We start from the raw sequence: 72,089 nt of genomic DNA on the forward strand, positions 1-72,089 counted from the left end.
TTTTTACTTAAAATATGCGCATACTAACATTTGTAAGTTAGTTATTTCATTGTGATTTTTATTGTGAGAAGTTGTTGTGAAGTGATTCTCCAAGTATTTTTTTTAGCCCCTGCTTTTTTTGGGGGGGGGCCTGTCCTGGGGCTTGGACTCAGGGCCTGAGCACTGTCCCTGGCTTCTTTTTGCTCAAGGCTAGCACTCTGCCACTTGAGCCACAGCACCACTTCTGGCCGTTTTCTGTATATGTGGTGCTGGGGAATTGAACCCAGGGCCTCATGTATACGAGGCAAGCATTCTTGCCACTAGGCCATATCCCCAGCCCTAGCCCCTGCTTTTACCGTTGTTGGGTACTAATCTTTTCTTTTTTTCATTTTTCTGACTTCCTTTTTGGCAGATTTGGGGCTTGACCTCAGGGTCTGGCACTGTACTGGAGCTGCTTTTGCTCGAGACTAGCACTCTACCATTTGAACCATAGTGCCACTCCAAGCCATAGACCTAGCCATGCAAAGTGTTTTACTTTATTATTCATAGAAAAATGATAGTTTGTTTAACTCCTGCAAGAATCTTGATTCTATGTTTGGCACAATCTGTGGCATTTACATATATGCAAAGGCAGCATATTCTTTTCAAGCACCTATTATGTATTAGCTCTTAACTACACAGGTAGTTTGGCTGTTACTTTAATAAGGAAGTACCTGGATATTTTATGTTTAGACAAAGACCATCATTAGGCTGAAGCATGACACTTCAGAAGAAGTGAAACCTGGCGAAAAATTGTTTCACTGATATGTAGTATACTTTATCAAAATAACCTTCACATAATATTCCAGGCATCTACTTATAATTAATGTTGTCGTGGCAAATTAGTAGTACCTGAGAATTTTCATCTTGTCTCTGTTGCTAGCAAAGAGAAATATTCGAATAACATAGGGGCATTTTGTATTAGTTATTGTATTCAGTGTTATCTTGTTAATATAGAGCCAAGTATTTCTACTATGATTTTTCTTTTTTCTACTTTATAGATAACACAGCAAGCTCCAAACATTTTATGTAAGATGAAAGCACACATGTAGAAGAATAAAATGCCAGACTTGATTGTTTCATGACTCAGGGATAATTACTTGATGGAAATGTACCATTACAGAACCCAGTTGGAGATGTGGCTATGGACTTCAGCTGGGAGGAGGGGCAGGACCTGGACATTGCTCAGAGGACCCTGTAAAGGGATGTAATGCTGGAGACCTACAGCAACTTGGTGTCCTTGGGTGAGCAAAAGTCACATTAACTTACAGGGTCAATTGCTTTGTTTTAGTAGATCTATGAGCATTTATCAAAGGCCCAATGCTATTTAGGTATAAGATTACAGAACATGAGAAGTAGAGCTTCTTTCCAAGAAAATCCTCCCCTTGATTATATTACTCTACAGGGAATTTATTCTCATTCTTCAAGAAGTCAAGGTAGCACCCATTTGGCTTAAGTTCTAACACTTTTTCTTTTACCAGGGGAGTATCTTCTGAAACTTGAGGCCATTGTGATAGATGGATGTATAATCTAGAGTAGAATGTATGTTACTAGTGAATTAAGATGTGCAAATCACCAATTTAAAGTGGGTATTTAAAATACAGAATTATAACTGGGCACTCTAGTTCACATGTATAATCCTAGCTATTGACATCTAAGCCAGCCCATGCAGAAGACTCCTTTTCTTCAATTAAACATTAAAAAAAAACAGTAGGCAAAGTGATATTGAAAGGGTATAATTTAGCCTTGAGCAAAATAGCTCAGGGCACTTGGCCATTCCTTGAGTTCAAGGGAAAACACTGAAAAAAAAATCTAAACCTTGTATTTCTATGCAAAGTCAACCATGGAGCTATTGCAAAATGAGAAACTAGAGTTTTGAGTAACCTTTATACCATAATGTCTGGGATAATTGCAGCACCAATGTCCCAGCATGAACAATAGTTCTCCACTATTTTTTCTTAACAGAGCACTGTGTTTCTAAACCCAAGTTGATTATCAAGCTGGAGGAAGGTGCAGAACCATGGATCGGAGAAGCCTCAGCCAAGAATTTCCAAGGTGACTGAATGCATCTTACATAGTGCTGTTGGAGAGAGCCCAGGTGGTAAGTTCTTGTTGAGCTGTACTGAGCAGTAATGTTCTTTGTTACCCTGAGCGCTGTACTTCGCAGAAAGCTAGGTGATTGTGTCATTTCTGGGATGTCAGGTTATGCAGGTGTGAGGAAATAAGGAGGACACCAGGACTACTGTCCTCTAAAGAGGAAAATGGTTTATCAGTGGTTGTGGGATTTAGTGCCAAAGCTTACAGTGTAGCAGGTATGATTACCTGGGTTGTGATTAGGAATATTCTTTATCATAAATGGTTCTGAAGGTCAGGAGTGTCAGAAAAGGAATTTTGATGAGACTTTCTGTAAGAGGTAGAGAAAGGGATTTAAAAATTCCCACATATGGCTATAGTAATTCATAGAGAGAAGCTAGACCTGAAGAAATCTATGCATATATCTTTACTCCTGGGAACTATTCCTGCTTAGGTGAAAGGCGTTGGTTATATAAAACACTTTGTGATCTAAGAGTCTAGAAAATATTGTTGTTCCTAACCTAACAGATGAGAAGCCAGGCAGCCAAAATAGAAATTGTTTCGAAAAAGTAAGTGCAAACAATGCACCTCTGCTCCTGTAACAACACAAACATTTGTAAAAGTAACACAAGTAATGCTAAGTTCAGGTTGTATGTAATCACTTTAAATCTATTGCTGTGAAACAATAATTGTGGAAATTGAGTATTTCCTCTAATGTAAAAGAAAAAAATGACACAAGAAATATATCACTCTGAATTGTAGTATATAAGTATGAGGTCCTAAATAAACCTTTGAGGAGAAGTGCCTATACTTATCATGCATCAGTTATACTATAGCTCTTTTGAAATCTGTAAAAACTAGAAAGTGAAGAAATGTCATTTTTTTATATTTAGAGATGTTTGGATCCCATTCATGTTTCTTTCTTAATTGTTTTGATGAATCGTTTTAGATGTCCTAGAAATTGATGACACTTCATTAAAAATAGTTCCAAATTTTCTTTGGCACTTAAGAGCTGGGCCTGACAAACAGGAGCATGAGTTAAAGCCAGCCCAGTCAAGTCAGTCCATGGTACTTGTTAGGAGCTAGAAATGGTAAAGCAGCCCAGCATCTTGTGTACTTTCAGGAAGGAGCAGCCTTACCCCAGCCTGCATCGTGTGGGGACCTGCCAAATTCATACACCAATTCTAACTAAAATGATAGGTTGGTTCAAACAGTTACTATGAGGCAGACAGTAACTCCATTGGCCACCTGCCTGTGACCTGACATGACTATGAAATTTCTCTATAAGTGTTGTAACCTCCTTGGCCACCTGAGTGTGGCCTGGCTTGACCATGTGGTATTTGCCTTTATAACCCAATCCTGAGCCCAGTCCAGGGTGCTTCTCCTCAGCTCCCAAGTCTGTGCTGTGGCCCTGGATGGTATTCTGCTTTTTACTTCCCCAATAAACCCATCGTTGTACTTGAGACTGTCTCTCAGTGGTGGACTTTTGGAGGGGTGGAGGATTCTCCTTATTTGGACACCATTACAATACCAAACACAAATTTGTCAAGGCTTATCATAGGATGCTAGAGGATATGTATTTCTGTGTCATACACACTAATAAGATCACTGTTGGGGATGGGATTATGGCTTAGTTGCAGGGAACTTGCCTCATATACATTAAGCTTTGTTCTCAATTCCTCAGCCCCATATATATATACAAAAAGCCAGAAGTGGCTCTCTGGCTCAAGTGGTATAGTGCCAGCCTTGAGCAAAAAGAAGCCAGGGACACTGCTCAGGTCCTGAGTTCAAGCCCCAGGACTAGGAAAAAAAAATCATAGCTACACCTTTTGAAATTTAGAAATGGAACATAATGAAACCCTAGTACACACTGACTGTAATTACTTGAAAAAGCCTATGGAACAATATCTTTGTTTGTTTCCAACCAGAATCCATCATCTCTCTCTCTCCTCTCTCTCTTCGTGTGTGTGTGTGTGTGTGTGTGTGTGTGTGTGTGTGTACCATCTTTGGATGCCCATTGGGTCCTTTTTTTGTTACTATAAAGATTATATTCAGAAAATCTACATAGAGATACTTTGGCTCTATACAAGGAAATAATCACACTATGAATTATTAGGACAGGATGGAGAGAAGAGGAGCCATAAAGAAAGCTCAGTCAAAAGGCAAAGGACTGAATTATGATGGGACACTGGCACTGTTCAACTTAGGAACTTGTCACCAGCTTGCAAGCCACAGTCACCTACAAAAGGAATGGAGGAAGAGAAGTCCCCAGCCTCCATCAGTGTAAAGATGGACAAAAAGAAACCTGAAGACAGACAGCAGACTTCAAAAATCTGTGTTAGAAGTGGTATAAGAAAAGACAGCAAAAGCAAGTCAGTCAAGATCCTGAAATCACTCGTGGTCTAGAACACACAGTCCCAGAAGACATGTCAATGGGTAGTGTCGGTTGGGAATGTGCACCTCGAGGTCCTGAACCTATCCCCCAGGCACAGTGAGCACCTTCAAAGTCACCACAATCAAGCTTCCCCCAACATTAGGACAGGCATACCACAGATGCCTTGAAATACTCAAATAGACACAGCAATAAGGGAAAAATATGCCATTCTCCACCTCAGAGCACATTTGGTGATCATTCAGATGCTGCAAAGAAGCACAGAAAGGAAAAGGAGCATTACAGGGACAGGTGCCAGCGATCTTCTCCTTCCTCTGCTCCCATAAAGGCAAACATTATGGCAGCAGCAGCTCAGGACATGGCAGATAGGGGCACTGACTAGCCTGGTATATTTAATATCTACAGCCATGTGTGTGAACTCACTCAAAAGTAATTCTGATTTGATTTCTTCAAAGTGCGATGCCAGAAATTCTTGGGACATTTTCTTCTAAAAAGAACTATATGAAACTTTTGGACAAATTAAAATAATTGAAGTGTCTAACTGAAAACCATGCCAGCTTCCATTGTGCTTTATTACAGTTGTATGTTGTTTGTTGCAATAAGAACTGGAGAATGAACTCTATAAAATGTATCTTATGGGGCTGGAAATGTGGCTTAGTGGTAGAGTGCTTGCCTAGCATACACGAAGCCCTGGGTTTCCATTCCCCAGCACCACATAAAGAGAAAAGGCCAGGAGTGGCTCTGTGAGAGAACATGGCACCTTAATGCAGGTGGAGGAATTTCCTTACTGTGTTATTCAGAGTGCTCTGGTTTGAATACATCACATAAAACACATGCAATGGTAGTTTATTCTCCAAAGCATTAAACCTGAATATTGTCCCTTTTAAATATTTAATGATACTACAAAAGAGAGGTGTAGTAAAAGGCTCGTTTTGAGGAACAAGACATTTGCCCAGAGGTAGGTGGCTTGGGTAGCATGCTTGAAGCCCTTGTTCGATTCGTCGGTAGCACATTTGTAGAAAAAGCCAGAAGTGGTGTTGTAGCTCAAGTGGTAAAGTGTTAGGCATGAGCAAAATGAAGCCAGGCACAGTGCCTAAGACCAGAGTTGAAGCCCCAGGACTGCCAAAAACGAAAAAAAAAAGTCTCTCTCTGGATTCTGCTATGACAAATATTACCCTGCAAGTCATACCTAAGGCACCGTCTCAGAATCAGAGAGCATCCCTTGTAAAATGCCAGCTATTTGACCCCTAACTGCCCAAGTGGCAGTATCTATGTGCTCCAATGCCTAAATAAGGTCAATTTACCCTAGGGTGCAGACAGCATTGTGGGAACTGTAGTCCACTGAGCACAAACCCAGAGGAAGTGCCTAAGTGGTTCCTTGTGAGCATGGGCCTGCCTGCCTGCCTGCTGAGGTTGTTTGCAGTCTGTAAATTTCGGTTCCTCTGTCTCCCCCACCCCCCACCGTTTCTGGGAAGTGCTGTGCAGTATGCATTTGCATTCCCAAGTTTGGAGCCACCGAGTGAGTGCCCAGCCTGTGTTCAGTGGGCCGTGGGACTGTGACCTGAAGAGATCCCAGGGAGGCAAAGTGTCAGGAAAGAAGCACAGGCAGGGCTCGGGACCCGAGTCTGCCCTCCGAGAGCTCCTCCAGTTGGGCTTCCCAAGTGGGCGCCCTGGAGCTGGCAGAGGCAGAACCTGGCCAAAGGAGCTCTGCACGCAGGTTGGGTGTTGTCCTGAGCTGGAGAGCCAGAGAGGTGCACGCGCACACTCCCCCACTGAGGTTCTGCCCAACACCGGATGATGGCCTTCACTTTGGCCTACAGGATGGCGAGCTTGGCGACATTTGTAGTGAAACCGTGAAGTGTGTGCTGGCTCTGGGGCTTGTCATATTGCAGTTGTGTTTTCGGGTTCTAGGTGGTTGCTCCTGTGTTGTTTTTCTGGTCTGCTGGTGCCTTCTTAGCCTTAGTAGCAGAACAGCTTTGTGTTCACCCAGGTTTCTTTCTAGAGACTATTCCACACGGTGTATTGGAGTACTGTGTGATGGTTGTGTGTTTATAGAGTGAAGCCTATCGGTGTTGGAAGGAGGGCATCCTGTGATAGGAATGTCCCTGCTGAAGGAAGAGATCTTGTGATGTCTGGCAAGCCCAAAAAGTAGAGGGTGAAAAGGACGGGAAGGAAATGATCTATTTAGGTTTCCTTGCCTTAAGCAAGCGTCAGTTCTACTTTGCACAAGATTCATGAGGTTCTAGATCCTGTAACACTCTCAGTCACTTGGTGTTAGAAGGTTTAAACCAACTTTAAGGGGGAGAAATAAGGTGGACTAATAAACCAGAGCCTGGATATTAAATGGGACTTGAGGCTGTAGTTTGGGGTGGAAAGGTAAAATTCACAACTACAAATATGCATGTAATAATACCCTAATCTTCCTTTTAATTTAGTGAGCCTCCTGTTCCCACTATCATTTCTAGAATTGATCTTTTAAACTCATCGTAAATGTCCTATGAAGGGATGTACTGATGCTAGCTCTAACTTTCTTTTTTCTTCTTCTGTCAGTTCAGAAACTGTTTTTGTGTTTTGGCCTTAGAAGAAAAATAAGAAGAGTAAACTTAAGGCAATGCATCTTTCCCAAGGTTGTTTGATTTGAAGATACCACATTTCCTGAAGGTTTAGCTAAGGTTACTCATTTTGTCCCTGTTCTGTGGAGAGGGTCGGAGGGACTAACCCCCACCCAAGGATGTTACAGGGTTCCATCAAAAGTGAGTCCAGGACACGAACAAATTTGGGAGAATTCAAGCATTTTTACAAGCACAGAAGCTGACCAGCCAGGAACATGGTGCCGACTAGGGAGCTAACATTGTGTGTGAACCTGAACAGTTCACAAGATCTTTTCTTTTCTTTCTTTTTTCTTTTCCTTTTTTTTTTTTTTTTTGCCAATCCTGGGGCTTGGACTCCAAGACTGAGCACTGTTCCTGGCTTCGTTTTTGCTTCTGGCTAACACTCTACCACTTAAGCCAAGGCTCCATTTTCTGGCTGTTTTTGTTTATGTGGTGCCGAGGAAGGGAACCCAGGGCTTCATACATGCAAGGGGAGCAGTCAACCGCTAAGCCATAGTCCCAGCCCTGATCTGGGGTTTAGAAAGGCAAAAACCACACGCAGGTGGTTATAGATGGCTTGGCAAAGTAGGTTGCAGTTTCTAAGCAGCATAGAGCAGGAAAATGTGGGGCAAATTCCCAGTATTTCCTTTGCTTACTACCTCATTGCCTTTTTTCCCAGCTTTGCTTCCAGAATCTTCTGTTCATTGCCAATAGGAACAGAATGGATGGATGTCAGGTGAGTTGTTTTGGTTTTCACCCAGTTTTACATTCCATTTTATGAACTTAATGGAGGTCCCAGGTTTAAAATGGAAAAGTAGATTCAGCTTGAGTAAAATGTACCTAAATAAGACAAAGATGCATTGTACATTCTGCAGCTGATAAAAATCTTACATTCTGTCTACATCATGTGCAGATTTGCTTTGATTGGTCTCACACTTTTTAAAATTTTGTTTGATTTGCCAGTCCTGTAGTTTGAACTCAGTGCTTGGGCTCTGTCCCTGAGCATCTCTGTTCTCAAGGCTAGCACTTGAACCACTGCACCCTGTCAGCATTTTTCTGTTCATGTGGTGCTCAGAGGTGGAACCCAGGGATTCATGCATGCCAAGCAAGCACTGATCCCCATTTCCAACCCTCCAGGGTTGTTTTTTTTTTATGTGAGGAAAAAGTGGTGACACCTGTTATGGGATTCAATCACCCCCAGGAAGTCACTTCTCTGGGAAAGTGAGGTTTGCTGGCAACTAATGAGAAATCACATCCTCAATAATAATATTAACCGGTTTCAATGAAGCTTTACTGGAGTGACTGAAACAGTGTGGTCACAAACACCTGCAAATGTTCTGCTGGATTGAGTAAGCCATAGGTATTTAAAGTACTCTCAGAACATATTTCTTGGGGCTGGGAATGTGGCTTAGGGGTAGAGTACTTGCCTAGCATGCATGAAGGTCTGCGTTTGATTCCTCAGTACCACATACATAGACAAAGCCAGAAGTGGCACTGTGGCTCAAGTGCTAGAATGCGAACCTGGAGCAAAAGGTCACGGACAGAGCCCAGGCCCTGAGCTCAAGGCCCAAGACCAGCCAATAAAAAGGGGGGGGGGGGAATTCTGTGTGCAATTCAGTGGCAGATGATAAAACAAAACTTCACGAATGTAATGTATCCTATCAACATACTAATAAAAGATTATCATTCAAAAGAAAAGACTGTATTTCTTGTTGGTGCCCATTTTCAATAGGAAAAGCAGTAGACTTTACAGTTGTATTTCTTCAAAAGCTCATCAGTTAAATCCCATGACTGCTTTGTGGTTTCTTTTACTTGAAACTTTCACCTGAATCATGCCTGCAACCTGTTTATTAGCTAGTTAATTTGAGTTTTCTGCCGAGTCTGGCTTCCAGACCTCAGCCTCCTTTGTACCTGGAGTAGGATAACATTCTTGGGCCAGAGTTCTAGGTGTTGTTTTTGTTTCTTTTTAATTTTTTTTTCAATTAAACAATTAATTTATTGTCAAAGTGATGTACAGAGGGGATAGTTTTAGATGTAAGGTAGTGAGTACATCTCTTTTTTTTTCTTTGTTTTTGCCAGTCCTGGGGCTTGGACTCAGGGCCTGAGCACACTCCCAGGCTTCTTTTTGCTCAAGGCCAGCACTGTAGCACTTGAGCCCCAGTGTCACTTCTAGCTTTTTGTATATATGTGGTGCTGAGGAAAAGAACCTAGGGCTTCATGTATGCGAGTCAAGCACTCTACTACTAGGCCATATTCCTAGGCCCTCTCACTTTATTTTACATATCATTTTTTGAACTTAATGGGTGTCCAAGATTGAAAATGGAAAACGAGATTCAGCTTCAGCAAAACATTCCGAAGACAAAGATATATTGAAAATGTTGTGGCGTACAAAATGTTACATTCTAAGTTGAGTACAGATTTGCTTCAGTTTGTCTGTAGATTTGTTTATTTATTTATTTTACTGTGCCTAGATCAGTCCCTGAGCTCTGTACCTGAGCCCCTCTAGGCTCTAGGTTAGTAATCTACCACTTAAGCTACAGTTCCACTTCTGGCTTTTTCTGCTTATATGGTTCTGAGGAATCAAACCAAGGGCTTCGTGCATGCTAGGCAAGCAGTCCACCACTGAGCCACATCCCAGTCCTGTTTCTAGGTTTTTGGATGTGAGGAAGAATTTGTCACATTGTTGAGTGATTGAGCCGAAGGTACTTGAAGTACTGTCCATATAGTTCTTGTTAGTGTACATTTCCAATAGAAATGCGGTAAACTTTAGAGTTGTGTTTTCTTCAAAAGCACATTAGTTACATCCTATGACGGCTTCATTGTTTATATTACTTGAAATTTAGGTTATATTTCATTCTGTCATCTTTCTACACATCAATCCTGTTTGGCCGCATTAAACATTCATAAATATACCATTTACTGACAGTACATGTTGCTTTATTTTGGGCTCCCATGTCTGCCATCCTCTAGAGCATTTCTCATCTTGCATGTGAGAAGCAGTAGAGTCATTGAATATGCAGCTCCTGTTCTTCTCTATCCCAGTCTCCAGAACCATCATTCTTTTTTGCCTATGAGTTTGTTGATCCTGGAAAACTCAAGAAGAGACATCATGCCATGGCTGTTCCTTTCTAATTGGTATATTTTTTTTAGGTAATTGTATTCAAGACTCATTTCTGCTGTAATGTGTAGTAATATTTTCTTTTCAATGCATTTATCTAATGTTTTATGTGTTCCTATCTTTTGTTGGTGAGTAATTGTGAAGTGTTTCTCCAAATAGTTGTTGTAGTCCTTGCTTTACTTCTGTTGTAGAAAAAGAAGGGCTGGGTCTTATGCCAGTGTGTTTCTATGTTTAATTCACTTTATTGTTGTCTATACCATCTTTGATTGTTTTACATTCCTAGCAGATGGGCACCAAAGATCACACTATTTTCACATCGTTCCCAGAACTTACTAGATTTTAGGTTTTTGTTTTTTAAAGAAAAAAACTGTGAGCATATTGACATGTATAAAGTAGTTATTTCATTGTGATTTTGATTGTGAAAGTTGTTGTGAAGTCATTCTCGAAGTACTTGTTTTATCCCCTGCTTTCTCTGTTGTTGGGTACTAAACTTTTCTTTTTTCATTTTTCTGACTTCTTTGTTGGCAGTATTGGGGCTGGCACTTCACCAGAGCTGCTCTTGCTCAAGACGAGCACTATACCATTTGGACCACAGTGCCACACCAAGCCATTCTCCTAGCCACGAAAGGGTTTTACTTTAATATTCATAGAAAAATAACAGCTTGTTCAAGGTTGTCTATTAATACAGGTGTGGTATTTCTGCAAGTATCTTAATTCTATGTTTGGTACAATCTGTGACATTCACACATATGCAAGGGCTCATATATTCCTTTCAAACACTTACTATGTATTAGTTCTTAACTCCACTTTTAGTTTGACTGTTATGTTAGTAAAGAAGTAACCAGATATTTATGTATAGAAAAAAGTCCATCATTACTCTGATGCATGGTGCTTCAGAAGAACTGAAACCTGCAGAAAAATTGTTATGCTGACATGTAGTAAACTTTATCAAAATAACCTACACATACTATTCCAAGCATTTACTTATACTTAATATTGTCATGTCAGATTAGTAGCACCTGAGAATTTTTATCCTGTTTCTAGTGCTAGCAAAGAGAAATATCCTGATGTAATTGGGGCATTGTGTATTTGTTATTGTATTCCTAATTATCTAGTTAATATATTACTACTGTGATATTTCTTCTTTCTACTTTATAGATAACTGAGAAAGCTCCAAAATATTATGTAAGAAAAGCACATTTGTAGAAGAATAAAATTCCAGACTTGGTCTTCTCCTGACTCAGGGCTAATTTCTTGATGAAAATGTGCCATTACAGAAGCCCATGTCCTTTGAAGATGTGGCTATGGACTTCAGCTGGGAGGAGTGGCAGGACCTGGACATTGCTCAGAGGACCCTGTAAAGGGATGTAATGCTAGAGACCTACAGGAACTTGTTGTCCTTGGTGTGCAAAAGATACATTAATTTACAGGGTCAAGTGCTTTGTTTTTAGCAGATGTATGACTATTTTTCAAAAGTGCAATACTGTTTAGGTATAAGATTACAGAGTATGGAAAGTAGTGCATCTTTCCAAGAAAATCCTCCCCTTGATTATATTACTCCAGAGGAAATTTTATTCTCATTCTTCAAGAAGTCAAGGTAGCACTAGTTAGGCAACAGTTCTGAGACATGTTCTATTACCAGGGGAGTATCTTCTTAAGGTTGTGGCCATTGTGATTGATGGATATATAATCTAGAGTAGAATGCATAGTACTACTCAATGTAAGATCTAGAAATCAGTAATTGAAAGTGGGCATTTAAAATCTAAAGTTTTACTGTGCAGTCTACTGCACACATATAATCCTCAGTATGGAAATCCAAGGCAGCCAAATCAGAAGATTTTCCAGGAGACTCCTTTCTTCAATAAAATATAAAAATCCATTTTAAGGGGTAGAACTCTGGCCTTGAGCAAAAACGCTCGGGGGACTTGGCCATTCCTTGAGTTCAATGGAAAACACTGAGAAAAAAAAAAATCCAAACCTTGTATTTCTATGCAAAGTCAACCATGAAGCTATTGAGAAATGAGAACCTAGAGTTTGGAGTGACCAGTGTACCAGAATGTCTGAGATCATTACAGCACAGATGTCCAGAATCAGCATGAACAATAGTTCTCCACTGTTTCTTCATAACAGGGCACTGTGTTTCTAAACCCAAGTTGATTACCATACTGGAGGAAGGGGCAGAAATCTGGATGGAAGAAGCATCAGGCAAGAATTTCCCAGGTGAATGAATGCATCCTACACAGTGCTGTTGGAGACAGAGCCCAGGTGGTAAGTTCTTATTGGGGTGTACTGAGCAGTAATGTTCCTTGTTCCCCTACGCTGTGTACTTTGCAGAGAACTAGGTGATTGTGTCAGGTTTTGTAGGTGTCAGGAAATAAGGAGGATACCAGGACTACTGTCTTTTAAGGAGGAAAACAACTTATCAGTAGTTGTGTGATTTAGTGCCAATGCTTTTAGAGTGGCAATATTGATTATCTGGGTGGTGATTAGGAATATCCTTTATCATAAATGGTTCTGATGTTCAGGAGTGTTAGAAGAGGAATTTTGATGAGAATCTGTAAAAGGTCGAGAAAGGGATTTAAAAATTCCCACACATGGCTATAGTAATTTTTAGAGAGAAGCTAGACCTGAAGAAATCTATGCATAAATCCTTACTCCTAGGAACTATTTCTTCTTAGGTGAAAACATTGGTTATATAAAACATTTTTGTGATCTAAAAATCTAGAAAATATTGTTGTTCCTAACCTAATGGTTCAGGAGCCAGGCAGCCAAAATAGAAATTATTTCAAGAAACTAAGGGCAAACAATGCAACTCTGCTTCTGTAATAACACAAACATTTGTAAAAGTAACACAAGTAATGCTAAGGGCATTTTGTAAGTAATCACTTTAAATCTATTGCTGTGAAACAATAATCGTGAAAATTGAGTAAATATTTCCTCTAATATAAAAAGAAAAAAGTGAATCAAGAAATAGATTACTCTGAATTGTAATACATAAGTGTGCGGTCCTAAATAAACCTTTGAGAGAAGTGCCTATACTGTCATGCATCTGTTCCTAGTATAGCTAGAAAATGTCATTATTTTTATCTAGAAATGTCTGGATCCAATTCATATTTATTTCTTTGTTTTTTGTAGTTATTCCTTTATTTTTTTCATAATTATACACTGTCAAAGTTATGTACAGAAAGGTTACAGTTTCATACATTAGACCATGGGTACATTTCTTGTACTCTCAGTTACCCCATCCCTCATTCTTCCCCCTTTCCCTCTCCCCCCATGAGTTGTTCAGCTCATTTACCCCTATGGTTTTGCAAGTATTGGTCTTGGAGTCGTTTATCTTTTTATCCTTTGCCTCTTGACTTTGATATTCACTCAAAGAACCATTTACTATGGCTCCATCTATAAGCATTTGTATATTATTCCATTCACATTCAGGGGCATTATATTTGTAAGGTGTTACACAGACATGACTAGAATTCCAATCACAGGTAAAAAACAATCCTTGCTGCAAAGCCACATATTTCTGTCCAAGCCAGAACACTCCGACTTTGATGGCTTCTATCTCATTTTGAAGGTAGTGTTTTCTTCCAGCTGATGTTGTCATAAATTGTGAGAGTCCTTGTGCCAGTGCACCATAAAGTCCTGAGTTTGTACAGATTGTCGCAATGTGGCTCTGGATATCGCTGTGGTAGTAGTAGTGGCAATCATTTTTACGAGTCCTGCGATAATCAGTCCAATTGCATGATGACTCCTCTTCAAAAGCTGCTTGAAAAAGCACATTACTAGTACTTGTACTGGTCCTCCTTGTACAGGGACGATGCATGTGAACAGTCACCCAAAGTGAGTGGCGCTGGGTCAAAATCACTGTCCTATTTTGACACAGTAGTGGTGCACAGGGTGAAGATGTAGAATCTTCCAGATGACTGTCAGGCCATCCTCCATCTTAACCCAAGTAGGATGAGCAGGGGCCCTTGTGTGGGCAGGCAACAGTGTCTCCCAGTAGAGTGTCATATCTCCTGCTGGGCTGCCTGCAACTTTCTGCATAGACTGTCTAAAGAAGCTAGGTTATAAAGCCTGACTTGAGGAAAATCTATTATTTTCCTGGCTGCTTTTTATGTACACTGGCTTTTGCAAGCTGGCGCCCATCTGAATTTCAAAACAGCTTTAGGCAATCAATGGCCCTTGAGTAATTTTGCCAGGCAATAAGTTTTAGTAATCAGACCTTTTTAATAAGCCTAGGATTTCTAGGCCAACATAGAAGGTTTGGCCTATAGCCATCTCTCACAAGTGCAGTCTCTACCCTTGTACACTTGTTAGCACTGCTTTCTATACCTCTGGTTTATCCTGCCTCATCTTTTAATAATAACTATAATCCCTCAATCCTTAAGGGGAGCTGATGGGCAAAGATCATCCATCTTCTGTAACATTTTCAGGCTGACAAGAATGCCTACATTAACTCTTAATAATTATATACACTTTTTCTTGGGGCCACAGCACTGTAGCCTTTTAACATTGTACTTTGTAAAAGTATTTTCCTTATTGGCTGTGGGAACTGATAGTAAGACAAGTTAAAAGATCTTCCTCTTCCATAGGAAAGACTGGAATACCAGACTCATAAGTGGGAGAAATCAGGAATAGATGTAGAAACAGGGACAGTGGCTTCTGCCCATAAATATGGACTAATAAAGGAGGGTTAGAAATATAGGCCCAATACATTACCTCTGATGTAGCCCCTGCAGGTTATCATTGCAGACCATTAGAATGGCCTTAGATGGGAATGTCTCACCCCAGTATTGATGCACAGGAGGTGTTTATTGCCAGATCCACTGGAGCAGGTAAATGGTATAAAATTTCTCCAGGAAAGCCATTCAAGGCCAAAAGGAGGATATCAGAGGTTTGTAATGCAAATTGAAATTTTTGTTTAGGTATAGGGATGATAATGAAGTATGTGTTTTGCTCGCTGATTTGTAGGCACCTTTCATGACCTAGCATAATGATAAAACCAATCACTTTTAGATGTGTGGTTAGCATTTTAGAGAATGTGGCCCTGGTATATATCCATTCCAAAGGCTTGTTGTATTGTGCTAGCACCCCTGTGGGCTAAACTTTGGTAAGTAGAGTCAATAACCCAATAGGGGCAGATAACTCTACCTGCGATACGGAATTTTGAGTCGGGGCTTTTTGTACTAAAAGTAATTCCTGACGTGCTTCACTAGTTAATTTACGTGGGCTATTTCAAGCTGAATCTCCTTGAAGAATGGAGAAAGATTATGTAAAGCATAGGTAGCGATCAGTTAATGTTTCCTAGCAACTTTTGAAAATCATTCTTCATCCCGAATTTTTATTAATTGGGGGTAACCTCTTGTATTCTAACTAAATATCCTAGATACTTAAATGGATCTTCTGTTTAAATTAATTTTACCAGTGGTAATTATTAAACCATACTGTTGCAAGTGCAAAGGCAAAATTTGCAACAGTTCTGATACAATATATTTATCAGGTACAGCAAATAATAAATCATTTTATTGAAAACCTGCAAGGCAAACTGGAGTAGCAATTAAATAATCATCTTGGTAGCCATCATTTTCCTATATCCAACTTAAAACAACCATGTAGGACAGGTCTGTTTTACAAATCTCAAATCTAGAGATCCATTTTTGATCTCTGATGTCTTTTAACTAGCCTGGATGTATTTGAAGACATCTGGAGCCTAGGTGCCACCCATTGCTTTAGGCTGCTTGTTTTCACTTCCAAATTTCTTATCCAGAAAGGCATTCTAAAGCCTTTTAAAGTAGAGGCTTTCACACCTTCTCCTCAGCCTTTATTTGCATGGAAAAACTGAAGCCCAGGGGGCACATTGCCTCCTGACTGCCTGTTTTAAAAGAACCATTTTGTTTATATACGGAGAGCTAATGAGAGTTGTGTACTTCTATCCTCATTAGTTTATATACTTTAAAATATTTACCTGATTATATGTAACTTAAGGTAGTCTTACTATTCCATCACAGTTTACACTTGCAAAATATAGTACCTGAACCATTAAACTGATACCCAAAACAATTGTAACAATAGTACATTTATTTAGTTGTGTGCCCCAGAATTATTTACATGAGATTCCAGACTTAGCACTTTTGCCTTTTTAATACATTCAAATTGTAAAACTGTACAGAAATCAAATTTTATCAGGTGAATAAACTTTTAACTCTCCTTTAAGATATTCCAATTTTAATGCATCTTAAGGGACAGTTTTAAAAGTATCAGTCAAATCATTCCTTTTTACCACCAGGTTGTCAATGTTCAGCTGAAAACCAAAGAAACAAAAGAAAGGCCTCCATTGGCCTGTCCTACAGAATGGGCCTTTCTCCATCCTATTCCTTGGAGCTTGATGAACTGCCTTGGCGCCAGCTTGCCTTCCTTCACCATGAATGGACGCCCCCCTGTGGCTCTGCCACCCTGTGGACTGGCTAAGCGGCACCTTTGTCAGATTACCCCTCACTCCTGAGGATGGGCTCACTGGCACATGCTAGGTTTTTATTTTTTATTTATTTAATTATTTTAACCACCAATTAAAGAGATTTTTAACTACAGTTGCTCTTTAAAATAAAATAATAATCCTTTAAAACTTTTGGTAATGCCCAAACTTGATGACCTTTTGAAGTTTAAAGTTAAACCAACCCATTTGTATATCATACAGTCTTGAACACATTCATACCCAATATGCATATCTATGTTTTGTGCCCAGACTTATAGTTCTGTCCAAGGGGTTTTCATTAGGAGTTTTTGTTCATCAGGAGTTCTCTTTGCTAATATACTTGAGATTCTTCGATAGAACTAAATGTTGTACTTTGGGCTTGCATGGCCAGTTGTCAAGCACTTCATAGCAATGATTTGTTAATTAATTGAATTAGTGATTTACATATTCTACTGTGATTACATTTGTCTTTCTACCTCAGTAGGTAATGCTTTCCGTATCTATTTATTAATTCATTCAATCATTGTTCTATTTGTTACTAGCACAAAGGTTTTGTTGATATAGCACATTAGGTTTGCAAGTGCCACCTCAGGTTAACAACATCAAATTATTTTATAGCCGCACCCTTGCTCATGTGGTATTCACATTGGCTATATTCATACTTTCTCATCTGTGTGACTCCTCTTATGCTGCTGAGTGCTGTTTCCATGTGTTAAGTTCATCGGGTATTTTAATTGTGAATTCTGTTATGACTTCTTAGAGATGATCAGTGTGTGAAGGCCTTTCCACATTGGTTACATTTATAAGTTTTCTCCCCTGTGTGTGTTCTTTTTTTTTTTTTTGGCCAGTCCTGGGCCTTGGACTCAGGGCCTGAGCACTGTCCCTGGCTTCTTCCCGCTCAAGGCTAGCACTCTGCCACTTGAGCCACAGCGCCGCTTCTGGCCGTTTTTTCTGTATATGTGGTGCTGGGGAATCGAACCTAGGGCCTCGTGTATCCGAGGCAGGCACTCTTGCCACTAGGCCATATCCCCAGCCTCCTGTGTGTGTTCTTTGATGAACACTAACATGTGACTTCCAGGTAAAAGAGTTTCCACATTGGTTACATTCATATGATTTCTTTCCACCTTTGTTATACTTATCAGACTTCTCTGGTTATTTGTTCCAATGATTAATAAGATCTATTTTCTTATTGAAAGATTTCTCAGATTCAGTCCATGGACAGTTATGGTTTCCAATGTGTTCCTTCTGATGTCTACTGACTGTAGGTCTGAAACAGAATGTTTTCCCCCATACAGTGCATTCAGGTGTTTCCCTCACTCCCTGAAATATTTCATGGCCAATGAGAGCAGATTTGCCATTGCTTTCTCTGTATTCATTATGGTTCTGGGAGTGTTCTCCCACACAAACACCATTATTTCTAAAGAATATGGTCTCTGAGTTTAATACCATACCTTCTTTACCACCCTTGAAATACTGCTGCTCATTTGGACTCTCAGAATGTTGAGTAAGATGTTTCATATGGCTAAGGGATTTTTCCATTATATGATAGACACCAGGCCTGGATCCAGCATGCATCTCTTCAGGCTCACTGTAGGGAAGCATGTTCTGACATGCAATGGTTTCCTCAGTCCTTATTTCTATGGAGTGCCCATTATTCCTACTCAGCACTGGCATGTGTTTTGAGCTCAATTTAAAAGCTCTAACTAATCTCCTGTTTTCTCCACAGCATTGCTATTGGTGACTGCGACTTCACGCATCCATTCAACGGGAATTTCCTGGCAAGTTTTAATATGTCATCCATTCCTTGGATATCTAAAATGATATATCCAAAAATGAGGGAAAAAAATGAATGAAATCCAAACAGCTTTTAATGCAAAACTTATGAAATTTCCGCACATAATAATTATTATAGACTTTAAAATATCAATACTAGAAATTAATGAGAAATACATGCTTAATCCCTAAAGAATTACGGAAGAAATTCATACTAATATTTTACAATGCAAAATGTTTTTCCGTTTTACTTGTTGTCTTTTTACAGCAAAAGAAAAAAGTACTCAAATTACATAGTTAAGAGTTTTATAACAATAATTTTATGGTGAGGATTTACAATCTCCCATTAGCATTCCCTCAGTTACTCATACAAGTAAGTTTTGATATAGAAAAATACTTGCTGTGTTTTCACAGGTTCTACCAAACATGGCATCTAAATACTTGAAAAAAGATGACATCTCTATTAAATATGCAGTCTGCACACCAACTGTCATTTTCTATGAATAAAAGAGTATATAGAAGAGGGTGGGAAAATAGCTTTGTGGTTCACTGCTTGCCTATCATGCATCAAACTCTGGTTGAATAAATCAGAATCACATAAACAGAAATGACAAGTAGTCGTGTTGTGGCTCAAGTGGTAGAGTGCTTTTCTTGAACTAGGGCAGCTCAGGTAGAGTGCCCAGGCTCCCAGTTCAAGACCTATTACTGGAAAACTGCAACAACGATGACAACGATGAAAAACCATAGGATTTAAATTGGAACAGATATTAGAGGTGATTTACAGTATACAGAAGAATGTTTGCAGGTTACATTACAGTTAGGGTGCCTACTGGTTACTTTTAAACAAAATAGGAAATATCAGATGTTTCAAACATGTCACAAGTAAGGAAATTACCATTATAAACATAATCACAATATAAATATAGTATGGATACACAGAAAAATGCATAGGTATAAATGGACACATGGCACTGTTTGATATTACCAAAAGAAAAGCAATACCTGAAGAAATCGTATCCAAAGAAACATACATTAAATACAGAGAAATCAAAAGACCCTAACAAATTAATACAAAGTGCCATAGGAAAAATGAAGAATGAAAAATACAAATACACATAGTCTGTAAGCAAATGAACATCAGTATAAATGGTATGACCACTGATACAGACCATGGATAATAACAGACAGATCATATATCTCCATAGTAAAACTTCATGCTCAATATCAAGGTCTCAAAACACATAAATTAAATGACTATTTGTTAATATGCCATTATTATTGGAGAACATTAATTCTCTTAATAACTCATAGAACAACAAAAGTCAGTGGGATGGCACTTATTGACGACATGGTCATAACCTAAAGACAGTAATAAAGCACAGTTGTGTGACATTTACCAAGACAAACAGAATGAAAGTAAATATAGGGCTGGGGATATGGCACAGTGGCAAGAGTGTTTGCCTCATGTACATGAAGCCCTGGGTTTGATTCCCCAGCACCATATATATATATATATATATATATATATATATATATTATTATATATATATATATATATATATATATATAATGTTCAGAAGTGGCGCTGTGGCTCAAGTGGCAGAGTGCTAACCTTGAGCAAAAAAAAAAAACAAAAAACAAAAAAACAGAAGCCAGGTCCAGTTCTCAGGCCCTAAGTCCAAGTTCCAGGACTGGAAAAAATAAAAATAAGATAAACTATTCTAGACGGAGGAGGAGAAGGGATAGGAAGAGGAGGAGAAACAAGAACAAGAAGAACATGAAGAAAAAGAAGAAGAGAAACAACAAGAAGAGCCAGAAGCAGGACAAGAACAACAGGAACAAAAAAAAGCAGAACAACAAGAACCATCTCTGTATCTTCTCTTAGTACATTGGAAACTGTGTATACTGGTATTAGAACTAGGAAAGTGAAAGGGTATAACAAAATCGAGAGACACGGGCTAAAAAAAGACAAGCGACTACAAAAGTAATAATTGCAAAACTGTTTGTTGTAAATGAATTCAACAACTCATGGTGGGGGAAGGGATAGGGAGAAGGGGGAATGAGGGAGTAGGTAACAGACAGCACAAGAAATGTATCCAGTGCCTAACGTACAAAACTGTAACCTCTCTGTACATCAGTTTAAGAATAAAAATTTTAAAAAATTATTAAAACAAAAAAGTAAAAATAAACATCTAGACAAACTTCAGAGAAATTGACAAGAGAAATAAAGCTATAGGATATTAATACATTACAATTATATTATACATTTCCAATAACCTATGAATGAAATAAGAATAGGGAAATTAGAATGGATCTGGAACAAATTATACCCTAGCACTGGGATTTTTCTTATATTAAAAATGACTACCCTTCCACTTTGAGAGAAAAGCAAATGTTGTCCTTATACATGCTGAATTCACATGTAATATCTCCTGGTGGGTGTAGGTAGGTATGGCACAGAACTCAAGGAAAATAGGGTGAAACTGTGGCAGTCACTGTATACAGATGAAAGTCAACTCTATAACTTGTGAGTCAAGACAGGAGTGAGTGAGTATAAGAGTGACAAAACAACAAAAGTAACAGTATAAAAAGAAATGCAGGGGCTGGGAATATGGCCTAGTGGCAAGAGTTCTTACCTCATATACATGAAGCCCTGGGTTCAATATCTCAGTACCACATATATAGAAAATAGCCAGAACTGGCGCTGTTGTTCAACTGGCAGAGTGCTAGCCTTGAGCAAAAAAGCCAGGGACAGTGCACAGGCCCTGAGATCAATGCCCAAGACTGGTAAAACAAACAAAAACAAAGACAAACATCACATAGTCAAACCTGCCACACGCAGGTAGCCAATGAGATTACAAAAAAGAAAGAAAGAAAGAAACGCACCTGAGTCATGGAATTGTAATCTCTATGCACAACCTCCATAATAACAATAAATTAAACTAATTATACAATAATTCATCCTTCGAATTGTGCTAGCCAAGTCTACACGATTACTGGAGAAAATAAGAAAATGTGCCAGAGTTAGAAGGACAGTTACAATTATTAGAAATAAAATGCAACACTTAATTTTTTTTTTGTTTTTTACCAGTCCTGGGGCTTGAACTTAGGCGTGAACATTGTTTCTGGCTTCCTTTTTGCTCAAAGATAGCACTCTACCACTCAAGTTAAGTTTCTAATAAACAGGTTGGAGGCATGGTTCAGGTGAGAGGTTCAAGTAAAAGAAACACCACAAAGCAGTCATGGGATTGAACAAATGAGCTTTTGAATAAATACAACTGCAAAGTCTTCTGTTTTTCCTTTGGGAAATGGGCACTAACAAGAAATATGTACCAAGAGTACTTTAAGAACCTATGGCTTACTCAGTCCTGTAGAACATTTGAAGGTGTTTGTGACCACACTATTTCAGTCACTCCACTAAAGCTTCATTAAAACAGTTTAATATTATTAAGGAGGATGTGGTTTCTGATTAGTTGCCAGCAACCCTCACTCTCCCTGAGAAGTGACTTCCTGGGAGTGATTGAATCACATAACAAGTGTGACCACGTTTTCATCACATAAAGAAAAAAAGCCCAATCAACCTGCAGGGCTGGGAATGTAGCTTATCTGTACAGTGCTTGCTTAGCATGCATGAATCCCTGGGTACCATCCCACAGCACCACATAAACAGAAAAAAGCAGAGGTGGTGTGGTGGCACAAGTGATAGTCTTGAGGCCGGAGAGGCTCAGGGACAGAACCCAGCCATTGAGTTCAAGGCTGAAAATCAAACAAAGGAAAAAGAAAAGAACCCTAGAGACCAATGGAAGCAAATATAGATACAATGTAAGATTTTATCAGCTACATAATATACAATCCAACTTTGCCTTACTTAGGTATGTTTTCTTGAAGCTCAATCTGCTTTTCCATTTTAAATCTCAGACCTAATTAAGTTCATAAAATGGAATGAAAAACTAAGTGATAAACCAAAAGCAACTCACCTGTGATCCATCTATTCTGTGTTGCTGTTGACAATGAACAGAAGATTCTGGAAGCAAGGCTGAGAAAAAAGGCAAATGAGGTAGTCAGGAAAGGAACTATTGGGAATTTCCCCCCAGAATTTCCTGCTGAAATATTATACATGGGCTGGAAAAGAATAAAGGCTTTTTAAGGGAGAAGAATCTTTTAGGTTTCAGTTAGAGCATTAAACTGTCCAATAAACACAAAAAAATTCCATTTGTTAGTAGATAGATATTAAAAAAGCAATTCATATCTATATTAACTACATTCAGAATTGGTGAAAACTACAGTGTCAGAACAGTTTTGAAAAGGCCTTAGTGCTCATCTTCCTAAACACAGTCATATGAAGAACCTTGGCTTTTCTACTGGACATATATGGCCTAATAAAGAGGCGGCACAATATAATAGTCATAGGAGGGACACAAATCTGAACCAACCATCCTCACTCAAGCAACCAAATGATTAAAGTCTCATGTTACTGAAACAATATCAACACAAAATACCAAGCCCAGTACACCTGAAAATGGAGTTCCATAAAACTTAAAACAAACGAAATAGCTGCGTGCTCATGCCAGTAGAATATCTTGGTTGATTACAGAGGAAATGCTAGTATTCCAGTTTTTTTAACACAAGTATGGAAGGTGGAAACTCAAAATACACTAATGTGAATTTCTACAGTGATGTACAAAAAGTAAAAATCTTCTCTGTAGTCTTTAGTAAGGGTATTTTTGCTAAGAAACATAATATGAATCACTTCCAAACAATATTGTACATTATTGTTGGGTTTTGCTATATCACAAGAATAAGTTCTTAGTGAAACAAATTTAAGTGGATGGTACTACGGCTCAGTGTCGAGTGCTTGCCTGGCATGCATGAAGCCCTGAGTTTGATTCCTCATAAATGGAAAAAGCCAGTGTGGTGCTGTTGATCAAGTGGTAGAATGCTGGCCTTGAGCAAAAGAAGCTGAAGTACAGTGCCTAGATCCCAGAGTTCAAGCTCAGGACTGGAAAGAAAGAAAAACTGAAATAAATTCATTGTAGGCTATGTGTCCATAATGAATGCTTGAGAAAAATGGTGTTATTGATTTCAGGGTGGGATATTTTCCTTCTCTCTTGGAATTTGGACTATCTTTTTACTCATTACTGATTTGTAAGGCTAACTTGAGAACCTGAGTGACTAAATATAAGTTTAAGTGTTAAAATTATAACAGCTACTAAGCCCTGGTGATGACTCCATGCAAGAGGGTTGCACCCCCAACCCGTGAGACTAGTTTCTCATAGCTTGACATTTAAAAACATAGGGAGCCCTTGTTCCCCTCTGTACCTAGGTAGTAACCATGGTAACAGACAGTAAAAAATGATCATAGTCATAGACTATAGAAATAAACATAATAGTAGTAGAAATGCCATGGTAACTGTTGGGTTGATTTACTTATGACTGGATTTTTCTAGTCCACTCAAGCTTGCTTAGTGGTAATGGGAAAAGATGGTAGCAATTGTAAAAATAAAGTTGGCACTAGGTCAGCCTGACCGCAGAATTCTGCTTTTGTAAATGGCTTGCAAAACCCATTTCTCACTTGCTCTAGCCCTGCTTTAAGTCCCTGCATCAGTGCTACGTGACCACCTGCTGTCAGTTCCTGATACCAAGACCAGTTCTTGTTATCAAAGCCCAAATAGGTATATGAAAGAGAAGATTGCCAATAGAAATAGGACAAGACTAGCTTGCTAACTTCCATCCAATCAAGTGTCTGCCAAGTTGGAAATACCCTGCCCTGTTGTAATCACAATAAAAAACCCTGCCTATCTGAGGGCCGTGGCTCTCAATCCAGATCTCCTGTGTAGGTGACGGTTGAGAGTCCAGGCTTGCAATAAAGACTCTTGTGCATTTGCATCAGAATCGGCTCCTTGGTGGTCTTTGGGGACCTGAAATCTGGGCGTAACAGACTAAACAGTTTTGCTTTAAAATTTAATGATTTCTATTGCAAATTATTGTATTAGAAATGGGAGACCATTGTAGCTGGCTCTGGTGACACCTGGCCCTATTCCTAGCTACTCTGAAGTCTGATATCTGAGGATGACAAATTGAAGCCAGTTAGCCTAGCAAAGTCCGGGAGCCTTTTATCTTCAATTACCACACACAAAAAAACAAAACCTTGAAGTGGAGCTATGGCAGAAGTAGTACAACATTAGTCTTGAGCAATAGAAGCTCATACATGGTCAGTGCCCAGTCCTTCAGCCAAAGAACGAACACTAACACAAATAAAAGGCCTTGTAGCATATTTAAATTATATTTTATCAATTGTTTCAGAACACCTGGTAGGCATTGTCTTGCTTTATAATTAAGGTAATACAGGCTCATTGCTATAGTGCAGAATTTGTCACTTGTGAAGAACAGACAAACTAAAGTGCAGAATGTTAGCAACATTTTAAATTCACAATACCATAGGAAGGCCTGAGGATAAAAATAGAATCAGCAAGTTTCAAATAAGGCATTGCCAAGCAATGCTTATGCTTCACTTACTTCAATTCCCAAAGCAACATTCCTACATGAATAATACTTCTTTGGGCAGTCGGTGACAAAAAATGAGTAGCCCTAGCTAAATGTTCAGTTAATTAGGTATCTAATTGGGTATCTAATAAATCAACCAACCTTGGGAAAGTTACCCTGTTTTAAGTTTACTCTTCTTATTTTTCTTCTAAGGTCAAAAGAAAGTTACAAAGACTTTCTGAAGGAATCAACAAGTTAGAGCTAGCATCAATACATCCATTTCTAGGGCATTTAGGATAAGTTTGAAAGATCACAAAGTGGAAATGATAGTGAGAAGAAGAGGCTGGCTCAATTAATGAGAATAGGGTTAGAGTATTATTACATACATACCTTTAGGTGTGAATCTTATCGTTCCTCCCCCAAATCACAGGCACAAGTTCCATTTTATAATCAGGCTGTGACTTCTTCCTCAATGCACCACATGTCTCCCCCTAAAAGTTAATGTAAAACTTCTAGCACCAAGTGATTGAGCGTGTTACAAAAACTAGTATTTCATGAATCTCCTGGTCAGTGAAGTTGAACGGATTATTGCCTAAGGCAAGAAACATAAATAGATGTTTCCCTTCCTATGCTTTTCTCCTTCTGCTTTTTGTCCTTGCCAGACTTCAGAAGATCTCTTGCTTCAGGAGGGACTTTCCTATCACAGGACACCCTCCTTCGAATACTGATAGGCTTCATTCTGTAAGCACACGACCATCACACAGTACTCCAATATTCCATGTGGAATAGTCTCTAGAAAGAAACCTGGGTGAAGACAAAGCTCATCTGCTATGACAACTAACTAGGCACAAGCAGACCCATAAGAAACATTTTATAGAGTTCATTCTCCAGTTCTTATTGCAACAAACAACACACAACGAATAAATTACAATGGAAGCTGGGATGGTTTTCAGTTAGGCACTTGAATTATTTTAATTTGTCAAAAGTTTAATATGGTTCTTTTTAGCAGAAAATGTCACAAGAATTTCTGGAATCCCACATTGAAGAAATCAAATCAGAATTACTTTTGAGTGAGTACATACACATGGCTGTAGGTAGTAAAGATACCAGGGTAGTCACTGACCCTGTCTGCCATGTCCTGAGATGCTGCTGTCATAGTGCTTGCCTTTATGGGAGCAGAGGAAGGAGAAGATAGCTGCCACTAGTTCCTGTGATGGTCCTTTTCCTTTCTGTGTTTCTTTGCAGCATCTGAATGATTACCTAATGTGCTCTGAGGTGTAGAATGGCATGCTTTTCTCTTATGGCTGTGTCTATTTGAATATTTCAAGGCATCTGTGGTATGCCTTGCCTAATGTGGGGGGAAGCCTGATTGTGGTGTCTTTGAAGGTACTCACTGTGCCTATGGGAGGGGTTCAGGACTTCGAGGTGCACGTTCCCAACTGACCCCACCCCTCGTAATGTCTTCTGGCACTGTGTGATCTAGACCATGACTGCTTTCGTGATCTTGAGTGACTCACTTTGCTGCCTTTTCTTATACCACTTTTTACAAAGGTTTTGGAAGTCCGCGGTCTGTATTAGGTTGGTTTTTGTCCATCTTGGCACTGATGGAAGCTGGAGACTTCTCTTCCTCTATTCCTTTTCTAGGTGACAATGGCTTGGAGGCTGGTGACAAGTCCCCAAGGTGTACAGAGCTGGGGTCCCATCTTATTACTCTCCTTTTGATTTTGACTGGGCTTTAAGACTACTGGTCTCTTCTCTATTTCTTGTCCTAGTAATTCCTAGTGTGATTATTACCTTGTTTAGAGCAGAGTGTCTGTCTGTAGATTTTCTGAATCTCATCTTTGATATTTCCAAAAAAGAGGAAACCAATGGGCATGCAAAGGTACACACACACACACACACACACACACACACACACACACACACACACACACACGATGGTCTCTGGTTGGAAAGGAACAAAAACATTGGTCCATAGACTCTTTATCATGTAATTCCGGGCAGTGTGTACTAGGGTTTGATTATGCTTACTTTCTAAATATGAAAATGTATAACAATGATCTTATTAGTGCACTTGGCAGGAGGCAGAAGCACAACTCCTCCTCCAGCATACTCAGCTCAGCCTTGACAAATTTTTGTTTGTTATGAAGGTAGTCAAGGACCAGAGGGTTTGGAGTCCTTTTTCCTGTTGCCTGAGGGGTTCAGTACATTCATTTTCCCTCTTATCCTCCAGAGAGCCTCTTCAATTTTTCATGCAAGATTAATAAAGGGCAACCATCTCCAAACAGGGCTTGACAATAGACAAGAATAGAAAAATGTTGAATAAATACCTGGCTCATTGCCTTTTGTGATACAGTCCTGGATGATGAACTCACAGCCCAGGATATGCAAGTTCTTCCACTGGGCAGGTCCAACTGGTCCATATTTTTTATATAAGGACCTTTCCCTGTTGTACTTTTACTATGTGAGATTTCTTAAACCTCCTAAAATGATGCCCATTTGAAACTCACCCAACATATTACATTTTGAATGAAGTTCATTGAGAAATGATAGCTTAATTAGATGTCAGGACTTAAGCCAATATGTGAGCTCAGATGGTGGGATATGTTTAGCTATTCAGGATACTTTGGTACCAGTGTCAGACCATAATTTTCATGACAGAAAAGCTACCGCGTGTCAATCACTATATTTTCAGACTAATTGTTATCTGTATGGACTGGATAAAATAGTAAAATACCTTAAAAAGTTGTTATACAGATAAATCATTGCCAATCTTTGCTTCTCCACTAATATGTAATTAGAATTAGGATCACATATAAAGAAACTTTGATTTAATTCCTTTTAATATATTTTGACTCAGCATTTAACTATTATCCAATCTTAGAAAAGTTAAAATACGAATGATTATAAGAAGAGTTTTTGTTAACTTCCCAATTAATTGAGCTTTCATTGAATGCTGATGGTCAAAGGGTAATTAATAGTCCTGCAGAATCGATTAGTCATAGAGGTTAGAGTTCCTTTGGAATTTCTATAGGGGAGGCAAACATCGCTGTTGCTAGGAATGGCCTTTCACCCTGTCAATTACTGTAACTATCCAAAATATGTATCTAGCATATGTACTTCATGCATATTTTACCTGTCTAATTTCAACAAATTCTGTGTTAGATGGATATTAATTTCTTGTGTGTCATATATAAATTTTATCCATGTCTGCAATGTGTGTAGACATGCACATGAGTTTAGTTTTCCTGTTCTAGAGAGATTCAGTTCCACAAATAAAGCTGGGACAGTAAGACAATGACATATTTGAAATTTTGGTCCATAAGACTAAGGCAGCCTTCTAATAAAATTTACAAATTCATTCATCAACAAATGAGATTGCCCTTTGCCTCAATTTTTCAGCCATGACTTTTTTATACGGTTCACTCCTGGAGGGCTCCATGCAGATGCCCCCACCTGTCTAAAGTCTCCACCCATTATAGGTAAAGATTTAATGTTTTTTGTATTTTAAAATTTAAAAAAAATTGAATGTCTTGGGGCTGGGGATATAGCCTAGTGGCAAGAGTGCCTGCCTCGGATACACGAGGCCCTAGGTTCGATTCCCCAGCACCACATATACGGAAAACGGCCAAGCGGCGCTGTGGCTCAAGTGGCAGAGTGCTAGCCTTGAGCGGGAAGAAGCCAGGGACAGTGCTCAGGCCCTGAGTCCAAGGCCCAGGACTGGCAAAAAAAAAAAAAAAAAAATTAAAAAAATTGAATGTCTTAACTATATAGAAATGATTCGTGTTTGACAAAAAACTCTTATACTTACTTAAACGTTATACTATCTATATAAAAACAGAATCAAATTATCTACCTTCCTATCTATCTACCTACCTATTAGCTGTACTCACATACATGTATATGCATACCTAATATATATGTAATTGCATACATATATTTACAAAAACAAACACACACATGTATCATAGAAAACCTTAAATCTATATAATGGTATACTTTTATAGATTAGTGAAGAAATAAAGCTTAGATTTTTAAAGTAGGGAATAACTTTTCAATCATAAACATTCTATTCAAAACATAAGCTTTCTCAGTACATACTTCAACACTTTCAAAGTGAAACTCAGATTGATAGTCTGGAGATAGAATCGGTTCTCATTGTCTCACCAAGATCCTTTCCATCCTTCCTGAATATTGTGTTTTTCTCAGGCCTGAGATGAGATGTATATTTGGTAAAACAAATCTGCATAGTCAATAATTCTTATGTATTTGCAAACTACCTGAAACTCAGAACTCATGAAATTTGTTTAAACTCAGTTTCCAACCTGGATTCCCAGAATGTCTTCTGTCTTATCTGTACACAAATTTCTTTGACCAAGAGCCAAACTCTGGATCAAAATGCAGCTCACCACCACAGAAATGCCTGTGTGGTTTTCACAGAAAAGGTCAGGGAGGAAATTTAGGCTATGTCTGCTCCACGTTTTTCTTTGCACATACATACTTCCACTTATTGTGTTAATTGTGCCTCACATTTCCTTCCTCCTAAGTTCTGAATCTTGGCATGTTTTCATTCAGTCTTCAGAAGTAGGATTAACATGGAGTGTTTGTTAGTAAACTAGAAAGTAGGTTCTCTGATCTCAGCCTCCTGAACTACTAGGATTACAGATGGTAACCCCTCAAGCCTCCTGCACTACCACTGGAAACAACCTCTTCTTCTAAGGTTTGGCTAGTTAAATACATATAAAGTCCACAATTCTCAGCCTTCACAGAACCTAGGACTCCAGGCATAAACCATCAATGAACTACTGACTATGAACAGTTTTCCACACTAATGGACCATGTCAAAAATTTAAAAATCGGGCTGGAAATTTGGCCTAGTGGCAAGAGTGCTTGCCTCCTACACATGAAGCTCTTGGTTCGATTCCCCAGCACCACACATATGTAAAACTGCCAGAAGGGGCGCTGTGGCTCAGGTGGCAGAGTGCTAGCCTTGAGCAGGAAGAAGCCAGGGATGGTGCTCAGGCCCTGAGTCCAAGGCCCAGGACTGGCAAAAAAACAAACAAACAAACAAAAAAAAACATTAAAAATCCATTTATCATTATAAATCCTGTTATGTGAGCTTGTAAAGAAGAGCTGTAATTCCTGATTGTCAAGATAATTTGCTCTTGCCAAAGTAAAATATACCCGTATATGTGTACACTTTAAAACAGATATATACATGTACACACATTTTATTATATTGAATTTGGCTAGTTTATCTGTAGTTTCACCTATATAGGTCACAACAACTAATGGCAATGCAGGGTGTTTTTTTGTTGTTGTTTTGTTTTTTGCAGCCAACACATGTACTTTCTCCTCTAATTGTCTCATGGTTTATTCTGGCCTTCAGCCTTTGCTTGAGAGGCAGGATGCTGGATGCAAGATGCCCAATGCACTCAATCCCAAGTTGCCTGAGCACTTGTTCTACCTCAGTCATCTGCTGCCCCTCACCACACATCCTTGCCCAGCATCAAGCTAAATCTGACCCATGGTAGGATTCTATAAGAGCGAAATAGGAAAGAAAAACTGGGAGGAGGGAGGGCAGACCAAGTGGGCCCTGGTCAAGCCCAGAGGATACCCAAGTACCTGGGCCCAGCCCTGGTCTTCTACATCTCCTATACCAATGCATCCACATTTTCCTGCCACTCACCACAATACCAGACCACACACGGGCCTCTGAACATCACACCTAAAGTGTCCAATACAGTGGGTTGTGAGGAACCTTGAGAAATTTAGTCATTCTGGTCCTAGTTCTGCTGGACCCTCAGCACCTCCCCATAATGCCTTGGCTATCATTGTTCCCAAGGGCACATGGTGGAGGGTGGGGCCGTATAAAAAACGGCAAGGCGGCGCGGTGGCTGTGGGGGGCCCGGCCGTGGGTGCCAAGCCTGCTGGCCTGTGGCGGCCCGGCAGATGGCAGGGACTGGCTGCCCCCCTTCAGCACTGCCACCCAGAGAAAAGCTGGTGAGGCCTGCAGTTCCGAGGACCCCCCTGCCAGCCATGGGCCTTCTATTGCTGAGCAGGCCATGAGGTTGAAAGCTATTAAACTGGAGAAGGCAGTCCAGGACTTGACACTGGGGTACCAGAGAGCTGTAGCTGACTGCGAAAACATAAGGATAGGAACCCAGAGATGAGTGGAAGACGCCAAGATACTTGGAATCCAGAGCTTCTGTAAAGAATTGGTCGAGGTGGCAGACATCCTGGAGAAAACTACTAAGTGCATTTCTGAAGAGACAAAGCCCGGGGACCAGAAGCTCTCCCTGGAGAATGTCTTCCTAGGGTTGTCACTCCTGGAAGCCAAGATGAAATGCATGTTTACCAAGCATGGCCTGGAAAAGATGGCACCCATTGGTGACAAATATGACCCTCTCGAGCATGAACTCATCTGTCATGTTCCCACTGGTATTGGCGTGCAGCCTGGCACTGTGGTATTAGTAGGGCATGATGGGTACCAACTTCATGGCCGTACCATTAGACTGGCCTAGGTGGAAGTAGCTGTTGAGTGTCAGAGACGAACTTGAACAGGCCTAGGGGAACTGGATGTTCACACAGTACAGTAACTTGTGTTTCCTTTATTTATTAAAGCAGGTTTGCATTGTATGTGAGGTACTTCATGTGGCCTCTTTTGGATTTAGTCATATTGGCTTTGTTTCTAGTGTTTATGACCTGTTTGGTCTCATCACAAGTCTTGCCGTTGGGATTTGAATGATGTGGTGAGTACTCCTAGGACCTGTATCAAAATATGTTTACAAAAATTGTTTTTAAATTGGTACTCTGCTATTTTGAATCCCAAATCCTCTTAAATTTGTATTTCCAACAAATCGTTGGGTTTATGTGTCCAGAGTCTGTGTGTTACATTTTATGGGGAAAGTAAACAGTAGGAATTAGTTCTACAGTTGGTATTTAGATGATAAAGCTTTACCCTTACGTAAATGTAGATCCTTTGGGTTGGTTTCTGTATATATAGGTTTTTATATTTAGCTGTTTTTTGTCCTCCCTGTAGGAGTTCTGCTCACACTGCCCTACCACTTCCCAAAACTTCCCAAACTTTTTGAAAGAGATAAAGGGCCAGACAAGTCATGGAAAGCAGGCAGCATTAAGCAATTTGGAAAACTCCTTTCGCTTCAGGTAGGGAATTCCTCATAGCATTTTAGGGTATAGGTAAATAAAACAGCTCCATCACCAGCAGCTGATGCTCCACCCAGTGTGTATAGATCATTACCACATCTTTCCATTCCCCCAGACCTGAGCCCTGCCTGTGTCAAAGAGTCTGTATAGATAGATTAAGAAAGGAGGTGATAAGGACAAAAAGGTTACTAGGGCCCTACAATTTCTCATCTCATTTGGTTATGTTAAGATTTCTCCCCCTTTAGTTTGCACTCGCCAATCACTCACTACCTCTCTTACATTGACAGAGATTGCATTTTTGTTGTTGTGGTGCTGGGGATTGAACCCAGGGTCTCATGGCTCTACCACTGAGCCATATTCCCAGCGATGACAAAGTTTCCTAATTTTTATAGCCATCTTTAGTCAAATTTGTATAAACATCTAGCTCTTTTGTATTGATCTCCTAAAGTTAATGGACATGTGGGGTTGTTGCTTTTTCTTTTTGTCTTACAGTGTCCTGTAAAAGCTTTGTCCAGTAAATGACTTAACAATGAATAATACATTAGACCTTAGAACAAAGATCAGTTAAAGATACTCTAATGCTAGAAAAAGCCTCAGTCTCCTCTCACCCATTCCACTGCTGCTAACGTATGAAAATCCAGTTCTTTCAGAACTGGACCCAAATTAAGAGCTCTTCACACACAGTGGGTTAACAGAAAAGCCATCTTTTGTGGTATGTGTATAGTATACAAGGGACCCCCGTAAAATAAGAGATTCAGAGAAGGCCAGTTCATTGATACCTGCACAGCCTCCTGAGCTACAGATGAGCAGATGGTTGGGTGGGGAGAGCGACGGTTAAAGACAACTTGTACAAATAAAGTCAGATAAGAAACATATGGAGCAGCCCTTTTTCTCTTACAGGTACCTTTGCAAATGTAAGTTTCCTTTCCTGGTGAATATTTATATTATATATAAAAGAGCAGCCAATACAAGCTACTCCTGTGTCTGCAGTTTCAGAACAGCCAGCTCAGTATATCCCAAAGAAGTATATTTTAGTGAGGCAAAATGCAGTCCTATTTTGGGGTGGCAAGTTACCTTCTTAGTACTGATCATTCTTGGACACTGCACGGAACATAGTATTTTAGTAGTATCTTAGAATTAGCAGTTCTGTGAGCCTTACCATCTCTATTAGGTTTAAACACTTAAAACAAGTAGGGGATGGGAGTGATAAGCACTTCGTTAGGGTCAGAAAAGTAAACACACACTTTTAAAATGCAACCAAAAGATCCTTTTAGCATTCTACTAGATGTATAATTTTAAATTTAATTAGCAGATTCTGCAATTGGGACTTGTCTTTTTTGGGGAGTCAGTGGTGGGACTGGAACTGAGGGCCGGTGTCCTGCCCCTGAGCTATTTCCACTCAAGACAAGCTCTCTACCACTTTGAGCCACAGCTCTACTTCCTGTTTTAATTGGAGATAAGAGTCTCACAGTCTCCTGACCAGGTTGGCTTTGAATCACGATCCTCAGATCCTTGCCTCCTGAGGAGCTAAGATTACAGGAGTGAGCCACCAGTTCCCAGATGAGGCTTGTCTTTTTGGTTTTATTTCTGTGATGTTGAACCAATTAAACTACCTACCTGTATGTGTTTAGCTGTCACTAGCTATTATTACCAGTGAACTGGAATTGACCATAATTTTTGCTGAGTTCATGGAGCATTGACTGCTATCACAAGCAGAGCTGCTAGCTCTACCTGCTCATAATGCACTCTGATTCACAGCTGACAGGTACAAAAGGAGGCGCTCATGACGTGAGTCCTTCACCTCAGCTTAGCAGACAGCTGAGGATTTTTGCTTCAGATCTCTGTGAACCCAGAGGCTGGGTTGAACTCATTCCATTCTCAGAGACAGAGAAGCCACAGGCTCCATGTGTCATCTTTTACAGCGTGGAAGCATTCAGTACAGACCTCTCTGAGCTTGGTTCCTCCAAGGTGGGGGGGCGGTGGTGCTGTCTTCTAAAATCCTACCTGGCCCAGTCCAGAAAGGGCTCAAAATGTGTTTTGAATCTGGAAGGGAGGACCACCCTTCTTCCCTAGTGCCACATTTATAAGCCACTGTGAGGCAGGAAATAGGTGCCCTCCACCCCTCCCAGGGTGGGTGTCTGTGGACAGAACAAAGAGTAGGACCCCTGTGCCCAGCCTGAGTGCATGGTTCTAATGGGATCGGTGCTTCATGGTGAGGAATGGAGTCAGGGATGGGATCCATCTGGTTTGTGTATTGTGAACAAGCTGTTAAAGTGTCAGGACTTCTCTGGATGCGAGGAAGTCTCGTGAGGTTTTATTGAGCAGTTAAAGATGGGTGTAAACCTCACTGGCCACCAGCTTCTCCCCTAGGATCTGAGAGGCAGGCACAGTTCATGGGGTAGACAAGGATGAGGTTCAAAATAAGAGGCTAGCTGACCCCCCCTCCCGCCCGCCCACCCAAACGGCCTTGAGACATTCCATTCAGCATGCACCCATCACAGCAACTCTGTTCCTCTCTGGGCCTCAGTATCCCCTCTGTGACAAGAGGGCAATTGCTGTCCCATGCAGCTCATAGAACTGTTCGTCTTTGTTATGGAAGGTGTCCGGAAGGTATTATGAAAGGTGCCTGTTGGTTATGGAAGGTGTCTGGAACGTGTGACCAGCCGTTACCTTCTTTCCCTTCCCTCTCTTGGAAAGGTTCAGAAAGGTGACAAGGATCCAGTCTTCTCTTTCTGCTCTCCATCCCGGTCAGAATTAGGGAGTCTTTCTATGCACAGTGCTAAAGTGCCACAGTGGCTTGCAGAGCTGCTGTCAACTCTGCAGTCCCGGCTGCTTCTCAAGGTGCAGAGCTCTTAGAAAGAGCAGAAGAACGTGGCCTCAGAGGAGGGAGGGACAAGGGGGTGCATGGTGGCTTTCATTCCGTGTCTCTAAATGCCTTGGGGTCAGCCTCATTAGAAGATGGTGTCTAAGTGCCCACTCCTGGGCCTGTGGAACAGTCTCTGCTGGCCATTTCCAACATGGTGGGGACCATGGCCTTGTCTGTGACTTTGGAGGGCGGGGTAGGAGAGGCCCAGTTTCTGCCTGGCTCTCTCGTGTGGGGCCTGCCAGACTTGATGTGCCTCTTCTCCTTTCCTTCCACTCACATCTCACTTCTCATGCCTTTGTTTTTCTGCCTCCATTTTCTCAAGAAAATGGGCCTCCTGGTGTAGCTGAAGTTGTAGGAAAGGTGTCTACAGACTGTCCCACCATTCTGTTTGTGTCAGTTCCTCTCTCCTAGTCTCCTGAAATACATTCAAAAGAACAAACTCCAGTTGGTTCTTCATAGAGAAAAACACCCATTTGTGGATAAGTCACTGTAGCCTTAGGGATAGACCACTCTCCCAATTGGCCACTATGGATCACACGGATAGCACCTGGCCTTGAAAGGTTGGCCAGATGTATCAGGATAACAGATCTAATGAGCAGAACTCTATAGCACAGGGAAGACCCCATGCTCTAAATCCCCTTCCCAATGTGAGACCTGTGCCTTCAGAAATCCAGTAGAAGCTGATTGACAGTGAAAGAGAACACAGGTCTGTGTTAGCAGATATCTTCCTGCATGTCTCTTCTGTGGAACTTTAAGCTGCTGGGCAGAATTTGAATCATAAGGTGTCACAGATGGTGCTGCCAGGGCCTAGCTGTCTGGCAGACAGCTGGGTCTCGGAAAAACCTCAGTGCTTTGCCTCTCCCATGTGGAGTTAGGTCTGGTGGGAATCCTACTGCTGTGGGTAAGGACTCCTTTTGCTAAGGTGGGAGTCTCCCCCTCCAGCAGCAGGAGTAGGAACCATTCATAGAGTCCAAGGCCGTAGTGGCAAGATTTATTTTCCCCAAGCTTCAGTTTTCTCTCCTGTAAAATGGTGCAATTGTGAAAGTGACTTTGAAGGGGGTGGGAAAGGGTTTGGGATAGATAGACAGACAGATGAAAATATAATAGATGAGAACACACGATCAAAGTATTAAGAGGTGTCCAGAAAACACTTTTTAACGACTTCCCTGGCAGCCAGTGAAAGCACTTGGTGACTTAATAGCAATCCAGCTTTGCCTGATGAATTCACATTTGTGTCTGTGGGTGGAAGGGTGGCTCGTTTCTCACGCATGCCACGTGCAAGCCACTTCCTCCTCTCCCAGGTATTCCCACTCTTCATCAGGCCAAGGTAGGAAAGAGGGCCTGGGGGAACCGTGCTTTTCAATTTCCAGTGCCATTTCCCCAATTCCTGTGCATCATCTGTGAATCAATGGTGCAGCGAGTGAGCTTTTCAAGGAGAGGACAAGTTGTAGCAATGCCACGATTAGGTCCAGGGGGTCCCCACGGCAGGTGCACAGGCAGGGACCTCGCTTCTACCTATGACTCCTAAATTTTACTTTTTCTTTTTTTCTGGAATGCAGTCTAGGCTTTGTTGATGAGTCGTTTACTGGCAATGACCTTGTTTTTCTTTCCACTGGGTTTGTCCTTGAACTTGCATGAACCTTTATGACTGCTTTACCCAATAGCACAGAAGGAGTGGTGTCATATGACTGCCAAGGCCCATTTATAGAATGGTATGCACTTCCTCCTTTTCTTCAATTGTTTCTCTGGGAGCTCAGCTGCCATATTGTAAGGAAGCTCGAAGTAGCCTGCCTGCACCAAAAAGCCACATGGAGATAGCTCAACCTCAAGTAGACATTCTGGCCGACATCCCAGACGAGGGCACAGCCAACAGCCCTGCATATAGCTGCATCAGCTGTCTACATGCAAACTCTTCCAGAAGATTCTAGCTCCCGGCCATTGGATCAGCCCCCAGTTGTCTCATCCCCCAGCTGAGGCCCTCAACAATGGGGGCAGACAGGCTGCCCTCGTGGTTCGCTTGCCAAAATGCTGGCCCACAGAATGAACAAGCACACTTGAAATGCTTGCTGTATGTTGCTGTGCTGGGGGTTGGATTATCATAAAGCAGTAGCAACTGGGCTCCTGTTAATTCTTGTTATTGCTATTAATATTTATTATTGTGGTTGTAATTTGTCATTGTGTTTCCCTGCATGGCATTGCATTGGGATTTTGTGAGTGAGGGGGCTTGGGGCCAGGGTTCAAGGTCACATTGCGTGGCATTGCCCTGTGAGTTCCCTACTTATAGTTCCTCAGACAAAGCTGTTAAGTCCATTTCTCCTCTGTAAAATGGAGATGACTGTGGTCCTAAACAACAGGGACCATGAGGGGCTGGAAATGTTTGTATCTGCACAACACTGGTGCTGACGCTGGGTTAGCAGGAGAGGCTGTGGCTTCGTTGTTGTTGATGACCCCTGGGGAAGAGTCTGCTTGGTCAGCTGCCTTGATCAGACCCAGCAAGCACAGGACAGGCTCTTGCCCACCAGTGACAAATGGTGGCCAGTGTCTTCCATCCCCCCCACCCCTATGGATTCTAGAACTTCCCACACAGGAACTCAGCCCCGGATGGTGAAGGGCCCTGTGGAGAACGCGATGTGCCTGTCAGGGTCCTTTTGGTTCTGTAGCTGAGGAGGTGGTGTCCGGCTGGGAGCCATCACTCTCCCAGGAAGCTGGATGACCACTCTCCCCTCCCCCAGAGAAGGCTCTCCGTGTGCAGGATTGGGGACCCACAACGCGAAGGGAATGACAAGCTCCGACAACATGGCCAGTGGGCCTGGCTCATCTCAGGAATTTCCAGCCTTGCAGACTGACAAGCACTCCTCCCCAGAGAGGTTCTGATTGCCGGCCAACTGAATCTGCTCAGCCCAGGCAAAGTCCAGGGCTTACAAGCATGCACTTGGGGCTTAGCAGGCTGCAAGTGAGTCCACCCTGTGTCCTTGGCTTCACAATGATGAACTTAAACACATGACTTTACATCCTCAGGCCTCAGTCACCTCATCTGTAGAATGGGACAATAACAGGAACCTTAAGAAGTGGCACGGGGGGTTCCTAGGAGTTATACCTCTGAGACTGGAGAGGGAGATGGCCCTGGTGGTTAGGAAAGGGCTGGCCAGCTAGCGGATGTCTGGGCTTTGTGTTCCAGGCGCTCTCTGTTGTAGATCACCTCCATCTCTGGAGTACAGAGGCAGCCCAGGCCATAGCAGACTCGGTGATGTTCCCAGAACACTTCATGTACAGAGGCCGACTGCAGATGGCTCTGGTCCATGAGTCATGGTTTCCAAGTACAGGGTCCCTGGGTTAAATCCCTGCTCCCACGCTAGCCATAAGATCGTCACATAAAGACAGTTGTAAAAGGGGATGAGCTGGGCTTTGATGGGCTGAGCTCTTGCAATGGTACCTGGGAAATACTAAACCCGGTACAAGTGTTCACACTTGTTATTGCAAGGATGCGCAAAATGTGGTTCTTTGCCATGTGGGGAAAATGGGTCAGCAGAGAAAGGAGGAGGCAGCCAGCTGTCAAGCACAGCACCTGGCTGGCTATGATGACATTCAGGATGAAGTTAGGCAATGTGGGAAGATCCCTTCTCTCTACACTCCAGTAACTCTACAGATAGTGGTGGTGATGGCAGCACTAGTGGTGTTAGCAGTGGTAATGATGATGATGGTGGTGATGATGGTAATGGTGGTGACAGTGATGGTCATGGTGGTAATGGGCAGTAGTGATGATGGTGGTGGTGGTGTTGATGGTGGTGGTGGTGATGATGATGATGCTGGTAATGGTGATGATGGTGATTGGGTAGTAGTGATGATGGTGGTGGTGATGGTGGTGATGGTGGTAATGGTGATGATGGTGATAGTGGTGGTGGTGATAATTATGACTATGGTGGACATGATGATGATGATAGAGAAAGATGGAACTTTGCTCCTGACAAGTTGCCCTGAAGTTAGTTGCCTACCATTGGCTTCTGGCATGACGGCATCTCTGCTGTAGCATTGTTTTTGCCTCCTCTGTCCCCAGATAGACCTGGGTGTCCTTCACCAGGCAGTGAGAAGATTCCAGGCCTCTGCCCAGGAAGAATAGGCCTGGTGAGGAGGCCCTGGCCTCTGCCGTATGCTACCAGCACCAGGTCCTGTCTCCTGTGTTTCTGGGCAAAGTCCAGCATCTGGCCTCCTTCTTCCTTGCTGGATAGATGAAATAAGATGGAGGGGAAATTGACGCACTGAACCATACGTGTACAGCTAAGAGCACAGGCCTCCCCACCAGGGTGCCGTAACTCCAGATCTGACACTTTAAGTCCCCAGATAAGGCACATCACGTGAACAAAAACAGCAAAGTAAAAGCGTGCCTCTGACCCTTTGTGTCCAGTAGTGTAGCTGGTATCCCGAATGTCATCAAGTGAGTTCTCCCCAACACAAAGGGAAATCATAATAGCTAAGGATGAATTGGGATTTATTCACAAGGTTTCTCCCAAGAGCTGGACTCTGGAAGCCATCTCTGAGATGAAGAGTCTGTGGGAGGTTCAAGGGAGACTTCTGGAATCAATTGGGGAGGGCAGAGGAGAGGAACAGGCACGGGCTGAACATGAAGCCGACTTGACCTTGTCAGAGCCCAGGCCTCAGTCAGCCTTGAAGCAGGGCCTCCTGCAGGGCCCTCCTGTGTGGTGAAGACATGGCTGCTGGGAAAGCAACCCTGGGCACAGTGGCTGGCTACAGCCAAGGCTGTTTGCTGCTAATCCTGAAGAATAGCCAGTGGCAGCCCCCCACAGTCGTGAGAGAATCATTCTTCCTTCCTGAAGGGGGCATTGGGCATGTACCCCACACAGACCCTGCTGGTCTTATTTAGAAAAGAAGAGAAGGAGGCACAGAAGAACCCAGAGTTCCAAGGAAGAAGGCCAGATGTCAATGTTTCATGCCTGTTGTTCATGACAACATGGGAGGGCTGAGATCTGAGGACAGTGGTTCAAAGCCATCCTGGGAAAGAAAAGTCCAAGAGACTTATATCTTCAATTAACCACCATAAAGGAAGAAGTGATGGTGTGGCTGTAGTGGTAGAGCACCAGCCTTGAGCACAAACACTCACAGATGCTGCCCAGATCCTGAGCTCAAGGTCTAGAAGACACACAGACACACAGACACAGACACACACACACACACACACATATACACACACAAACACATATACACACACACACACCCCTTTTTTCTTGGTTGCTAGATCAACTTTTTTCTTATGACACTCAGAACTTTCCAGAATAGATACTTCAGGATGTATTTTGTTTGTGTTTTGTCCATGATTCGGGGCACTGGAGTAGCAGGAAGGGTCCCAGAGGGTCATGGAGAGAGGCCACAGATCAATGTTCCATAACCGGTCCCTGCTACCCACCACTAGGCTGGAAGTGCTGCATTACATCCTCCCCCAGGACCGCCATGTTTCCCTCTATCCAACAACAAATGCACAGTGTGTGAGTCATGACCGCACACCACAATTCTGGGATCGGTGGAGTTTCTTGGGCTCTTCTCTCAGATTTTCTGCCATTTTTGACCTTGCATCTCTTTATCAAATAAATATGAGTGTTGTTGGCACCCACCTATGATTATGGGGAAAAAGAACCTTCAGTGCGGTGCTTATGGAGCTCTGTCTTAGCCAGCCCTGGCTCCCGCCGGCCCCTGTCTTCTTCTAGCCCAGTCACTTTTGAAGATTTCCCTGGGCCTTTCCCCAAGAAAACAGTGCCATTATTGCTTTCAGGAATTTACCGGATGTCGTGATTTCCATGATATGTATCAAGAGAGGTAGCATTGTTCGTTTTATTTATTTATTTAGTTATTAAACAAAATTTTTTTTGACAAGGTGTTGTGCAAAAGGGGTACGGTTACATAGTAGGGCAGTATGTACATTTCTTGTGTTTTCTTACACCGTGTTTTTCTTTCCCTTCCCTAGGTCAGGTAGACATACAATACACAATGTACCAAGAATATATACCGTAGCCACGTGGCCTACGCCAAAGAAAATTTGCCTACGTCTTTAAATGTAATGTCGACATTAGACAGTATGTCGACAATAGTGTTATATGAATGTACATACATAGTTTTTGAGCTATTGTATTCCACTGAGAGGTCAATTTTTGACCTTTATATGTTGAATAGCTGTTTGGTTTTAGTTACATAATGTTGGGTCGCTGACTCAATCCTGTGGGAAATACCATTTGACAAGAAGTTTTTGTTTTCACAGACCTGGTCTCTACTGTCTCTCCGTCACCCCATCTTAACAGTCATATATCAGGGAGATCATGCCCCTTTGTTTTCTGTGTTCTAGGCTTGTCTCGCTCAACATTATTTGTTCAAGTTCTGACCATTTCCCTACGAATAACAATATTTCACCATTCCTAATTGCTATGTAGTATTCCATTGTGTATAGGTACCATATTTTTTGGATCCATTCATCTGTGGAGGGGCATCTGGGTTGTTTCGATATTTTGGCTATTGTGAATTGTGCAGCGATAAAATTGGAAGTGCAAATGTCTTTTTGATATCTTGGGACCTCCTATTCAGGATAGATGCCTAGAAGTGGAATGGCTGGGTCATAGGGTAGGTTTATATTGAGCTTTTTGAGAAACCTCCATACTGTTCTCCAAAGTGGTTGTACTAATTTGCACTCCCACCAACAATGGAGAAGCTCTTTCCCCGCACCCTCTCCAGCATTTGTTGTTGCCTGAGTTCAGAGTATAGGCCATTCTAACTGGAGTGAGGTGGTATCTCAGGGGTGTTTTTATCTGCATTTCCTTTAGGTAGCATTCTTCTGTTCAAAAACAGATCAATGCACAAACTCATTACTATTCCATGGGCATTTTAAAGAAAATTGCTTCAATGTATGTACAAAAGGGAAAGCCATGCTCTTTGAAATCAGGATGGGAACTCTCTCATTCCACACCACCATCTGCTTCCTTTTAGTCCCTGAGTGGCTAGGGACTCTTTTGGTGTTAAACCCGTCCGTTCCTCACTCCTTGGATGGAGGAGTGCTGACTCCTGATTGGCATGTGGTTGCTGACATGTGGGGTGGACCCGACCCAGGGAGCAGACTCACCACCAGCACAGTGTTCCACACTGGGATACAGTGGACACCCCAGCCGCCAGCCAATCCATGTGCCTCATGTCCTCACTTCCACCTAACTGGGGCCTGGAGAGCGGGAGAGGGGGAGAGGGAAAGAGCGAGGGAGGGAGGGGAGGAAGGAAGAAAAGGCAAAAAAGGGGAAGGAGGAAGGAAGGGAGGGAGGCAAGGAAAGAAGGAAAGAGGAAGAGAGATGGAGAGAAAAAGACAATGGGGGAGGGAAGTAAGAAGTAAGGAAGAAAAGGCAGAAAAGGGGAAAGAGAAAGGGAGGAAGAAAGGGGAGGAAAAAAAGAAGTGAGAAAATGAAGGAAGGAAAGAAGGAAGGAAGAAGGAGAGAAGGAAGAAATGGGAAGAGAGGAGGAAGGGATGAAAGGAAGGAGGGGGAGAAGGAAGAGAAGAGGGAAGGAAGGAAGGAAGGAAGGAAGGAAGGAAGGAAGGAAGGAAGGAAGGGAGAAAGGAAGGAAGGAAGGAAGGAAGGAAGGAGAGAAGGAAGGGAGGAAGGAGGGCTGAAAGCAGGTAGGAACTTGTGTTATGGATAGACAAGTCCACATCTGCAGCTTTCTTTGGAGCACTGCGAACCTGAGCACATCACTGAGCTGATATAAGCCAGTTTCCTTCTGTATCCAATGAGAATGCGATATTCACATTTGAAAGCTTCCAAGCCAAAAGGCCTAGGAGCCTCCACAGCACCACAAGTGGCACACAGCACATATTGGTGCTCGGGGACAGTCCTACCTCTGGTCTAACTCTAATACTTGCGTCTTTCCATTGAGCAGATGGTCACCCAGGGCCCATCTCTCTACACGGGACATATTGGTGCTTGGGGACAGTCCCACCTCCAGTCTCCCTCAAATATTTGCCCCTTTCCATTGAGTAGATGCTCTCCCAGGGCCAATCTCTCTACACAGGACCAGCTCCATAACGTGCAAGACTCAGCAATAGCAAAACGTGACAGACCCTTTTGGTAAAAAAACAAAACAAAACACGAAAGCACAATGGCTGACGCTGTTTGCGCCTGTAGAAACGCATAGCTCTCCTGATCACTCCCCCAGCACTGCGCAATTGCAAATCATGAAGACAGAAATAACTAATACTTTTAAGGCAGAGTCTGGTGCAGGGGTGGCAGGCGCTATGGGCACAGACTCTGTACCTGGAGCACTGTGCACGGAGTCTTCTGACTTGCCCGTGGGGAGCAGTCCCTATCCCTGCCGCCTCCCTAGTTCTTCTCACCACCTTGGAAATTGCCCTTTGGATTCTGAGCTGCAGAAAAAGAGGTGGTTGTTGCCCAGCATCCTGTCAGATGCTTGCTAGGCGTCTGCAGGCAAGGAAGGCTCCCGGGAGGGGCTATGATTACCATCTGTAATTCAGAGAGGCAGAAGGAGGGAGCATCTGTGTCTGAAGCCATCGAGCATTTCTATCTGGATTTGAACCCAGATCTCTTGGGTACCAACCTCTGGAGAGCTCCTCCATCTCCCTGGGGCATAATACTCCCACACCTGCCCACAGTCCCGCACACACAGGAACACACCTGTGTGTACACAAGTTCCTCCTCCCCAGCCCCACTTGGAACTGTCCACAGACAAGAAGCCCCAGGTGCAATCTCCTCCATCCACTCCCAGAATAAAGCAGATGCCGGTGGATGCAGCTGTGATTGACACATGGCCCGAGCACGGGGCTCGCTGTTAATGAATGCAGAGGGAAATCATTAAATCAGATCAGACTCTCTGAAGAAATGTTCCCTTTCCTCTGCCCTTGCTCCTCCCTCCTCTTCCCTGGTAGGGTTGGATAGATGGTGGGGGGGGGGGGGGAGGTGGCGGGGAGGGACGTGGTGATCAGACACCATGATTTAATTTTTCAAGTAACACAGTTCAAATCAAAATACATTTTGTCTGAATGAGATTGCCCTGGAACAGCGTTTGCATTGATGGCCCAGGAGTAATTCTATTAAGCTAGAGCCTATTTGTCATCAGGAGAGAGGCAGGAAAGAAGGGTGAGAGAGGATGGGAGGGAGGGAAAGGGGGAGTAAGAGTTGCTGCAATAATCAAGTGCTTTTCATCCCATTTTACCTTGGGGGGGGGGTCACCATTCAACTGCTGACTGCAGGATTCCAAGGTTCCCCCATTACCTCTGACTTGCTCTAGGCTCCACTGGACATTGATACCTAAGGATATGATGGCGACCAGCAAGCTGGACAGTGAATGTCACCCACAATCTGTTCTTCATTGCTCCCAGAGAGAAACCCACTTTTACATGAATTGTGTGTGTGTGCCTGTATATATACACGTACGTGTACACACATGCACGCATGCACACACGTGTGTGCGCACACACACACCACGGTCTGCATAGCTACATGACACCCTGGGTGGATTCTCTGAAGAATTTGTGACTTCTTTGTGAGGGTCATCATCCGTCTTCCAATTTTTCCCTCCTGGTCTTATATCATAAGGACCCCTGATACTTTTGGGAGTGTTGCGGGCTCCCACACGGGGCTAGAAGAACACACCTCGGGGCTGCAGTTCAGCACCTGCAATTCAGCCATTCGGGGATGCATCACGCAGAATGGTCCAGAGAGGAGGCCAGACAGAAAGATGTGGGTGTGCGTTTCTGTGGCAACTGGAGGACCCAGATGGGGCCTGGAAGCCACCAGTGGCCACCATGAAGGCCAGAGCTGGGCTGGCGCTTCCTTTAGTGGATGGTACACAGACAGATGCTCAATGTCATCCCCTCCCCCATGTGTCATACAAAATGAGGTCCAAGGGAACTGCGGGGGATGGAGGGTCTTGGGGGAAGAGGCTTCAGGAAACCATCTCCATATTGCAGCCGTGGAACACACCAGCAGCCATTGGATCTCTGCAGTAGCAAATATTCAAGGTGAAGGAAAGAAATGGCAGGGTGCCCCCCAGCCCCAGTGAGTTCAAAGCCACTGGCCTGGTGTCACCTGGGCACAGGTGTGCTCGGACCGGCTGGATAAGGGGCTGGAGGTCCCGATCTCCAGTTTGATCTTTGCCACTGTTCTCTCTGATGGATGGTGTGCTCACCAACCTTTAGAGGTCTTCTGGCTGTGTACAGCTCAGAGTAGCTGGGAAATGAGGCCAAGGCCACCCAGCGAGGTCATGGGGCAGAGCTGGCCTTTGTGCCTTGGGTGTGTCTCTCCAAGTTTAGTCCTTTTTCTGCTGCCATGGTCGCCAGAGTGAGCTGATGAGCCTGCATGGCCCTCATTCACGTCCGCCTGGTAGAGTCCAGCCTCCTCACCTCCTGGGAGCAGTGAGCTGGGGGCTCTGTGGGCTTTGGGAAGCTGACAAACACAGGGGGGCTGGGTCAACAGCAGAAGAGCTGTCGGAACCTGGAAGCTTCTCAGTTTCCTGCCCAACCAGGAGGTGCAAAGGCTCCTAGGAGTGGAGGGAAGAGGCCACCACACCACCTCCATCTCTGTGACCTGGCGATTATCTTAGATAGGCATCCAGGGCCAGCCCGATGAAACAGGAGGACGTGAATCTGCTGAACAAGGGTCAGCCTGGCAGTCAATAGCATTGTCCATCAGGTCAACCCAGGCTATGCACTGGCTGGTGCAGATGGAGCCATGGTCAGTCCCCTCCTCCAACCCAAGTGTTGATGGCATGTGGTCATGGCAGGTGGCTGGAGGTGAGGTGACAGCGCCATGGCCATCGGGCGGCAGACTTCAAATCAGAGACCCTCTGTGTTCTCAGTTTTCACACCAGCAAACCAGTCTCTTACCCAGAGTCACGTGGCCCCACACAAAGCTGCTGTGTGCACACATGTGGTCTGCACTACGCCCTATGCTCAAGGAACTTTCTAGACGGTGACTGTTGGGCTCTGTGGCTGTCTTCCTGCCTGGGCGTGCCTTTGGCCCCGTCTCTCCAGCTGGCAGCATATCTGGTCCTCCCCCTTCGCGCTGCTGCTTGCTGTCACATTTGTTATTCTTGGATAAACTTTCGGCCGAAGCAACACATACTTTGTGTTCTATGCCTCTGGTCACCCTAAGGATTGTTCAAATATTTGTCACCTTGTCAACCTTCTCACCAGGCAGGTGGACGCGCAGGGTAGCAGCAGGTGTGCACACCCTGGTGAAGGCCAGAAAGCTCGAAAGAGGTCTCTAAGGCAGCCAGCCAGCCACAGGAAACTCTAAAATCACCAGGTAGGAAAAACTCTTCGTCCACTGTGAGTTAGCAAGCCCCAGCCCCAGGCCTAAGAGAATCACAGAGGCAGGAATATCGGAATGAGGGCCTCGTGACCAGGTGGCGGGTTCCACCTTTGCCATGGGGCTCTGGCTCCATTCATCACAGAAGGGCTCCCTGGGCTCTGGGTGAGATGTCTCTGCCCTCAGATGCCCCCTCCCCCCTCTCCATCCCTAGCGCCCCAAGGCTAGGACCAAGGGGCTGGTGAGAGGTGGCTGGGGGCAGAGGGCTGTGAAGCCAGCCCTGCCAGGCCCCAGGAGCTGAGCCTCAAAGGTTCCCGGGTGCCACACGAGGCAGATGCCCTCCCTCTGCCACCTCTGCTTTGTTCCCATACCAAGATTCTGGGTGAACAAGCTGCCTCTGGCCTGTCGGGGAGGAAGGCAGGGCAGGGAGCTGCTTTTGAAGGCTGGGGAGCTTTGATGGGACCATGTCATCACAGCTCTTCCTCTAGTTGGACAAATTCCCACCCTCCTCCTCCTCGTCGTCGTCCTCCTCCTCTTTCTCCTCCTCCTCCTCCTCCTCCTCCTCCTCCTCCTCCTCCTCCTCCTCCTCCTCCTCCTCCTCCTCCTCCTGTCAGTTCATGTCACCCAAGGCCCCCAGAGACCTGGCCACTCCACCTCCAGCTGGAGACTTCTGTATGTGTGTTGCTTATCACAGAAGCAAAGCTCTTGCTTGGTGGATGTGAACTTCCAGGCAGAACTTTGACACCCAAAGAGGACAGCGTTTGCAGACTGTCCTTGTCCCTGGTCCAGATTAAGAAACACACTGGCCTTACTTAAGGAAAATATGAATAAGATCAACATACAGACACAGGCCCAGGTGTGGTAGCACACACCTGTGATCCCTGCAGGAGGCAGAGATAGGAGGATTGCCATTCAATGCCAGCCTAGGGAGAACAAGTAACCAGACCTCCATCTCAACAAATAAGCCAAGGGTAGTTGTCTATATCTGTTAGTCAAGTTACGCAGGAGGCATAGGCAGGAAGATCAACAACCAGGCCAGCCTTGGGCAACAGTGGGAGACTCTATCTGAAAATCTGAAAAGTAACTCATACCAGGCCATCTGGGAGGTGTTGCTCAATCCGTATGCACCTGCCTTCCCAGCAAAACAGCAAGGCCTCGAGTTCAAATCGCTGTCATCTCCTCCCCTCCAGTCTATCTGTGCCACTCAGGAGCGACAATCGTTTGCCAGGCATGTTGCCTTTCTGGGAGTCCTAAGATTTCATAAGCTGTCTTTTTCCTTTGGGTACCTAGAAGCAGTGGACTCCGGGAAGCTAAGTAAGTCCTCCATGGCCACACAGCAGGTAGGGCCATCCGATGGTTCTGAGGTCTCCTAGTGATGGTGGGGCGGGGGTCAAGGAGGAGATGTAGCAGCAGCAGCAAGAGCCTAGCCAGCGGCACTGCCCTCAGCGAATCTGACTCTGTGCAAGGCAAGACGGCTGGCGTTTGCATGGCTTTTCTTTAGGTACAGCGCCTTCTCTGCAGCTGCATCTGGGATGGAGTTTGGCCTGGCTTGCTCTGAAGCCAGCCAGAGCGTGGGCAGAGAGCATGAATAGGCCTGTGGAGGAGAGTGGACCCAGAGGGGCCAGCACAGCTCTTAAACAAGAGGCCGGCCAGTGACCCCGGGCCAGTGTTTGCAGGGTGGGCCGGAGCCACGGAGATGACACAGGCCGTGGCAGGTCTCCAAAGTGACCTGAAGGCTGCAAGATAAGCCGGCTGTGGCCTGAGATGTCCCTGTGAGACAGTCGCCATCGGCACCAAAGCGGTGGGCAGTCTCTGTGGCTCTGCCTTTGGACCAGGCCCAGCATGATGCGCCCGCCTCGCCTTGTGGGCTGGTGCATCGTCCTTGTTGTCGTCGTCATCTTATGACTTGAACTTGGGGCACAGCACTGAGCCCGGCGAGCTCCCGGCTTCCCCAGCTGCCCAGAGCTCACAACTGCAGCACAGCTGGCCAACGCTAGGAATGCGGCTTCTGATCAGAGAAGGGAATGTCTCTGGGGTCGCTTCAAGCCAGGCCTGGCCAACCTGGCCTTCCTCTCTGCCAGGATAAGCTCTTGAGCCCGGGTAGGGGCCTCCGGCCTTGGCTTGATTGCACCTGAGTCATCTCTGTTCTGCCTGGCCTGGACCTTCTGGAAGGGCCCTTTGATGGACGGGAGAGATAATGGGCTTTGAAAAAGACGAGGAAAGTGCTCAGCCAAGGCCACACTGGGTGTCATGGTGGACAATGCGTCCTGTGACCCCCGTGCCTGTCTGAGGTCGGGGATGGTCCCAATCCCCAGGGATGGTTGGAGGTGGGGATCAGGCCAATCCAAGCCACCCAGGCTGAGTGTGCTCCGTATTCACACATGGAAACTGAGGCAGGGAGACATCAAAGATGGTGGGTCTGCACGGGGCCCCAGGACACCTTTTCAAACCCTGACTAGACCCAAGGGAGAATGAAAGGGAGCAGTCTCTCTGCAGAGAGAGGAGAGAGAGGCCGCACGATTAGCTGTGGTGTAAAGCCGATGTAAAGGTGGTGAACAGATGTGTAATTTGGGTGCATTTCTCTTACGGATTCAATGAGAAGTTTTTTGTTTTTTTTAAAAAAGGAAAAAGAACACAGCTTTTATATTATTGAGCTTTATGTACAAAATCATTTCATTTCAAATAAACATTTAATGTAAAAACAAATGTTCTTTTAAACTGAATTTCTTTTACATCTACTGTACCATTCAAATGCTTTATCATCTTACATGATTTCTTCAAAATCTGTTATCAAGGGTACATATAGAAAAGCATTTTTTATTATAAATATAAACAAAGGGTTTTTTCAGCTTTTATTATAAGATGACATAAAAAGTTCACTCAACAGAAGTAATTTCATTACTATTTGGGGGAGGGAATCACCAACTTTTTGTGCAAACAATGCTAGCCTTCTTTTAAGCATTAAGAGCATTAACTGCTTAAGAAATAATTCTACACCTACATCTCCCCTAAAATAATCTATTTTTTTTCTTTTTTTTCTTTTTTTACATATGTGCACAGCTTTAGCAAATTAAAGCCCGAGAGAAATGCTGGAAACCCACTACCCAGAGGCAAAATGGGAGTTTATGTTAACTCCACAGGGAGTCAAGGAGTCTGTAATGAAGGCTGCAGTTTCCCTCTTTTCTATTTTTTTTTAGCACAAAAATCAATGTCTAAGAACTTAATACTGGATGACAAATCACATCCACATTATTAAATAGCCTCACAGTTAAACACATCTTAAAGGCCAACCAAATCAGTATTTACATTTTATAAATTTCTGAAGACACCATTAGAAAGTTTCTATATCCCTTCACTAAAGAAAATAGGGAACTGCATCTGATGGTAGTGGAATGAAATTTAAAAAAAACAACAACAACCTGTATTTACAGCAGCATTGATCCTTTATAAATAAAGAATATGGAAATGCAACATCTTTAAAGGACAATAAAAAATTGAGGTGATGTTATTCAACCACAGTGCTTGGAGTTGGAATACAAACCTATTGGTGCTCACTCAATGTGCCAGTAGTGAAACTGCTTTCTGTTGGAAAAAATCCAACTGTATACACGTGCGTAAAACACACAACACAAGGCAAAACTGCTCCAAACAATTCAAGTCAGCTTATCTGTATCGGATATTCTGATCAGAAAATACATTACAAAGACATCCTTGCAAAGAAAAAAACGTAGAACATTTTCTGGTTCGTGTTTATAGACACTGTCCCTACGCCCTCCTGAAAGTGGCATATTAAAAAATCTCAAACTTGATCTCCCTTCATTTACAAACCTAATGTAAAAATGTGTACAGCAAAACTTTCCATGTGACTTCCCAACTGATAGAAAATGAAAGGAGAAAAGGTTCAAGTTTTTTTGTTTTTATTTTTCTTTTTAAAAAATATTTTGGGTATGCAAAGCAAAAAATTACCCACCTGAAAGCCAATGTCCAGTAACCCTTACAAGCCCAGACAAGCTCCCGGACAACAGTGTGGAAGGCAACACCTTCTCAAACAGGCCTAAGACAAACAAGTAAAACTTGGATTATGACAGCAAATACTTTGCATTGTAATTTTTCATTCTCAATGGATAACATGATTTCAAAATCAAGGATCAAGGTTTGGCTGCAACTAGTAATGCAACCCCAATTCTTTTGTAAAATGTTTTTACAAAAATTTTCATTTTTTAAAAAAGGAAAAAGCAAATTACATTCCAATTTTCCTTCCTCAAAATGTCTCATGATTACAAAGTAGAAAAATAGCCAGTCACAAATGCCAAAGCATAATAATTTAAATATATGAAATTTCTAGATTAATTCAATATATTTCTTAAGACAATAGTTGCGGTTATACTTCCCTTGAAGTACTGCTTTTCATGCTCAAAACGAAAAACAATTCAATGACATCAATAAAGTGGGTAAGCATGTGATGCTGAATGATGAAGTAAAGCAGAACCTTGACATATATCCTTGCTGAAATCATTTACTTCATCTAATGTGCCTGTTTGGAACCTAGAATTTACAAATACAACACAAAATAACTCTCCCTAGGAAGAGGCTTATTTCCCTCAAATGCAATTTCAGTGTTTGTCCATATATCGGGTTAGATTTGTTTTTTCAGAGTTTTTGTTTTTTGCTCTGTTTTGAAACCCCTGAGACACCTTCTGTTTCCAAAGCTTTCTCTTTTGAGTTAATTTCACTAAATCCATTTGCTGTCCCATTCTGTTCCTCAGGTACTTCTTCATTTGCAGGAGAAGCAGATTCTCCTTTTTCTAGTTTTTGTTGCATTTCACAAGCTTGGTAACAGCTTTATCTATTGACATTATGCTAGTAAGATTAAAGCCATGCATGCTGACTAGATGAAGCATGAAGTTTTGACATAAATTCTTCTTAATTATTTTCTGTCCATAATTTTCTACAAACAGCATACAGGCATGATTCATTTGATTGTCAGCAATAAACCCATGTTTCATGACATGGAGATTCCATAGTTTCATTACTTCTTTCTCTCCTTCATTAACATCAGAAAATTCTTCAATTTGCGTAACGGTCTTCTCTCTCAGCCACTCTGGGTCTTTCTCATCTTCATCTACTTCCTTATCTACTTCCATCTCTTGTGGACGGAGAGGCAAGCAGGTGTCACTGTGGAAATACAGACGGTTGTGGCCGCTACTGTATGTTCTTTGCAGTTCTACTTCTCCATCTTCAGATTCAAGAAATTCAGACATGCTTGCTTTTGTTCGTTTGGGCCTGCACACAAGAATGTGTGTGATAGGTGTTCTGTTTACTGGTCCACTGCAACTAAAAGCAAAGCCAGGTTGGCGATGAATATCCTGTGGATTTCCTGCATAGGAGCCATCGTAACACTCTGATAGAAACATCTATCCTAGCATCTTTTGGATGATAAACATAATTGAAAATAAATCGGCTGTGGCAGAGTTTAAGATGCTTGAGTAAGCTGTAAAGTTTGCGACAGTTCGGCGTGCACCAAGGGCAATGCAAGTCATCTCTTGCTTCCGTTTGTTGTCGTGTATCGTTGTTATAAAGAATCTGATAAAATATTCTCAATTTCTGTCGGTTCTCATTTGAAGTATCTTTTTCTTTTCTTGCTTGTATATCTGTAGTCAATGTTTCCTTCACGGCAATAGTTTGCGTAGGTTTGACTGAGCCAGGCTTGTTTTCTTGATGGAGACTCTCTGAATTTCTAGTGGCAAGAGGCTTAGCAATAGGAGCTGTAGATTTCATTGGTTTCTCCTGTCCAGCGAAGAGTGAATTGCAATGTAGGTCCCTGAGAAAATGTTTCAAATTGAGGCAGCCTCTTCCCATCAAGAATAGTCTCCCATGTTGCTCTTTTCTTCCTTATTGGACGTTCTTCCATTTCCTGCATGGCTACTTCATATTCCCCATCTAAAAGCTGTAAGCGCCTGTTTTTATCAAATACTGTCATTTGTGCCACAAATGTCTTTTCCCCATCTTCACGATTTCGTTTTCTTCTGGCTGGAAGTTCTTCACTGACATCAATATTTTCATTGGTTTCTCCATTAATCATTCCATTAAAGTCTCTTCTTCCTGGACGAGTCACTCTAAATAGTAATGAGTAAGACTTCACCATATGGCTGTTACTAGGTTCGAATTCATTACTGGAAACTGCAAGGGACGGAAAATTTCCAGGTTTTGTTTGATTGAGGTCGGGATTCAAAGGCACCTGCTTTTTACCTGTGGGAACTTGCCTTATTGGGCAACTTACATCCTTTCTTTTTTTGTGGCAAACTTCCACAAGCAGGACTTCTAAGGTAACAGAATTTTATTCATTTTCTGAGTTTTGTGATGGCTTATCATTTTTGTGGAAGAAACCAGTAAATGTAAGCTGCAGATGAGCAGACAAGCTATGAGATTCTTGCTCTCCTTTCATTTTCTCTACTTTTGATAACATATCATCGACCTTAAATGCTTTCCTTTTGATGTTCGTTCTGGAGTTTCGATGAGACATGTAAGTAAGAGTTCTGTGCAAAAAGATTGGTGCTATGAGATTTCGAGTTGGAAGAAATCTATAGATCTGTGTTGGTTTCTCAAAGGCCTGGAGGAAAAGCTCGTGGTCAGCCTGGACGTGCTCCGTTTTCGGTTTCTTCACCGGTAACGGTGGCAGTGCTGCCGCCGCCGCCCCAAGCCGCCCCCTCCCCCACCGCCGTGCTTCTGAGGCGCCATCGCGGTTCCTGCCTCCTTCTCCTGCCAGCTACCCGCCAGGAGTAAGCGTCTGCAACACCGCCAGCTTGCCGCAGCAGCCTCCGGCGGACCTAGGGGAGAAGGAGGAGAGAGGGGAGGAGAGGGGAAGGGAAAGAAGGAGGAGAGGAGGGAAGGAGGGAGGAAAAAAAAGTGTCTCAACAAGAAGTTTTTGCTGTGCTGTGCTGAGAGCTGTCCTGTCCTTCCGTTTCCTCTGTAGACTCCACGAGGGTGGCTCTGAACTTCTCCTGGGCCATTGTCAGGGCTTCCCCTCATCCACCCCGGCCTCCAAGGTCCTGCCCTCCTCAGGTCCCCTTCCCTCCATCCCTTCCTCCTTCCTCCCCTCGCTTGCTCCCTCCCTTCCTCCTTCCCTCCCTCTATTTTCCTCTTCCTTCCTCCATTCCTCCCTTTCTTCATTCCTTTCCTCCCTTTCTTCATTCCTTCCCTCCCTTTCTTCCTTCCCTCCCTCCCTCTGTTCTTTACTTCCTTCCCCCTTCCCTCCCTTTGTACCTTCCCTCTTCTCTCTCTCCCTCCCTCCCTCCCTTCCTTCCTTCCTTCCTTCCTTCCTCCCTTCCTTAATTCCTCCCTTCCCTCCCCTTCCTTCTCTCCCCACCCCTCTTCTTCCCTCCCCTCCCCTTCCTTTACCTCCTCTTCCCTTCCCTTCCCTCCCTCCATTTTCCCCATCCCCTCAAACCTGCCAGATACCCCCAAAACATTTTAAATACAAAGAAGAAAACAAAACTGCATCATTGTTCTTGAGCCATAGTTTGAGCACACTATGGCAGCTCCTGAGTGTGTTCACTTGTACATTGGGACACTAGCTACTGGTGGTGGCCCCCCCCCTAAACCCCAAGACCAGCCTTCCTTCTAGAATATCTGCTCAGTCCCAGGATGCTCTCTGCCCTGACCCATATCCATTACTCCCCAGAGCTGAAGTCCCCTCAGCTCCGCCCAGCACTCGCTGGCTGTCTGCTCATCCTATCTCCTCCCTCCCTTCACTGCCTGGCTTTCTCCCTTCTTGTAAAGCTACCCTTTAGTGGAGGAGAGACTGAGGAGGCTACAGCAGAGGCTGAGGAGGCCGAGGCGGAGCAGGGAGAGGCCGGCTCTCTTCCTTTCAAGGTTCTCAGAAAGGTCAGGAGGGTCAGAGGTGGCTGTTGACCCACTGAGTCTGCAAGATGCAGGAGACAAGAGTCCTTCTTGGTTCCAGGAAGTTGAGATCCCTGTGGTGAGGCCCCTGGGCAGTGCTGGACCAAGAGAGAGATACACACACAGGGAAAGGGGTTCAGGGGCCTAGTAGAGGCCTCTCTGGTATTGCTCAGTGAGGGACAATGCAGGTGGCAGAACCTGCACATGCCTATGCAGCGAGGAGCCAAGAGACATGTGTATACACATGTGCACACACAGCACACAGACGCATGTGAACCTACAGCATGCAAACATACACACTTACACATACATTCACAGACACATGCAGATATATATGAGCCCACAAGCATACAAACACATTTACACAGACACACCCAGGCACAGACACAGGCACACATGCAGTCACAATGAGGCCACAAGCACACACACATATTTATGCACACACACATTTGCATGAACACAGATGTGCATGAACATGCATGCACGCCTATGCACACATGCACACAGAGACAGGTATGCATGCATAGGCAGACACACATGAACTCACAAACACACACATACGCTCGGCATGCACAGACATAGGCATGCACACACATAGGTGCACCCAGACATATGCATTCACAAATGAGTCTATGTGTACACATGTGTGCTTCTGCCAGTACACACATGTAAACAAATGTGATACATACAAGCCACTTTCCTGGATCAGAGCCTGGTTCACGGACATATCTGCGCATGTGTGTTACGGGCCTCACGACCAGCTGTCTTTCCATCTCCCGACCCCTCCTCACCCACGCTCCAAAGACACGGAGAGTTTTGTACACTCCATTCTCCTCACCCTCACCCTGCATCTTTATCCGGGCTGTGCTGCACACCTTTTCACAATCCATTTCTATCAGCTCTAAAACCAATTACCTTGTCGGAGAGTCACGTACAACATTTTCTCACTGGATAGCAGCACACAAAACCTCACCGAGCCACCCACATGACCACGTGTGCAGCAGCATTCTCCACAGCCACCAAGCCTGGCGTCCCGTGGGTGGACAAGGAAAATGTGCAAGGTGTAGTGAGAGCCCCAGAGGAGGAATGGAAGACTGCTCCATGCAGAACAGAGAGCAACATGTTCTGTGAAAAAAGACAAACTTGGCGGGGCCACTCTCATAGGCCCAATCTAGATCAAACAAGAACCACTGCGTGCACGATGGGGGTGATTATGTGTGTGTTTGGAGGGGGGCACCATTCAGGGATGGGACCAAAGGGAAGACCAGGGTGGGGGAAGAATGGGTGGGAGGTGAATGAGGGTCAAAGCACTTCCCAAGCACAGACAGAAATAGAATAAACTCAAATAAAATCGTTTTTAAAGGGGTGCACACAGAGGTGAGAGAGTCACAGAGGGGTGAACTTGATCAGAGCACATCATTCATGCATGTGTATTGAAACCGTGACAAAACCCATATACCATATACAACCAGTATACACTAATGTGAGAATTGAACTTTCTACACATGAAAAACACAAATGGGAATATGATGCTCAGAGAGTGCTTCACTTACACACATGTCAACCCACAAAGGCTTCTAGAACATTCTAGTCCGGAAGCCATGGTGATGGCTGGTTTTTCCGCCATGATCTTTCTGGGTCAGGTCCTGACAGCTTCACTTTGTGATAAATGCTCAGCGACAGCTGAGACGGGCGGTTGTCTGCAAATGAGCAGCGGCCCTGCTTTAATTAGAGCGCTGGGAAACCAGGGTGCTGTTTCTTGCTGTTTATGTTAACGGCTCTCAGGCATCTCACATCACACAACAGACAGCTCTGGCCTGCTGCGCTCTGCATGAAAATAAATACTCAAGCTCATTGTCTCTGAGGAGATTGCTGTCCCCTGAGAGAAAATGATCCGCATGTCTATCTCTTCCATGCTCTTGGAGTTGAGAAAGTGGCAGAGATAGTCCCAGGCGCACACGGGCTCACCGCCATGACATCCTGGTGCTCTGCTATATCCCAGCCAGGGGCCACTCAGGAGCAGCAGGCCCTCTCTACTGCTTTGCAGGATGGGGCGGGGCTGGAAAACCTTAGGAAGTTGACCTGTAGGGACAGGCTCTTGAAGGATGTGTAGAAGTCAGCACAGTGGTGGATAAAGATGATGGAACTTTCAATCAAGGATGATGGACCGCTTGCATCTCGGGAATGAACTTGATATGTCTGGTCTTGTCCACTGCCAGGAGAATGAGAGCAGCCACGCAGACCGAGTGGACGATGGCACCTCTCCAAAGCCCCAAGGCCACAGCAAAGGGTTCTCCTCTCAGCCTCTCTGCCCCAGGCCCCTCACACCCTGCAAAAACTCCCAGCCCAGCCCCTCACACCCTGCAAAAACTCCCAGCCCAGGCCCCTCAAGCCTTTCACAAACCCCTCTGCAAGCTGGAGATGGCAGACTGCCCTCATGCCCAAGAACTCCCCTCCCCGCATTCAAACTTCCACACCAAGAACTCCACTCCCATGTTCACACCTCCACACCAAGAACTCCACTCCCCGTGTTCACAACTCTACACCAAGAACTCCGATTCCTACATTTACACTACATCCACACCAAGAACTCCGTTCCTCCTGTTCATACTTGCAAACCAAGAACTCCACTCCTCTCATTCACACTTGCACACCAAGAACTCCACTCCCCGCATTCATACTTCCACACCAAAACTCCACTCCCCACATTCACACCTCCACACAAAGAACTCTGTTACGCCTGTTCATACTTGCAGACTGAGAACTCCACTCCTCGTGTTCACACTTCCACACCCTGCCAGTGCTCCCTGAGTTCCAATATGTGTTCTCTCATGAAAACTAATGTATGCTTTCTTGGCAAAAGACTTTCCACATGTGTTACATTCATAAGGTTTCTCTCAAGGGCTGGGAATATGGCCTAGTGGCAAGAGTGCTTGCCTCATAAGGTTTGTCTCCTGTGTGTGTTCTCTCATGAACACTAATGTATGCTTTCTTGGCAAAAGACTTTCCACATGGGTTATATTCATAAGGTTTCTCTCCTGTATGAGTTCTATGATGCACACATCGCTGTGCTTTCCAGGTGAAAGACTTCCCACATTGGTTACATTCAAATGGTTTCTCACCTGTGTGAATTCTAGAATGTGCATTTAGATTTGACCTGTAGGTGAATGACTTTCCACATTTGTTACATTGATGAGATTTTTCACCTATGTGAATTCTATTATGTTTTCCTAGAGTTGACCTGTCAATTAAGGATTTTTTACATTTATTACATTCATAAGGTTTCTCACCTGTGTCTATTCTATTATGTGTTTTTAGAGCTGACCTGCGTTTGAAGGACTTTCCACATTTGTTACATTCATAAGGTTTATTTCCGCCTTTGTTACACTTATCAGACATCTCTGGATATTTGTTCCAATGGTTAGTAAGATCTATTTCCTTACTGAAAGATTTCTTAGATTCAAACCATGGACAGGGATGGTTTCCAGTGTGCTCTTTCTGATGTCTACTGACTGTAGGTCTATGTAAGATTTCTAAAACATCCAAAAATGATGCCCATTTCAAACTGACCAAACATATTACATTTTGAATGAAGTTCATTGAGAAATGATTGCTTAATTAGGTGTCAGGACTTAAGCTAATATGTGAGCTCAAATGGTGAGAATTTTTACCTATTCAGGGTACTTTGGTACCAGTGTCAGACCATAATTTTCATGTCAGAAAAGCTACTGGGTGTCATTCACTAGATTTTTTAGACTAATTATTATCTGTGTGGACTGGATAAAATAGGAAAATACCTTAAACAGTTGTTATACAGATAAAGCATTGTCAATCTTTGCTTCTCCACTTATATGTAAGTAGAATTAGAATCACAAATAAAGAAACTTTGATTTAATTCCTTTTAATATATTTTAACTCAGCATTTAACTATTATCCAATCTTAAAAAAGTTAAAATACAAATGATTATAAGAAGATTTTTTGTTAACCCCCTAATTAATTGAGTTTTCATTGAACACTGATGTTCAAAGGGTAATTAATAGTCCTGCAGAATCAGTCATAGAGGTTCCTTAGGAATTCCCATAGGGGATGCAAACATCGCTGTTGCTAGGAATGGCCTTTCACCCTTTCAATTACTGTAAATGTCCAAAATATGTATCTAGCACATGTACTTCATATGTATTTTACCTGTTTAATTTCAACAGTTTCTGTGTTAAATGCATATTAATCTCGTGTGTGTCATATGTAATTTTATCCATGTGTGCAATGTGTGTAGACAGGCACATCAGTTTAGCTTTCCTGTTCTAGAGAGGTTCAGTTCTACAAATAAAGCTGGGACACTAAACAATGAAGTATTTGAAATTTTGGTCCATAAGACTAAGATATCCTTCCAATAATATTTACCAATTTCATTCATCAACAAATGAGATTGCCTTTTTGCCTCAATTTTTCAACCATGATTTTTTGTAAGGTACACTCCTGGAGGGCTCCATGCAGATGCCCCTACCTGTATAAAAAGTCTCCATACATTATAGGCAAAGATTTCACTTTTTTTGTATTTTTTTTTTTTTTTTTGGCCAGTCCTGGGCCTTGGACTCAGGGCCTGAGCACTGTCCCTGGCTTCTTCCCGCTCAAGGCTAGCACTCTGCCACTTGAGCCACAGCGCCGCTTCTGGCCGTTTTCTGTATATGTGGTGCTGGGGAATCGAACCTAGGGCCTCGTGTATCCGAGGCAGGCACTCTTGCCACTAGGCTATATCCCCAGCCCCACTTTTTTTGTATTTTAAAATTAAAAAAAATTGAATGTCTTAACTATATAGAAATGATTCGTGTTTGACAAAAATCTCTTATCCTTACTTAAACATTATACTATCTTTAGAAAAACAGAATCAAATGATCTACCTGCCTATCTATCTACCTACCTATTATCTGCACTCACATATATGTATATGCATACCTCATATATATGTAATTGCATACCTATATTTGCAAAAACAAACACATATACATATATCATGGCTATGATTTTTTCCATTGTATGTCTTTAGCTTCTTTGTTGAATATCAGCTGACTGTAAGAGTGTGGCTTTATTTCTGGGTCAGTCGGCGTGGGTTGGGGGGGTACCCCGGAGATTTTCTGGCTCTGTGCAGGTTATAGGCTCTTCTTTTTTGGTCTTTTTCCCCCCTGTGTTTCTCTGTTGCTTCTGGTTGTTGGGTTTGCTGGTCTCTTGATGGGGTGTTGGGTGTTGGAATTCCCAGCTCACTATTCGGTTGGAGTGAGTTGGGATGCCTCCCTATTGTGACTCTCTATTTTTTTTTTTTTTTGGCCAGTCCTGTGCCTTGGACTCAGGGCCTGAGCACTGTCCCTGGCTTCTTCCCGCTCAAGGCTAGCACTCTGCCACTTGAGCCACAGCGCCGCTTCTGGCCGTTTTCTGTATATGTGGTGCTGGGGAATCGAACCTAGGGCCTCGTGTATCCGAGGCAGGCACTCTTGCCACTAGGCTATATCCCCAGCCCACTCTCTATTTTTTTAATGAATCATTTTAGATGCCCTGGAAATTAATGACATGATTAAGAGTTGCCAGGAACGTCCAGAAGAACGCCTGTGTGAAGTAGCAGCCATCAAAAGCAACCCTGTGGATGAAAGAGTCAGATTATTGAGAACCTTTCATTTGAGCTCTGAACACATGCCAGAGCTGCATAGGAATAGTAGGAACTCCTTAGGAATGAGGACTGAGGTATCCATTGCATGTCAGAATATGGTTCTCCAATTTGAGCCTGAAGAGATGCATGCTGGATCCAGGCCTGGTGTCTCTCATGTAGATGAAAAATCCCTTAGCCTTTTAGTCCACATCCCGAGAGTTGCAATGAACAGCAGTATTTCACAGATGGTGGAGAAGGGATGGTATTAACTTCAGAGACCATATTCTTTAGAAATAATTGTGCTTGTGTGGGAGAAAAAAGTTATGAATGCAACAATATGTAAAATCCTTCAAACACAGGTCAGCTCTAAGAACACAGAATAGAATACACACGGGTGAGAAACCTTATGAAAGTAATAAATGTGAAAAATCCTTCGGAACAAGTCAAATCTTAGAAGACGTCATAGAATTCACTCAGGTGACCTCATGTATGTAACAAATGTGGAAAGTCATTCAAGTTGAGGAAAAATTTAAATGCACATAACAGAATTCACACAGGTGTGAAACCATATGAATGTAACCAATGTGGGAAGTCCTTCACCTGGAAAACACAGCTAACCATCCATCAGATAACTCATACAGGAGAGAAACCTTATGAATGTAACACATGTGGAAAGTGTTTGGCATTGAAAGAGCTACTACTTGTGCATGAGAGAACAGATACAGGAGAGAAACCTTATGAATGTAACACATGTGAAAAGTGTTTTGCCCAGAAATCAAGCCTTAGAGCTCATGAGAGAACACATACAGGAGAGAAACCTCATAAATGTAACACATGTGGAAAGTGTTTTGCCACAAAAACACTCCTTAGTGCTCATGAGAGAACACATACAGGAGAGGAACGTTACAATTGTAACACATATGGAAAGTGTTTTGCCGAGAATTCAAGACTTAGAGCTCACGAAAGAACACATACAGGAGAGAAGCCTTAAAAATGTAGTATGTGTGGAAAGTCTTTTGCCCAGAAATCAAATGTTACTAATCATGAGGGAATACATACAGGAGAGAAACCTTATAAGTGTAACACATGTGGAAAGCCTTTTGCCTGGAAATCAAACGTTAGTGTGCATGAGGGAACACATACAGGGGAGAAACCTTCTACATGTAACACATAGGAAGTCTTTTGCCTGTAAATCATACGTAAGTGTTCATGAGAAGAACCCATACATGAGAGAAACCTTACAAATGTAACAAAAGTGGAACGTCTTTCTCCCAGAAGACATATCTTAGTATTCATCAGTGAACACGCAGAGAAGAGAAACCTTATGACCATAACAAATATGAAAAGTTTTTAACCCACAAGTCATATCAAAGTACACAGAAGAGAATTCAAACAAGTGAAAAACTTCATCTATGGACTCAGTGTGGAAAATCACTCCACTGGAGGGCACACCTTAGTGTTCAGGAGAAACACACATGAGAGAAACCTTATAGACGTAATAGCATGTGGGAAGTTTTTCACCCAGAAAAACCTATCTTCCTGTTCATCAGGGAATATACACAGGAGAGAAACCTCATGAATGCAGCATCAATGGATCCCCCAAATCCTGGGAGTGTTCTCCAGATACATGCCTTCAGTCCTCAGTCTGACATGTGACCTCTGACTGAATCTGGCCTCTGCATCTCTTCTTTGATCATCCATCTTGTAGAACAGAGTGTGAAGTACTTGAATGAACATCAGACTAGACCTTAAAAGCCTATTTGACGTACATGGGACCAAAGAAGAGTTGTCCTGGGTGTCATAGCTCATACCTTTAATCCTAGCAACTCAGGGGGCTGAGATCTGAGCATCAAGGGTTGAAGCCATCCTGGGCAGGAAAGTCTGTGTGACTGTCATCTTTAATTAATCACCAATAAACGGGAAGTGGGCTGTGGCTCTACTGGTAGACTGTTTAGGCTAGAGCACAAAAGCTCTGAGTTGAAGCCCCCAAGATTATTGAAGCTTCACTCATTAGGGGATGGTGAGAAAGATACAATTATATTGATATTTTTATTTTTGTTTTATGTGAATAAGTGCAACTAGTTTAAAAAGATATTATTGAGTCTCTACAATGTGACCAGGGAACTTTAAAAATCTGAATTGTTTGACTGTAAAGGGAGCTCTCCCTGCTCTGCTGAAACTGGCCAGCACACAGTGAGCCCACCGGTGCCAATTTATTCCACATCTCTCTGCACTCAGTCAGTCCTTTGCTCAGCACTCTGTTTCTGTTGAGCATCATCATTATACATAAATGTTATCACTTCATTTAAACTAGGTCCAAGTTTTCTCTGGCACCTAAGAGCTTGGCCTGACAAAGGAGCACAAGGTAAGCCAGCCCAGTCAAGTCAGTCCATGGTACTTGTTTGGGCTAGCAATAGTAAAGCAGCCCAGCAACCTTTGCTCCTTTAGGAAGGAGTAGGTTTACCCCTGCCTGCATTGTGTGGGGACCCAATGTATTCAGGTGCCAATTCTACTAAAATGATAGGTTGGTTCAAACAGTTACTATGAGGCAGGCTGTAACTCTATTGGCCACCTGCAACTCCATTGGCCACCTCCATGTGACCTGACATCACTATGCAGTTTCTCTGTATTTTAACCTCATTGGCCACTTGCCTGTGGCCTGGGTTGACCATGTGGTATTTGCCTTTATAAACCCCAACCTGTTGGTCGCTTAGGGTTACAGTGTTAGCTCCAGAGTCTGCACTGTGTCCCTGGCCTTTCAGCAGCTTTTTTTTTTTTTTACTGTCGCACTTTCAGCTCCCGCGTCTGAGCTCCATCCCTGGCTGGTCAGTTCACTTTTTGCTTCCACAATAAGTCCATCTTTACTTGAGACTGTCTCTGAGTGGTGAACTCTTGGAGGGATGTGGAATCTTCTCCCTTGAGCCCTGTAACATTTCTGGTGCATGGGCCAGAAAGAGTCCTTAAGCACCTTCTTTTTTGGGAAAGACGCCCAGTTGAAGAAAAGGAACTTCTGGAGGTGAGTACAAGTCGGTCAGCCAATATGTCTGTGGGCCTGTCTGTATCAGAAAAATACACACTCTGTAGGCCTAAAACAGAAGGTGGACACAGTGGAGCTCTCTAAGGCCAGGGTGGTAAAGGTATGCCTTAACCCCCCTCCCCTTCTAAGGGTCCTTACAGGAAGGCATTGTAGGGGGGAGCAGAGCTGAGTCCATGGTGAATGTGCTAAGTCCCTCCCACCCCCAGCACATGGTAATTCCCCAGCCCCCCTGAAATGAAACAAAGTACAAACAGTGAGTTTGAATCCCTAAGTTTTCTTAGAACTAAGTGCCTGGAATTTTAGAGTTGGAAATATAGTAAGTTATAGTGTTAAAATTATAGCAGCTTCTAAACCCTGGTGATGACTCCGTGCTAGATGGCCACACCCCAACCCGTGAGAGTAGTTCCTTGTAGTTTGACATTTAAAAATATAGGGAGACCTTGTTCCTCTCTGTGCATAGGTAGCAACCATGGTAACAGAAAGTAAAACATGATCATAGTCATAGACTATAGAAATAACAATAATAGTATTTATAGGAATGCCTTGGTCTTGAACTCTGGACTTAGGTGCTATGCCTGAGCTCCTTTTGCTCACAGCTAGCTTTCTACCACTTGAGCCACAGAACTACTTGCAGCTTTTTCTGTGATTAATTGGGGATAAAGGTCTCACAAATTTCCTGCCAGGCTGGCTCCAAACTGTGATCCTCAGATCTCAGCCGCCTAAGTAGCTAAGATTATAGGCATGAGCCCCTAGCACCTGGCTTCTACTTCCTTTTAAAAATAATTCTTCTACTCGTTTCTATTTATACCAACCATTCAATGAGTGAGAATGTTTAAACAAACTGAAGTAGTACATAATATGAAATGATAGTTTATTGTCTTTTAGGAAGAAACTTTTTAAAACAAATTTTACTCAGTTGTCCCAATAAATTGCATTTGGCATGACATCTCTAAGATGTCTCCCAACATCTTTAAGACAAATATTAAAGACAGAAGTGCTTTTTCGTGAGCAACATATTATTTTTCCTGGAGCATGTTGATATGATATCTCAAGGAGCTTAGTTACTTGCCACAATTAGTGGAATATTGGCTCATTGTTCACATGGCCCTTGTGTTCAGACCCTGTCAATAATGTCTGGATGTGAGACATGATGAAATAAACTTCTAGAAATTAATTAGCATTGGAAAGAGGCACTGGGATGATTCTGGTGGTGAGTTTAGGCTATGATCCAGAAAGGCTATATATTACAACTAGTTCATGACCTAAATCTTCAAGTCTACCCACTTGATGTCCATCTATTACTTGGCTGGGTCCTGATATGGGAATCCAACTTGTTTTGTTGTCATAGTAACAATCCAAACTAGAAAGCCCTACTAACCGCACTGTCACAACATTCTTAAAATGACATATGTTTGTTGCTTTTTGAAAACCTGTTTTAAGGTCTGAGTTCAAGCACCATGCTGGGCGTTGTAAATACCTAGTTTCCAGGCCACTTCACACATGCACGTGTGCGTGCCTGAGCGCCTGCACGCGCACACACACACACACCTCCCTATTCCTAGCTTCACCCCACTCTAGCAGCCTGGGATGCACACTGCAAAGGTAAGATATGCAGCTTGGAGGGTGGGCCCAGGAAAGGTGCCTTTGGAGGTGTGGGAAATAGGTTTTGGCATCATTTGATAAGGATTCACACTGCCAGTGGCCCTGAACATCGCTATGGTGTTGAGGAGCACAATGGGGAAGCTGAGAAGGTTTTGACCCAGTGGACTACACAAATTTAAGAAGCAATCGCCATGGGTAAGGGACAGAGGCACTAGAAAGGTCAAGCTGGGATGCTGAATAACCCCAGGCTGCTGGTCAGGGCCTCTAGGTAGAATTAATGGGCAACAGAAATCATGGGTTGAGAATCATTTCAGTGACTTGCCCAAGGATGATGACATGTGAGCCTCCTGACTACAGATGCCTCTTACTTCCTATTGGTGAAAAGCGCTCCCCACCAGGATGAGAGGCACAAACTCATATGATCCTCCATTCATTCTGTTCTCTCCAGGAAAATCTTCATTGTCTTGCTAGATCTTTGGGCCAATTAATAATATGTTTGCTATATTTTCCTCAGATATTTTAGTTTGTTTTACAAGAACATTGGGCTGGATTAGTATCAACTATTAGTGGAAGTGGGAATCCCAAATCTGCTTTGAGATGTGTGTGTTTTGACAAATGAAGCTTCAGAGAGTGATTCCAAGTAGAGCATTAAGTTTTCTTTCACTTGTTTTAAAAGTGCACAAGCTGATTGCTGGTGGCTCATGTCTGTATTCATAGCTACTCAGGAGGCTGAGATCTGAGAGTCACAGTTCAAATCCAGCCCAGGCAGGACTGTGAGACTCTTATTTCCAATCAACTGGCTGTAAGTGGAGCTGTGGCCCAAGTGGTAGAGAGCAAAAAAGCCAGGGAGAGCACCCAGACAGTGAGTTCAAATCTCAAAACCAACACACACACACACACACACACACACACACACACACACACTCACAGAGGGAATTAGTACATTATATTAAATTTGGACTATAACTTAAGGGTAGGAATGCGATAAGGTTTGAGGAATGATGGGTGTGAAAGAAGAGATGACACCAATTAAGATGCATTATACTCCTAAGCTGCCTTCTGGAACTAAATCCCCTTTGTACAACTACTTAATTTTTAAAAATTAAAACATCAGGAAAAAAACAATTAATTTTTTAAAAGTCTAAGGTAGTATTGCATGAGTTAAAGCACTCTAATAAGTCATAAAAATGCAAAGGATGCCAAAACATTGTGTCACTAAGAGTAGGCCCAATGCTGACGTGTGTAAATAATGAAGGAGTGAAGGCAGAAGACAGCATGCAGAAAAAGGGGCTGAGAATGGAAATAAAACCTCAAGACTCTAAGTTGGAGCAGAAACATCATGTTTTGTGACCACTATAACTCAGAAGTTTCCAAATGGCAGGCTGTAGACTGAATTCAACCCACAATTGTGATTGGTTTGGCCAACAGAGTGTTTTAAAAATAGGAAACTTCCCACTCAGGAAAAAATGAAGCCCTGGATTTCAATTTTCTGAAAACTCAGAAGATGTGGCAACTATCTTCACGGCCGACTGGGTAGGCATCGGTCTATGCTGAGCGCAGACTGCATTCTTGGGGAGGCCCCTGTCTCTTCCATTCACCCCATTTCCAACCAGTCCTCTTCGATGCCCAGCATACTTCATTTTCACAAGCTAATGAGTCCAGTTCCAAGTCCTTCTTCTTGGAATCAGAGAGCCAGTTTTAGACTTTCATATCCACACACCTGCAATACACTGCAAGCCCCATGTTTTCAGATAGAAAACCTCAACCACAAGCCTCACCACCACTTCAGCCTATGAGTCCTGCAGATAGTCATTGGAATCATGCTCAGTGTGTTTATCCTGTCCCTGAATGTGCTGTGTAGGACAGCCCAGGAGAGGCCCACCCAGTATTTTTCCTGCCAGAGTTTATGGTCCCACCAACCCTTAGGAAACACCTAATTATTTGATCTTCCCCCTCCTCCTCTTCCTTTCTTCCTTGCTCTACCTCTCCCCTTTCACTACTCCATCGTTTATCATTTTCATTATCTATTCTTCTCCCCTTTTCTTCCTCTTTCTCTTCTTCTCTCTGTAATAGGGAAGTCAGATCTGGCCAGTGCCATCATTAACTGTGGAGGGGCGTCAGATTGACTCCAGGTCAGATTAGAGCAGAAGCCAACTCCATCTTCACTATGATCTCTCCCACCCTATCCAGGGAAGTTCCCCTTCCCTGTGATAAGATTGTGTGAACTGCTTGACCACCTGAAGCATGGAAGTTTCAAGGAACATTCAAGGTTTTAAACCTGTGCCCTCCTATGAGTAGGCATATCCACCTGCATCATGTGAGCCCCGCCAAATCCATGTGCCAATTCTAACTAGTATGATAAGTTGGTTCAAACAGCTACTATGAGACAGACTGTAAGTCTATTGGCCACCTGTGTGTGACCTGGCATGCTCTGTAAGTGTTGTAACCTCACTGACTACCTGCATGTGGCAGGCTTGACTGTGTTTGCCTTTATAACCCAACCCTGAGTGTGGCCCGGGGCGGGCAGTTCCAGCTCCCGAGTCTGGGCTGGGGCCCTGGCCGGCCATCTTGCTTTTTACAGTGGCAGTTCCAGCTCCCGAGTGTGGGCCGTGACCCTGGCCGGTCAGTATACTTTTTACTTCCCCAATAAATCCATCTTTTTACTTGAGACTGTCTCTGAGTGGTGGACTCTTGGAGGGATGGGGGATTCCCCCAACCCTCGGACCCAGTTACATTGTGGTCCCCTCCCTTGGGGGGTCCCCATTACACTCTCCTCCTTCTTTCAAGGGTTGGGTCAGTTTGTGGACTTGAACTCAGAGCCTGAGCCCTGTCCCTTAGCCTTTTCTGCTCAAGGCTGGCACTCTCCCCCTTCAACCATAGCTCTACTTGTGGCATTTTGCTGGTTCATTGGAGATATAATTCTCACAAACTTTCCTGCCTGAGCTGACTTAGTTTATTTGTTTTTTTTTTGTTGCCAGACCTGGGGTATGGGCTCAGGGCCTGAGCACTGTCCCTGGCTTTTTACTCAAGGCTAGCCCTCTACCTCTTGAGCCACAGCGCCACTTCTGAATTTTTTCTATATATGTGGTGCTGAGGAATCGAACCCAGAGCACTTTACCACTATGCCATTGTCCCAGGCCCCTGAGTTGACTTTGAACTTCACTCTTTACATCACAGCATCCAGATTAGCATCTACCTTTCTTTCTTTCTCTCTTTCTTTCTTTCTTTCTTTCTTTCTTTCTTTCTATCTAATTATCTACCTTGGAAAATTTTTAACTCTGCCCTAACACCCATCCTTACTTTATTCCATGAATACAGTCTCCATTATGTCTAAATTACTGTGAGCATCAAGTCATTATCAGAATAATTAATCAGGCCCAGGAGTGTGGGGAACATTCTGGAGCTGTTTTTGATGTCTACTCTCCCTAGATATAAAGGTGAGCATTCTGTATAGAGTGGCCACTTAATCTGAAAAGCATCTAGGTTGGATGTGGAGTTAAAAGAGGATCAGACTTAAACAATGACTTTTCATATTAGCACCTTGATGAGAAAGGAAGTTGCTCAGTGGTGTACATAGGCCCTTGTAGAAACACTAGTGCAAATAACAGTGTAGCAAGAGTCAGCCTGATAATGATCTGTGAATAATATGGTGACCACTACAGTTAGTTAGCTTTCTTTATTATTATGTGCAGAGGGATTTTTTTTGCAAGTTTTTCTTATCAAACTGATGTACAGAGAGGTTAGTTTCATACGTTAGGCATTGGATACATTTCTTGTACTGTTTGTTACCTTGTCCTTCAGACCCCCCTCCCCCCTCCCCCTTCCCCCCTGAGGTGTTTAGTTCACTTACACCAAACAGTTTTGCAAGTATTGCTTTTGTTGTTGTTTCTCTTATTTTACCCTTTGTCTCTCAATTTTGGCATTCCCTTTCAATTTCTTAATTCTATTACCAGTATACACGGTTTCCAATATACTCAGATAAGATTACAGAGATAGTGTAGATACAATCACAAGAAGGTGATACAAGAACATCATCAATAATAGAAGCTACAGATACACATGGGACGTTGAAAGTAGTTACAACTGTGATATAACAATCGTTTCCATAACATGGAGTTCATTTCACTTAGCATCATCTTATGCATTCCTAAGGGCATAGATATTAGGTTCTTGTGATGCTCTGCTATGACTAGCCTAAACCTGTACTAATTATTCCGAATAAGGGAGACAATAGAGTCTATGTTTCTTTGGGTCTGGCTCACTTCACTTAGTATAATTTTTTCCAAGTCCTTCCATTTCCTTACAAATGGGGCAATGTCATTCTTTCTGATAGAGGCATAAAATTCCATTGTGTATATGTACCACATTTTCCTGATCCATTCGTCTACTGAGGAGCATCTGGGTTGGTTCCAGATTCTAGCTATGACAAATTGTGCAGCAATGAACATGGTTGTACTGGTGGCATTACTGTGATTTTGTTTGTGGTCTTTTGGATAGATACCCAAAAGTGGGGCTGCTGGGTCATAGGGAAGTTCTATATTTAGCCTTCTGAGGAGTCTCCATACTGCTTGCCAGAGTGGCTGAATCAGTTACATTCACACCAACAATGAAGTAGGGTGAGGGATTATAACTAGATGAGTCATTCACTTTTGATCTCTCCATCAAGACTTAGGACCATCAAAAATAAACAGAATATTTGAATATATAGATATAGTAGGTGCTTAGACCTGGGATGATAAGAAGGAGCATTGTTTTACAAGCAGTAAGATTCCTTGAGATAAGTTATGGAGACAGTGGGAATGTTGCCTAAGTGAATGTAATAATTGCCATTGAGCTGTGTTATTGAAGATAGCTAATAGTCAATATTACATGTATTTCACCACAGTAAAAATTTAATGGAAAGAAAGAAATTTTTTTGCTTCACAATGAGGCTAGAACTCTGGTGCTGGGCACTGTCGCTGAGCCTTTCAGCTCAAGGATAAAGCTATACCACACTGAGGCACAGTGCAATTTTCCAATTTCTAGTGGTTAATTGCAGATGTATCTAATGGAATTCCTTACAAAGGCTGGCTTTGAAACAAGATCCTCAGATCTCATCTTCCTGAACTGTAAGGATTACAGGCCTGAGCAACTGGCGCCTTGCTCATAGGACGTTTGAGGTCACACCCCGTACCCAGGGAGGTAAACTGAAGAACTCATGTAAACATCACTAGAGATTATTAAACCCCTGACCTACTATCCAGCAGCTTCAATAACACTGACTTTCAAGGAACAAAACAAGATGAAGAACTCGGGCTAGAGGAAGTCACATGGCCACCACTATATTTGGCAATGGCAAATAAGTAGTGATACAGAGAACTAAGCAAGGCTGCCCCTCTTTTTGAAGGATTTAGCACTGAGAGTTTCTGCTTATGACACACAGATAAACCTCTTACTTTTTCCTTTGTTTTCTAGGCTTATGTGCTCAGGTTGCTGTGCCTTTTCTTATCTTTCTAGTTTTTAAGTCAAAACAAGATTTGAATATTATTTCCTTGTAAAGAATCTTTCCATGTCAGAAAAACCCATGTACAATATTCACCATCATTTACAGAAACAAACCACTGAAGAGAACAGTGTAGTTTTAATTGTGCAAAAAGAAAAGATAATTTTAGAGCATTTATGCTCAGGTTCTTATTGCAATAAAGAACACACACAATTATAATAAAATACAATGGAAGCTGTTTGTGGTATTTTTCTTTTTTCTTTTGCCAGTCCTGGCACTTGGGACTCAGGGCCTGAGCACTATCCCTGGCTCCTCTATGCTAAAGCCTAAGACTCTGCACTGGAGCCACAGCGCCTCTTCTGGCCTTTTCTATATAAGTGGTGCTGAGGAACTGAACCCAGGGCTTCATCTATACTAGGCAAGGGTTCTTGCCACTAGGCCATAATCCCAACACGTTTATGAGTTTGAATTAGATAATACAGGGTATTATAATTTGTATAAATGGTAATATAAAATCTTTCCAAAGAAAATACCCTGATTCTAGAAACCTACTTTGAAGACATTCTATCTAAACTTTTCTCTATTTTTTTGCCAGGCCTGGGTATTGAACTCAGGGCCTGAGCAGTGTCCCTGGCTTCTTTCTGCTCAAGGCTAGCACTCTACCACTTGAGCCAGAGAGCCACATCTGGCTTTTTCTATATATGTGGAGCTGAGGAATCGAACCCAAGTCTTCATGTGTACGAGGCAAGTTCTCTGCAACGAGGCCATATTCCCAGCCCCAACAATGATCTTATTATTGTTTTTGACACTGAAATATATCTCCTCTAGCATCCTCTGCTAAGCCTTCACAAATTTATGTTTGGTATAGTAATGGGGTCCGAGTGGGGGGAATCCTCCATCCCTCCTATTGTTCACCACTCAGAGACAGCCTCAAGTACCAAGAGGGGTTTATTGGAGAAGTAAACAGCAGAATGGCCATCCAAGGCCACAGCCTTGGAGCTGGGGAGAAGCACACTGGGCTGGGCTCAGGGCCGGGTTATATAGGCAAATATCACATGGTCAAGGCAGGCCACATGCAGGTGGCCAAGGAGGTTACAACACTTGCAGACAAACAGCATAGTCATGTCAGGTGATAGGCAGGTGGCCAATGGAGTTACAGTCTGCCTCATAGTAACTTGCTGAAAGAACCTATCATTTTAGATAGCATGGGCCCACGAATTTGGCAGGTCTCCACACAATGCAGGTGGGGGTAAGGCTGCTCCTTCCTGAAAGGGCACAGGTTGCAGGGCTGCTTTACTATCACTAGCCCCTAACAAGTACCATGGACTTGCTTTAACTCATGCTGCTATTAATCAGGCCAAGCTCTTAAATGCCAGAGAAAATTGGGAACTATTTTTAATGAAGTGACAACACTTATGTATAATGATGATGCTGAACAAAAAGGTATCAGGATAGCAAAGGACTGACTGGGTGCAGAGAACTGTGCAATAAATTAGCACCAGTGGGCTCACTGTGTGCTGGCCAGTTTGAGCACAGCAGGGATAACTACCTTTAAATTCAAACAATTCTGATTTTTAAAGTTCCCTGGTTACATTGCAGACCATGAATATTATCTCTTTCAACTAGATGAATTGATTCAAATAAAACAAAAATTCAAATGTCAGTATAATTGTAGCTTTCTCAACATCCCCTAATGAGTGAAGCTTCAATAATCTTGGGGCTCGAGCTGAGAGCTTTTGTGCTCTAGGCTAAATGTTCTACCACTTGAGGCACAGCTCCACTTCCAGTTTACTGTTGGTTAACTGGAGATGAGAGTCTCAGAGTCTTTCTTGCCCAGGGAGTCTTCCACCCTTGATCCTCAGGTCTCACCCCCCTGAGTAGCTAGGCTTAAAGATATGAACTATGACACACAGGGCAATTTCTCTTTGGTCTCATGTACATCAAACAGGCTCTTAAGGTCTAGTCTGATATTCATTCAAGCACTTCACACTCTGTTTCACAAGGTGGATGAAGCAGCAAGAGATGCAGGGGGCAGATCCAGTCAGGGGACACATGTCAGAGTGAGGACTGAAGGCATCTATCTGGAGAACACCCATAGAGTATGGGGGAATCCTTTGACGCTTCTTGTACCACAACTTATTTTTTTCTTTTGTCCAGTCCTGGGCCTTGTACTC

General features: G+C 43.0%; 1 long non-coding RNA gene and 2 pseudogenes across 2 annotated transcripts; 2 read left to right on the forward strand and 1 right to left on the reverse strand.

Annotated features, from left to right (window-relative positions):
* The first annotated feature begins 6,302 nt into the window (after positions 1–6,302).
* Positions 6,303–23,658, forward strand: LOC125349450. Its single transcript, XR_007210515.1, has 3 exons — positions 6,303–6,411; positions 23,263–23,268; positions 23,621–23,658. It is a non-coding gene; the product is annotated as an uncharacterized LOC125349450 (long non-coding RNA).
* Positions 23,659–30,739: 7,081 nt separating this feature from the next.
* LOC125347770 lies at positions 30,740–31,480 on the forward strand (annotated as a pseudogene).
* Positions 31,481–50,337: 18,857 nt separating this feature from the next.
* Positions 50,338–55,045, reverse strand: LOC125347771 (annotated as a pseudogene). The gene is made up of 2 exons (XR_007210266.1): positions 54,947–55,045; positions 50,338–53,022 (listed from the first exon to the last, which is right to left on the reverse strand). The product of XR_007210266.1 is annotated as a polycomb protein SUZ12-like (transcript).
* Between the last annotated feature and the right edge of the window lie 17,044 nt (positions 55,046–72,089).

The sequence above is a fragment of the Perognathus longimembris genome, chromosome 3 (assembly GCF_023159225.1).
Source record: "Perognathus longimembris pacificus isolate PPM17 chromosome 3, ASM2315922v1, whole genome shotgun sequence".
NCBI lineage: Eukaryota > Metazoa > Chordata > Mammalia > Rodentia > Heteromyidae > Perognathus > Perognathus longimembris.